General features: G+C 39.3%; 1 protein-coding gene across 2 annotated transcripts; it reads left to right on the top strand.

Annotated features, from left to right (window-relative positions):
* Positions 1 to 19044: 19044 nt before the first annotated feature.
* On the top strand, positions 19045 to 67609 carry Dipk2b (divergent protein kinase domain 2B). 2 transcript variants are annotated; one of them, XM_063245759.1, is made up of 5 exons: positions 19045 to 19431; positions 24604 to 24868; positions 52943 to 53116; positions 62792 to 63080; positions 64253 to 67609. In XM_063245759.1, the coding sequence occupies exons 1-5, from the start codon at positions 19199 to 19201 to the stop codon at positions 64432 to 64434; spliced, it is 1143 nt and encodes a 380-aa protein (XP_063101829.1). In that variant the 5' UTR covers positions 19045 to 19198; the 3' UTR covers positions 64435 to 67609. The 2 variants fall into 2 exon arrangements, with proteins under 2 accessions (XP_063101829.1, XP_063101828.1); XM_063245758.1 differs by having other exon boundaries at positions 19046 to 19431; positions 64249 to 67609.
* Positions 67610 to 72089: the final 4480 nt, after the last annotated feature.

Genomic DNA, 72089 nt, shown 5'->3' with positions numbered 1-72089 from the left:
CACCCAGACATATAATAATCACCAGGAACACAAGAATAGATTATTAAAAGCTGCCAGAGAGAAAAGACAGATCACCTATAAAGGAAGACCTATCAGAATCACAACAGACTTCTCAGCACAAACAAAGTCAAGAAGAGCATGGAGTGAAGTATTCCAGATCCTAAAGGAAAATGATTTCCAACCTAGATTGATGTACCCTGCAAAGCTATCACTCAAAATCAATGGTATAATAAGATACTTCCATGACAAAGAACAGCTGAAGAACTTCATGATCACCAAGCCAACCTTGAAAAGAATATTGAAAGACAGTTTACATACACAAAGGAAAAAACCACTAAGCAAAGCAGACAAACAGAACAGAAAGATAAAAATGCAACAGCAGAAAGATAACATGTCAACAATAAACCAATATATAACAGTTATAATCATTAATGTAAATGGTCTCAATGAATGAATTAAAAGAAACAGACTGGCAGAGTGGATCAAGAAACAAAATCCAACCATATGCTGTTTACAGGAAATCCATCTAACCCAGAAAGACACTCACAGACTGAAAGTCAAAGGATGGAAAACAATACTTCATGCAACAGGAATCCAAAAAAAAGCAGGAGTAGCCGGTCTGTTTGCAGACAATGTGAACTCTAAACCAACGATGATCAGAAAAGACAAAGAAGGTCACTACATACTCGTTAGGGGAACACTCCAAGAGGAAGAGATAACTATCTTAAATATACACGCACCAAATTCCAGAGCACCCAGTTATATAAAACAACTATTAACAGAAATGAAAAATCAAATTATCAGTAACACAACTGTAACAAGAGACCTTAACACACCACTGACATCAAGGGACAGATCAACCAGGCAGAAAATCAGCAAAGAAATAACAGAACTGAATCACACATGCGAACAAATAGACTTGACAGACATATACAGTGTTCCATCCAACATCAGACTACACATTTTTCTCAGCAGTACCTTTGTTATTCTCTAAAATATACCATATATTAGCTCACAGAACATATTTAAATAAATGGGAAAAAATGAAATTATCCCTTGCATGTTATTGGATCATAGCACTTTGAAATTAGATTAATTAATGAAATTAATGATAAAAGGTACTGAAAAAATCCCACAAACACATGGAAACTGAATAACACACTCTTGAGTAATCAGTGGGTCACAGGGGAAATTAAAGAACAAATTAAACAATACCTACAAGAAAATGACAATACAGATACAACTTACCGGAATCTGTGGAATGCAGTGAAAGCCGTCTTCAGAGGAAAATTTATTACACTGAGTTCCCACATCAGGAAAACAGAAAGAATACAAATAAATAACCTGATGCTATACATCAAACAGCTAGAAAAAGAAGAGCAAGTCAAGCCCAAAGCCAAAAGAAGAGAGGAAATTATAAAAATCATAGCAGAAATCAATGCAATAGAGACTAAGAAAACAATCCAAAGAATCAACCAATCAAAGAGTTGGTTCTTTGAAAGAAAAAATAAAATCAATAAGTCCCTAGGCAACCTTATTTTTTTTCTTTTTTTTTTTTATTTAAGAGGAAAAAGAGAAAAACACAAAACAAACCAAAGCGGCGTAAGGGTACACGCAATACAGAACTACAAAACAAAACAAAACAAAAAACCATAACAGTAAGAAATTACCTGCTAGTAGATTACACACTATTTTCTTGAAAATAGTTCCTCAAATCACACTATCAAAGAACACAAGGTGGACATTCAAACAGGGAGACTGCAAACAGCTGTGTTCAATGTTCCAAAAACATTGATAAAGTCAGCTATTTAACACCCCCAAACACACTTGCTGTTATATCCGTTAGAGCTCCTTTTCTCTTTTTTTCCCTCTCTTTTTTACAACAAAATTTACACATCTTGGATTTTATTACTCCTTAGTGCTTATTACTTTCTTTGGGGGGGGGGGAGAATACAGTCAAATATGGCAAAACAAAGCTGTCAGTCAATACCAAGGATAGACGTAGCACATGGTGTAGAACAGAGTACAAGTTTATCAACAATGGTTATCAACGTTGTCCCTTGTTTCCTTAAAAAGAATTGTCTATCTTATTAGATATTATAAAGTTGGACAAAACAGTAGAGAACAAGACCAATAAAACTTAGGCATTGTAAACATTACAGGACTTCCAAAGAAGACAATAGTCAAACCAGAATGGGTATCTTAGTGAATCTTATTGTCTTCAAAGTATAGGCAACCTTATTTTTAAAAAAAGGAAGAAAAAGCTCAATTGCATGCAATAAGAAATGAAAAATGTGAAATCACTACAGACTCTACAGAAATACAGAAGATCATCAACACCTATTTCAAAAACCTCTACTCTCAAAGGTTCAATAACACAGAAGAAATAGACAGATTCCTAGAAACATATGAAGTACTAAAGCTAGATCAAGAGGATGTAAAACTGCTGAATAACCCAATCTCTATTAATGAAATTGAACATGTAATTAAGTCCTGACCTACAAAGAAGAGCCCAGGCCCAGATGGACTCAATGCAGAATTCTACAAGAAATACAAAGAAGACCTAATGCCAACACTCCTCAAACTATCAATGAAATTGAAAGTGAAGCAATCCTTCCTAAGTCATTTCTGGAAGCAAATATTACTCTAGTACCAAAACCTGAGAAAGACCCAACTAAAAAAGAGAACTATAGAGCAATCTCCCTAATGAACAGAGATGCAAAATCCTCAATAAAATATTGGCAAATACGATGCAGCAAATCATCAAGAAGATTATACACCATGACCAAGTGGGATTCATCCCAGGAATGCAAGGATGGTTCAACATACGCAAATCAATAAATGTAATCCACCATATCAATATAGCCAAAAGTAAGAATCACATGATCATTTCTATAGATACAGAAAAAGCTTTCGATGAGGTCCAACATTCATTCATGATAAGAAATTTACAGAAAATTGAAATAGATGATCTTTACCTCAATATAATAAAGGCCATCTATGACAAACCAACAGCCAGTATCATACCAAATGGTCAAAAACTGAAGGCCTTTGCTTTAAAATCAGGCACAAGACAAGGATATCCTTTATCACCACTCCTATTAATATAGTGCTGGAAATACTAGCCAGAGCAATTAGACAAGATAGAGAAATAAAATGGGTAAAGACAGGAAACGAAGTTAAATTATCATTGTTTGCAGATGACATGATACTCTACATAGAAGACCTCCTAAACTCCATTGAAAGACACTTAGATATAATGAATAAATTCAGTAATGTAGCTGGATACAAAATCACTACTCAGAAATCAATAGCATTCCTTTTTTTGATTTTTTTGTTTGTTTGTTTTAGTAAAGCTTATTTTATTACTTGTTAATGTTAATGATCAAAAACTTCAGTAGAGCAGATGCATTTAAAAGTGAAACTACATAATACATCACAATAAACAGATGACTCTGATCCCTTTCAAAGAAGTGCCTTTAAATGCATGAATATTGTACATTTTGATTATGCCACAAATATGCATTCATAGTTTTGGCTTCATTTTCTTCCTCAACCATCAGACACATTTTATGCTTCCATGTCTACAAACAAGCAGAGAGATTATTTTTCATGACAAGACTAACATAAACACAAACTATATCCACAAACACATTAAACTTTCTTTAAAATGCCTGCTTTTGCATTGCTAAGACATCACCGGGGCAGTAGGTCAAAGCTTAGAAGCTAACAGTGAAGTGTAAAAATCCACCATTTTCCTAACAGTCCTTAAATTATTCTAAAATTAGGACACTCGCAAAAATGTGTGCACTCTTAGCATTTGTAATACACACCTCCCCAGACTGTTAAGACCTTTTATTATGACATATTTTCCTAATGCAGTCAAGTTAAATTTTTACTTTAAGTAATTCAACTGTATCATTTATAAAAGTAAAACAAAAACCTTGCAGATCAATAGCACAGTAGTGTTTCTTATAAAGAAAAAAAAGAAATGTAACAATCTGTACACCTGCATGTGTTCATCAACACTTGCTGAAGCTTTGGTCCTTGTTTGTTTTCCTCTCTGGCTTCTCCTTTGCTTTTAGTTCCATGTTTTCTCTTTCAATCAATGTAATTAAGGTACTAGATGGCTTTTGGACTTCCTGAGTTATAAACAAAAATGTTCATGATGAACTTGTGTTTTCCATCTACAAGTTCCCTTGATTTCAATTGTTAAACACAGGTATGTTTTAGAAGATCATATACAAAGATAACTTTTTTCCATAGAAATCTGTTCATTTGCAAAATCAAGCAAGTCATCTTGTTCAGAACTTTCCTTCAGTTGTTAATGAATACTGATATCAAACCAGCCTTAGCACAGGTAGTGATGTTAAAACTTATATAGTATTAAAAAGTGAGACCAATAAACTAGTTTTAAATTGTGGGCATGAATTTTTCTAAGGAAATTATTTAACGCTAACACTAGGAAATACTTTAACAAAAACCTATTTCAAAACGTTTTTTAAAATTTTATTTAAGGAGAAAAGAAAAAAAGCAGAGAAAGGGTACAAGTTATACAGATTTACAGAAAAAAAAATGAACAGTAGGAAATCACTAGTTAATGGATTACATATTGTCATCTTAAAAATAATTGTTCAAGTCACAAAATTAAAGCTTGTAAAGTGGACATTCCAATAATGATACTGCAAACAGTTCTATTCAATGATCCAATAAAACTCTATGATATCATTTTCTATCTTATACACTTAAATATACATGTAGTTATATAGTTTAGAGCACTTTCTTTTCCTCTCTTTTGTACAATGACTATTACACATTTTGGGTTTCATTGCTCCCACCATTCTTATTACTTTTTTGGAAGAGAGTAAAACCAAATGCGACATAACAGAACAGAATCGGTCAAGTCAAAAGGGTGGACATAATAGATAATGTAAAAACATAATACAAGGTGATCAACAATGGTTACCATAATGCCTCCCGCTATCTCTAATAGAATTGCCTATATCATTAGTTATAATAAAATTGAACAAAACAGTAAAGAACAAAACCGACAAAACCAAAATATTGGAGACATTGTAGGTCTTCAAAAGTAAATAAAAGTCAATGAGAATGGGCATTACAATGAATCTCATTATCTTCACAGCTGATGCCTAAACTTTCGAACCTGATACTATCCAGCAAAACAGAATAGGGGAACATCAGTCAAAAACCAGATGGTGAGAGTAATACAGGGCTTCAAATCGAGATAATGGAAAGTCAAAGTGGGTTACTATAATAAATCCTGCTATTTTTTTCCTTTAATTAAACGGATAAAAATTAAAAAGTAAATAATGGAGTGGAGATTGAGATAAAAAAGGGCATAACAGTGAAACAGCGCAGATGAAAACATAACCATTTAAGCAGAATAGTGTTTCACCACCAGATAATCCCGACCCAAAAGTAGTTACCATATTGTCTCTTTCCTTGAAATCCTTGAGTACAACTTCGTATACTGTAGCATTAAGTATATCAAAACAATGTAAAACCGTTTAAGAGAATGACAGCATTACAGAGTATTTAGAATTGACTAACAGAAAATGAACAATGGTTTCTGTATAATCTCCTTGTCTTTAAAAGGTTTTTGCTTATACTATCGTACATAATAAAATCCAGTAAGATACAGCCTATTTAGACCATTAGAGACAGAAGAACAAAAGCTAGATGAGACTTCAAAACAAGATGATACTAAATCAGTATTACCTATTAAGATGTCATTTTCTCCAAAATAGCTGTTCCTATCATCCAACCTTCTCTGCCTCATTTCTGTTGAGCTCTTTTTCTGTCAGTAGCTGTCAGTTTGTCTTCTTCATTTTGTTCTCTGCTCCATTCGTTGTGGCCTCTCTGCCATTATTTCTGGATTCTTTGTATTTTTCTTTTTTTAGAATATCCTGCAATACTCTCTGTAGAGTTGAATTGGTGGTTGCAAATTCCCTCAGTTCCTCTTTATCCTGGAAGCACCTTGTTTTTCCATCAATTTCCAGGGACAGTTGTGCAGGATATCTCAATCTTGACTGAAGATTATTATCTTTCAAAGCTTGAATTATTTCAACCCACACTCTTCGTGATTTGATGGTTTGTGCAGAGAAATCTGCTGTAATTCTGATGGGTGTTCCCTTGTAAGTGGTCTGTTTCTTGTCTCTGACAGCTTTTAATATTCTGTTCTTGTATTGATTTCTGGAAATTTTAATATTATATGCCTGGGTGTTGCTCTGTTTGGGTTGTAGGTAGCTGGGGTCCTGTATGCCTCATACATCTGAGTATCTTTACCTTTTGCTAAATTAGGAAAATTCTCCTGGATTATTTCTGTGAGTAGCTTTTGTAGTTCACTTGTTTGTGTCCCTACTTCTTCTTTTATGTTCTTAATACTTAAGTTATGGATCCTCTTATCATCTTCTTGTCTTTGTATTATTGCTGTTTGTTTCTTTGTTATTTTTAAGAAGTTTTTCATTTCATTCTCCCATATTACAAGTCTGCCCTCCAGTTCAGATAGTCTGTCCTTAGTTTCTTTCAAACTGTTATGCCAGTCTTCGATAGACTTCTTAGTTTCTTGGTAGTCCCTTTGAACCTGCTTCACGTATTCTATGCTTTCTCTGTTTTCTCCATCAAACAATTCTCCCCTCTTTTTCTGTTCTTCCATTCCACCATCTGTTTTTTCTTGGGTGGTGCTTAGCATTTCTCTAATTATTCTGCATACTTCTAGCTTCAGGTCGTTGATAACTTCATTCCTGAATTGGTCTATGAGGCTCTCTATATGGCGCTTTATGTCTATTGGTGCGGTGTCCGCTATTGCCTGTTTCTCAGGATTGGGGGCCGAGGAGCCTTTCTTGTTGCTGCCTCTTCCCATATTCTCTGTTCCTTATATATGCAAGCTGATATAGGAGACCCAGCTTCTCTCCCTGTCATCCACAGCCTGATCGAATTGCGCCGGTTAGTTGTTCACGCCCACCGCAGCGCACCAGGGAGTTACGGACCAGGCAGCCTACGTGGGGGTCGCCCCTCCCGGCCACCATCAGGCTCTGGGATGTGGGTTGGGCCAGCCTACTGGGTCTGCCAGCAGCGTCACGCAGGCCAGGCACTTTTCACCAAGCCCGCCCGAGAGGGGGATGTGTGGCTGGAGTCACCACCGCGCCCTGCTCCCGCAGGACTGCCTGGGCCCAGAAAGTCCTCTGCTGGAGTCAAACTGTGGTAGAGTGTCAGTTTCTCTCACTCACCTCACCACAAGTCAGTGCACGCCTCCCTGCCCATCCGGTTTTCGACTCCGTTCGCAGACTCCCATTGTCAGAGCTTCCACGCGTCACTCTCCTTGCCGAGCCGCTGTAGAGGCAGTCACCACGCAGTGGGAAACCCAAATAGCGGCTTCCAATGGTGCGGGGTCCAGCCTCCACACCGAGGCTTTTCTGTTCTTGTTTTAGCACCAGGACTGCATTCCAAGTTGGGTTCTCTCAGCCCAGTTCATTCCTGAGTCAGCAGAGCATATCTCCACCTGCTTATGTCTCCTTAGTCCACACCATTCCTGACTTCTGAACCAAGCCTTTCAGAGAGGCTCCATAGTATCTATTATCTGTCCGCCATGTTCTCCCGGAACATCAATAGCATTCCTATACACTGACAACAAAATCACAGAGAGAGAAATAGGAGAAGCCACACTTTTCGCAGGAAGAACCAAACAAATGAAATATTTAGGAATCACTCTTATGAAAGAAGTGAACAACCTATACAGGGAAAATTATAATACACTGAAAAAAGAAATTGAAGGTGATCTCAGAAAATGAAAAGACATCCCTTGCTCATGGATAGGAAGAATAAACATAGTGAAAATGGCCATTCTCCCAAAACTCTTATACAGATTCAATGCAATCCCAATATAAATACCATTAACATACCTCATAGATCTCGAGAAATCATTCCTAAAATTCATCTGGAGTGAGAAGAGACCTAGAATAGCAAAAACAGTTCTAAGCAACAAAGGCAAGGCAAGAGGCATCATGATCTCTGACTTGGAGTTATACTACAAAGCAACCATAATAAAATCAACGTGGTACTGGAATCAAAACAGAGCCAATGATAAATGGAATAGATTAGAAGATACAACCACAACTACAGACACACTCAACCACCATATCTTTGATAAAGGAGCTAAGCAGGTTCATTGGAAGAATGACAGTCTGTTTAATAAATGGTGTTGGAAAAACTGGCCCTCCATATGTTGAAAACTAAAACTAAACCCATGCCTATCACCATGTAATAAATTAAAATCTAAATGGATCAAAGATCTGAATATTAAAACAGAAACACTAAATCTATTGGAAGACAAATTGGGTAGAAACTTTAAAGACATATGGATAGGTGGAGAATTCATGAACAGGACTCAAACCGCATGGGAAATACTTCCCAGAATCAATAACTGGGACCACCTCTTATTAAAAAGTTTCTGCATGTCAAAAAAAAAATCTCCAGCATAGTGAAAAGAAAACCCACAAACTGGGAAAAGACCTTAGTGAACTCCCCCCTCAGACAAGGGACTTTTGTCTAAAACATACAAAGAATTAAAAAAAACTCAGACCCCCAAATTCAAAGATCCAATCCAAAAATGGGCATCTGAGATGAATACACACTTCTCAGATGAAGAAATACAAATGGCAAATAAATACATGAAAAAATGTTCATCATCATTACTCATTAGAGAAATGCAAATTAAAATCACACTGAGGTTTCATCTCACTCCTGAAAGAATGGCCAGGATCAAGAAAACCAACAACAACAAATGCTGGAGAGGCTCTGGGGAAGAAGGAACTGTCCTGTACTATTGGTGGGAGTGTAGAGTGGTACAACCATTGTGGAAGTAAGTCTGGAGATTTCTCAAAAAGTTGGGATTAGAAGTCCCATTTGTTCCAGCTATTCCACTATTTCCAATCTCAACTTTTTGAGAAATCTCCAGACAGACCTCCACAAAGGCTGTACCAGTCTACACTCCCACCAACAGTGTAGGAGAGTTCTTTTTTTCCCCACAGCCTCTCTAGCATTTGTTGTTGTTGGTTTTCTTGATCCTGGCCATTCTTTCAGGAGTGAGATGATATCTCAGTGTGGTATTAATTTGTGTTTCTCTAATAACCAATGATGATGAACATTTTTTCATGTATTTATTTGCCATTTGCATTTCTTCATCTGAGAAGTGCGTATTCATCTCAGATGCCCATTTTTGGATTGGATCTTTGAATTTTGGGGGTCTGAGTTTTTGTACTTCTTTATATGTTTTAGACAAGAGTCCCTTGTCTGAGAGAGAGTTCACTAAAATCTTTTCCCCGTTTGTGGGTTTTCTTTTCACTATGCTGGAGATTTCTTTTGACATGCAGAAACTTTTTAATAAGAAGTGGTCCCAGTTATTGATTCTGGGAAGTATTTCCTGTGTGGTTTGAGTCCTGTTCATGAATTCTCTACCTACTCCTATGTCTTCAAGGTTTCTACCCAATTTGTCTTCCAATAGATTTAGTGTTTCTGTTTTAATATTCAGATCTTTGACCCATTTAGATTTTAATTTAGTACATGGTGATAGACATGGGTCTAGCTTTAGTTTTTGGCAAATGGAGAGCCAGTTTTGCCAGCACCATTTATTAAACAGACTGTCATTCTTCCAGTGAACCTGCTTGGCTCCTTTATCAAAGATAAGGTGGTTGAGTGTGTTTGTAGCTGTGGTTGTATCTTCTAATCTATAACATTGATCTTCGGCTCTGTTTTGATTCCAATACCATGTTGATTTTACTACTGTTGCTTTGTAGTATAACTTCAAGTCAGGGATTGTGATGCCTCCTGCTTTGTCTTTGCTGCTTAGAATTACCATTGCTATTCTAGGTCTTTTCTGGTTCCAGATGAAATTTAGGAGTGATTTCTCTAGATCTATAAGGTATGTTGACGGTATTTCTATTGGGATTGCATTGAATCGGTACAACAGTTTTGGGAGAATGGCCATCTTCACAATGTTTGTTCTTCCTATCCATGAGCAAGGGATGTCTTTCCATTTTCTGAGATCATCTTCAATTTCTTTTTTCAGTGTATTATAATTTTCACTGTATAAGTCTTTCACTTCTTTCGTAAGAGTAATTCCTAAATATTTCATTTTTTTGCTTGCTAATGTGAAGAGTGAAGTTTCTCTTATTTCTCTCTCTGTGATTTTGTTGTTCATGTATAGGAATGCTATTGATTTCTGAGTATTGATTTTGTATCCAGCCACATTACTGAATTTATTTATTGTATCTAAGAGTCTTTCAATGGAGTTTAGGGGGTCTTCTATGTAGAGTATCATGTCATCTGCAAACAATGATAATTTAACTTCTTCTTTTCCTATCTTTACCCCTTTTATTTCTCTTTCTTAGTCTCTATTGCATTGATTTCTGCTCTGATTTTTATAATTTCCTCTCTTCTTTTGGCTTTGGGCTTGACTTGCTCTTCTTTTTCTAGCTGTTTGAGGTGTAGCATCAAGTTATTTGTATTCGTTCTGTTTTCCTGATGTGGGAACTCAGTGCAATAAATTTTCCTCTCAGGACGGCTTTCATTGCATCCCACAGATTCCGGTAAGTTGTATCTGCAGTTTCATTTTCTTTTAGGTATTGTTTAATTTCTTCTTTAATTTCTTCTGTGACCCACTGATTACTCAAGAGTGTGTTATTCAGTTTCCATGTGTTTGCGGGATTTTTGCAGTATCTTTTATCATTAATTTCTAATTTCAGAGTGCTAAGATCCGATAACATGCAAGGGATGATTTCAACTCTTTTGCATTTGTTTAAATATGTTCTGTGAGCTAATATATGGTCTATTTTAGAGAATGATCCATGTACTGCTGAGAAGCATGTGTATTCTGATGTTGTTGGTTGGAACATTCTGTATATGTCTATCAAACCCATTTGTTCACAGGTGTGATTCAGTTCTGTTATTTCTTTGCTCATTTTCTGTCTGGTTGATCTGTCCCTTGGTGTCAATGGCGTATTAAGGTCTCCTGTTACAATTGTGTTACTGATAATTTGAGTTTTCATTTCTGTTAATAGTTGTTTTATATAACTGGGTGCTCTGGAGTTTGGTGCATATATATTTAAGATAGTTATCTCTTCCTCTTGGAGTTTTCCCCTTACAAGTATGTAGTGACCTTCTTTGTCCTTTATGGTCATTGTTGGTTTAAAGTTCATGTTGTCTGCAAACAGAATGGCTACTCCTGCCTTTTTTTGGCTTCCTGCTGCATGAAGTATTGTTTTCCATCCTTTGACTTTCAGTCTGTGAGTATCCTTCTGGGTTAGATGGGTTTGCTGTAAGCAGCATATGGTTGGATTTTGTTTCTTTCTTTTTTTTTTAATTTTATTTAAGGAGAAAAAAAGCAGAGAAAGGGTACAAGTTATACAGGTTTAGAGAAAAAAATAAACAGTAGGAAATTACTAGTTAATGGATTACATATTGTCATCTCAGAAATAATTGTTCAAGTCACAAAATTAAAGCTTGTAAAGTGGACATTCCAACAAGGATACTGCAAACAGTTCTTTTCAATGATCCAATAAAACTCCATGATATCATTTTCTATCTTATACACTTAAATATACATGCAGTTATATCACTTAGAGCACTTTCTTTTCCTCTCTTTTGTACAATGACAATTACACATTTTGGGTTTTGTTACTCCCACAGTTCTTATTACTTTTTTGGAAGGGAGTAGAACCAAATGTGACATAACAGAACAGAGTCAATCAAATCAAAAGGGTGGACATAATAGATAATGTACAAGCGTAATACAAGGTGATCAATAATGGTTACCACAATGCCTCCCACTATCTCTCATAGAATTGCCTATATCATCAGTTATAATAAAATTGAACAAAACAGTAAAGAACAAAACCGACAAAACCAAAACATTGGAGACAAGATAATCCTGACATAAAAGTAGTTACCATATTGTCTCTTTCCTTGAAATCCTTGAGTACAACTTCCTATACTGTAGCATTAAATATATCAAAACAATGTAAAACCATTTAAGAGAATGACAGCATTACAGGGTATTTAGAATCAACTAACAGAAAATGAACAATGGTTTCTGTATAATCTCCTTGTCTTTAAAATTTTTTGCTTATACTATCATACATTATATGCCTGGGTGTTGCTCTGTTTGGGTTGTAGGTGGCTGGGGTCCTGTATGCCTCATACATCTGAGTATCTTTACCTTTTGCTAAATTAGGAAAATTCTCCTGGATTATTTCTGTGAGTAGCTTTTGTAGTTCATTTGTGTCCCTACTTCTTCTCTTATGTTTTTAATTCTTAAGTTATGGATCCTCTTATCATCTTCTTGTCTTTGTATTATTGTTGTTTGTTTCTTTGTTACTTTTAAGAAGTTTTTCATTTCATTCTCCCATATTACAAATCTGCCCTCCAGTTCAGATAGTCTGTTTTGTTTTAATTGATTTTATTCTATTTTATTTTTTTAGGTTTTATTCTCTTTAAAATATAAGTAAATAAATATCATACTACATTTATAGACTAAGGACAGTTGATGATGCAGTACATATGAAAAAATAATTGGGGAATTTTAGTTTGTCAAAAGCTTGTATGAGACAAGAGGATCTTATGCAGCTGGCCAAAAAAATGAAACATAATCTTTAAACATATCGGTAGAACTATAAAGCCTGAATGAGAAATGAAAATCAGACCTTTGTGTACCCCTTAAAGACACATATCAGTGAGTTTTATTATTGGTTCTCAACATGCATAATATTTACATAGAAGATCTGTTAAAGCACACATTCCTGGTCCCCACCACAGAGTTTCTGACTCAGCAGGTTTCAGTAGGATCCAAAAATTTGCATTTCTAATAATTTTCAGAAAATGCTGGTCCTGGGACCACACTTGCAGAACCAGTGAGCTAGCATGTTATCAGAGGGGATGCTGTAACAATGGCAAATGATCTAGAAACCACAATGTGAGGAAATGTTGAAATAACCTGACATATTTTGCATATGTAAGGGTTACATGGTAAATTTCTACTCATATTTGAAGGCTTGTGTGACATAACAAATGGGCTTGACAATTGTAGTTCTGAAAGCAAAATTAAACCCAATAATTGGAAGTTATAAAGAGGAAGATGTGAGCTCAGCGTAGTCACAATTTCTGTGATGACCACTCAAAAACAAAATATTTCAAGTAAAAATAAACCTGGTTATTAGACTTACACAGTATATTTCCATTCTATTAAAAAACTCTCCCTTAAAACCTAGAATCATATTATATACCAGAAGTTTAGAAATGATTATTTTGGGTGGTAGCAATAAGATTGATTTTTTCTTTTGATTGTCTGTATTGTCTCATTTTAATTCAATGTATATGGATTATTTATGTAATAAAACATTGAGAGCTAATCCCAGCACTTGGGAGGCTGAAGCAGGAGGATCATTGCAAGTTCAAGACCAGTCTTGGCTACAAAGTGAGTGCAAGGCTAGCCTAAACTCCATAATAAGACCTTGTCTCAAAAAGTCAAAAAGATAAAACAAAAATAAGAATATAACCTTCAAGCCAGGCATGGTGATATATGCCTGTAATCCCAACACTCAGGAGGCTGAAGCAGGAGGATCACTCAAATTCAAGGCCAGCTTGGGCTACACAATGAATTCAAAGCCACCCTGAGCTGCATAGGGAGACTCTGTCACAAAAGAAAAAAAAAGGAAAAGGAAGGAAGGAAGGAAGGAAGGAAGAAAGAAAGAAAGAAAGAAAGAAAGAAAGAAAGAAAGAAAGAAAGAAAGAAAGAAAGAAAGAAAGGGTAGGGAGGGAGGAGAGGAGAGGAGAGGGGAGGAGAAAGAAGAAAAGAGAAGAGGAAAAGGAAAGATCCCTCCATGTCACACCCTCAGTAATCTTCTTCCTTAAACCAAGCCTCACTTCCTAACCACACATTCAACTACTAAATTCATCAATGGATAAATCTACTGATTGGTAGATTGTTAAACTTTAACCAGTGGTATCAGCAAAGACCAAGTGTGGAGCCAAGACATTCATTTACTCAGGAAACAATAAGGCATACCCACCCTTCCTGTAACATCAGTGGAGACCGAGCGGGAGCCCCAAACTTGAACCTTCATGCAGTGGTAATAGAGTGACCATTCTACCTCCCCACTAGGACTGTATCAGAGTAAAGTGAGGATTTCCACCCATGCCCAATAATAACAAGGCTACTATCTTCTCTGCAGTATCAGTGGGAATCACATGGTCACAGAAGGATGGCAAAAATATATACTCCCCATTTGGAGAATGGTTAAGGAACAGAGGACTGGATTTTGCATTAGACCCTAACACTGGGCCCACTCAGTAAAATCCAAAGCTAGGCAGTGCCATAGCCCTAGACTCCAGGCTGGTGTTCCTGGTCTAAGTCTTTAGGTCTTCCCTAGTGTTAGGTTAGGTCACACAGGTTTGGGCTCTAGGCCTACACAGTTGACTCTGGGCCTACACCATCACCAGGCTGACACCAGTATCTCTGGGACTTCAAGCTCTTCTCCATGACAGACAATCTTCCATAGCCTATAAACTCAGGCTGCAAGCCCACCTCGACACTAGGCTAGCATCCACAGTGCTAGTTATCAGGCCAGCATCCACAAAACCAACCTCCAGGCTGACTCATGTGTATATAGATTCCAGGTCCCCTAGCATAAAAACAAAGAGACCTAAAACAAATTGGTGTATTTACAGTCAACTGATTTTTGGCAAGATGTCAAGAATACACATTGGGGAAAGCACAGTTTCTTCAATAAATGATGTTGAGACAACTGGATATCCACCTGCAGAAGAATAAAATTAGACTCATCACAAGTCATATGCAAACATTAACTCAAAATGGACTAAAGCCTTAAACATTAAGACTCAACACTGTTATACTACAGTAAAAGAGGAAAAACACAAGAAAATCTCCATAACTTTATTTAGGCAATGCTTTTTTGGGAAATGATTCCAAAAGCACAGGCAACAAAACTAAAAATAGGAAATTGGTTGATATTAAGCTAAAAATTTTCTGTACTACAAAAGAAACAATCAGCAGAGTAAAGAGATAATCCACAGAATGGGAATAAATAGTTGCAAATTGCAAATCTTATGAAGAGTTAATACTCAAAATATGGAAGGAACCCAAGAGCAAGAAAATAATCTAATTTAAAATAGACATTTCCAAAAAAAAAAAATACGCAAATGACCAACAGATATATGAAAAATGCTCAACACCACCAATCATCAATGAATGCAAATTAAAACTACGTGAGATTACTTTAAACCTGTTAGGATAACTCTTATCAAAAAAGCAAAAAATGCAGAGAAAATCCCTGCACACTGTTAGTAGGAATATGACATTATGGAAAACATTATAGAAGTTCCTCAAAAATAAAAACTAGAACCACCATATGACTGAATAGTCCCACTTCTGTGTGTATATGTGAAAGAAATGAAATCAGTCAATATGTCAAAGAGACATCTGCACTCTTACGTTTACTGCAGTATTATCCACATAAACAAGATGTGGAAATACCCTAAGTATTCACTAAGTATTCATTGACCAATGAATGTATAAAGGAAATAATACTCAAACTTTAAAAAAGACTAACAACATTTGTGACAACATGAATAAAACTGGAAGATACTACCCTAAGTTAAATAAGCCAGGCACAAAATCGCTACTTATATGTCTACTTATATGTAGAATCTTAAAAACTTGAAGCAAACAATAGAAGGTAGTTGTCACGGGTATGTATTGGCAGGGGGAGTTGGAAAGATGTCAGTCAAATAATACAAATTTTCAGTTAGAGAACAGGAATAAATTCAAGAGATGTACGACATGATGACTATAGTTGATGACAGTGTATTATATTCTTGGAAATTTTAAGAAAGTAGATTTTAAGTGTTCTCACCACAATGGACAAGTATGTGGAGTAATGCATATATTAATTACCTTAATTTAGCTATTTGTCAATATATATTTATTTTAAAACATGTCAAACTCAATCAATATATACAATGTTGTCAGTTTAAATAAATAGAGCTGTATGTGGTGGCACATGCCTATAATCCCAGCACTCAGGAGCCTAAGGCAGGAGGATTGCCATGAGTTCAAGGCTAGCCTGGGCTGCATAAGCAAGTTCAAGGCCAGCCTGCACTACACAGAAAAACTCTGTCTCGAATAAAGAAATAAATAAATACACAAATAAAAATTTTAAATATAATGCCATTTATATATAGGACTTAAATGCAGAAATACGCAAAACACCAATTTTTTAAAACTCAAAGAAGCTCTAAGTTGAGAGATATACAGTGTTCATGGATTTGAAGACTTAAAGAGATCAGTTCTCCCAAGAAAAACTACATAGATTTAAACTAAATCCTATCAAAATCTCTGGGAGCATTTTTTGTAAATAAAGACAAGATTATTCTAAAGTCTATAAGGAAAGACAAACTAGAAGAGCTAACATAATTTTGGAAAAGAAAGTGGGCGGTGTCACTATTCAATTTCAAGATATATAGCTATGGTAATTAAGATTAAATATGTGGCACTGAAAGAGGAATAGATACATAGATCAATGGGCTAGAATAGAGAAAGCCAAAAATACCCACATACAACAACAGATAACTCATTTTTGACAAAATTGCAAAACCATATCAATAGAAGATGGATAATCTTTTCAGCAAATGATTTAGGAGCAATTGGACATTCAGCAGCAAAAACCAGAACCTTGATTTAATCTCATACTTGACACAAAAAATTAGCTCAAAACAAATCATAGGATTAAATATGAAATGTAAAACTATGAAACTTTCATAAGAAATCATAAAATAAAATCTTTAGGATGTAGGGCTATTCAAAGTTCTTGCATTTCTTATAAAAAACACAAGTGGGAAGCCATTAGGGGTAGTTCTGGTACTTTAAATTACTACACAGGACAGAGAAGGTAGTTCAGTGGTAGAGCACTTGCTTAGCATTTGTGAAGTCCCAGGTTCAATTCCCAACACTGAATGGATGAATGAATGAAAATGAATGATTAAATAAATAAAACTGCTATATGAATAAGCCAAAACCCAGTGTAAATGGTAAATTGAAATTAGAAACTAAGCAAATCAGAAACAATCAACTAAGCTCTAACTAAAGACTTCCCACTCTAATCGAAATTATGGTTTTTTTCTTGCTTCTGCAAACACTTTATAAAATAATAGATTTCCCCTTTGTCTCTCTCAGGAAAGTGCTTGCCTTTTGGGATCTGGTGTCGCCTTGATTTATGAATTGCTTAATACTCAAACTCTTTAAAATCTAAAAGTGTTTAAGCTTTCCTTTGATCACACTTGAAACCAAAAGCATAATCCATAAAGGAAAACTTAATAAATTGGACTTCCACAAAATTCTTAACTTTTGCCCTGCAAAAGTATCTGTTAGGGCTGATGGTTTAGCTCAGTGGCATAAGCACCCACTTGGCAAGTATGAGGTTGTGAGTTTGAGCCCTGGTACCAAAAAAGAAAAAGTATCTGTTAAGAGGATGAAAGACAAGTTTCTGTCTGGGACAAGATACCTGTAAGGAATATGCATTAATCAGCTTCCTGTTACTGAGATAAACAACATATAAAGAGAAAATGGTTATTTTGGCTCACAGCTTTGGAAATTTCAGTCAGCTGGCCCACATCATGGTGAAATATGTGACGGAGCAAAAGTACATATTAGGGGGAAAAAAAACAGAAAGAAGAAGAGCAAAAGACTGGTGTTCCCACAATTCCCTCTAAGGATAAGCTTCCAGCGACCTAAACACCTGCCACTAAGCTCCACCTTTTAGCTTCCCCCACCTTCCGAAAGCATCATGGGCTGGGAAGCAAGCCTTCAATACATAGATCTTTGGAGAACAGTCCAGATCCAAACTATAACATCACATTGCCAACAAAGGCCTAGGATCCAGACTGTACAAAAAAAAAACCAACAACAAAAAACAAATGTGACCAGACATTCTGCCAAGGAAAATATCCAGATGGCTAATAAGCACACGCTTAATCATCAGACTACTATTTCACCCTGTTCTCCCCACAAAGATTTACCAAAACTCTACTTCTCCTGAGGCCATTCCCATTCCCTCTTAGCTTCTCCCAGCCCCACTTTCTCATGTACTCTAATATTCTCACACTGGCCAAGCAACCTGGCCCCAGCCTCCCGCAGAAAGTAAGACAAACTGCCTTCCCTGATTTAGTCTTCATAGGTTCTCTCTATTCCAAAATTAGTGCTTGCACCTACTCTACACTGTCTCCCTTCTCTCGGTATCCAGAGGAAAGAAATCGTGGGGCAGTTCAGTCTTTTCAAATCGGGCCAGCTGCTGAGATGTGAGGCAGGGTGAAAAGAAAAGAGGGATGCTCAGGCCTTGGGAAGAGAGACCAACACAGTTGGGCACAGGCAAGAGGCTCTTTCTGGTGCTCTCTTCATCACTCTATAGAGGCCACCAGGTTGTTGCCTCTCTCTTGGCCTCAGATCAGCAAGAGAAAATGGGTGACCCCAAGGTTCTCTATTCCCTGAGCACTAAAAAGCTTTGTGCTTTCAAATCAATGTTAAATGTGCACTTACCAGCCAGCAAATTAACCAGTAGTTATTTCATAGCTGAATATGGTAAAATGGGGGAAAGTATGGCAGAAAGGGGGCAGGGGTGTGTGTGTGTGTGTGTGTGTGTGTGTGTGTGTGTGTGTTCTGTAGGGACAGATATAACCAGACTGAAAACAGTGGAGGGCGGAGGCCTTCAGGATACTTTGAAACTCCCAGGTGGAACCTAGGTCGAGCACACATCCTGCCTGGACCTTTCCTGCCCAGCTGGGATATCCTGTGTTTGTCAAGAGAACCACACGGGGAAGTTGTGGTCATTGTCCTTTCCGAAATCTGTCAGTGAGCTGCCCCTGAGCAGAGGTAACCGCCCAGGCAGAGGAAGAGTGACTCTGGAAACACATTATCAGCATCCTCCAAGAACTTCCTCACCTCCTCCCTAGCCTCATTAGCCCTGAGCAGATCAGCATCCCCAAACAGAAACCTGGAAGGTTGGGATGAGGCCAACACCCTAAAGCCCAGCCTGCTGCTCTGAGGCCTTCTTTCCATCTGAGCCCCCGCGCAGCCCTGCGTGGAAACTGAAAGCGCAGTCCTGAGCCCGGGATGGATCCCAGGCTGGGGCCTGAGGCCGCTGCTCTCCGCCCACATTGGCCGGCCCTACTGCTGCTGGGGCTCTCAGCACTGAGCTGTCTCTCCTCTCCAGCTGTTCCCCCTCCTTCTCTGGTGCCCCAAGTCAGAAGCAGCAACAATTTGGGACGGACCTTCCTCGGTCTTGATAAATGCAATGCCTGCATTGGGACATCTATTTGCAAGAAGTTCTTTAAAGAAGAAATAAGGTCAGAATCTCAATCAAATAACTCTAAGGGGCAAAATTCTGTTCTCTTCATTGAAGATGTCCAGGGGTTTGTTAAAAATGGGTCAGGATGTAATTTATGGGTGGGAGCTGAATCGAAACCATTTCTTGGTGGCAGTAATGGTTGAAGTGGGTAGGAGGGCAGGGGCTAAAGCCAAACTCCAGCCCTAAATGCTAAATGCAAAGGTTCCTTTTGAAATGAAAGTTTGACATTTTCTTTTACTATGAATGGCGCAGCCTGGAGCTATTGTATTTTCCAAGTTTATTTGTCGAAAGGGAGGCAATAAAATTTATAGAAAGCCTACTGTGTGTAGCCATTTGAAACCATCCTGGTGTTAACAGTTTACACCTGTCATTCAGTTGACAAACCATGACATAGCAAGATTAAGTGACTTGGTCAAGGGCAGATCTAGAATTCAAACTGGAGCAGTTTGCTCCAAAGTTTCAGAGCCCCTTAATGGTTGAGAGATGTTACCAGGATCAGAGGAAAATGAAAGTGTTTGTGACACACATGGCTCTCAGCAAAGAATCGTATTACTCTCTGGAATTCAAACTGATTTGGACACAGTCAAGGAGATTTAACCAAGGCCAGGGCCCAGAAGGCACTGGGGTAACAGCCACTATAACTGGTCTTTGTACTCCATGGGAGATGGGGGTGATTAAGGAGGGAGCCATGTTATAAAAAAAATAATAGGCTTGGTCTGATGCAGACCAAAGTAAGGAGCTCCAAAGAGGGGACCTGAACTCAAAATGTAGATGGTGAAAGGGCCTCTCCAAGGGGAAGAATTTGGAGCAAGGTCTCGAAAACTGAGCTGACATTTTGTGGGAGGGAAGGGCTTGAGGCAGCAGAAATAGCTGAAGGAAAAACCCAGAGGTGTAGGAGGCCTTGAGAGATGCTTCATGACTGGCATGGCAGGGAAGCAGGTGTGATACATGGGCCAGGGAGCCTTGAATGCTGTACCAAGGATCAAGACTTTAACCAGTACTAAAGACCCTTTGTCCCACGCTCCTTCTCCTCTGGCCAGCCTCAAGGCCCTATCAAGCTTTTAAGATTCAGTAACAAAACAAAAAGTATAAACAATTATTTTATTACCAATCTGTATTATCCAAAGACATCTTTGATTATTCAACAACTAAGTTAGGAATCAGAAACCATAAATAGAAAGTACTCATGGGAAATGCTGAACTTCTTTTGAGAGATCACAGATATTTTAGGGAGTTTATATGAACATTTCCTATTAAGCCTTTTTAAATGTCAAAAGAGGCTTGATCAGGGCAAAGGCATCGTGGGCAATGCTGATGGTGGTAAGCTGGGACGGGGAAACCAGTGCTCAGGATGGACTGGAGTTGCTGACAGGGCTTGTGAGACCCGTTCTCATAGGTTTGGAAGACAGGTCGTGGGGCCAAAGAGGGGCGGGAAGCACACAGGTTGGACTATACAGTCACTTTGTTGACTGACTGGATGTGAGATGAAGTGAAGATGGTAGTGTTAATGTGAACTTCAGGTTTCCCAGCTAGAAAAGGGGATGAAGAAGACCAAGAACACAGGTGAACTGGTGCTGACTCCTCCAAGGAAGGAGGCAATGATCACATGAATATATCTTAAGACAGTTTAAGATGGAAGGGGAAGTAAGAGACTCACTTGAAGAAGCATTCTCAGTTCCCTTCCTGCTTATTTATCAAGTGTCATAAGCAAGGCATTTTCCCCCCAGGCAGGTACTGGCCAAACTCAGAAAGCATTTTCCTAAATATCTTTATACTCTATTGGCGTTCAGGATATTACTTCATCTCCCTTGGAATTTATTTTCCATGTGTGCCTGAAAGGAAAGGGTACACACAGGAAAACACCAGGCGAGGCAGGGGCAGGGCTATAGCTCTCCACACAGAACGTTCATCCTCGGTGAAGAGAGGAAGAGAGAAGCCAGGCACGGTGTTGCACACCTGTGATCTCAGCACTTGGGAGCCTGCGGCAGAAAGATCTCTGAGTGCAAGGCCAGCCTGAACTAAATAGTGCGACTGTGTCCCAAAAAACAAACAAAAACCAGAGACAGTGAGTACAACTGAAGAGGCAGACTTCTTTATAATCCTTCTCTCTGCATTATAAGTAACTTTTTCTTACTAGAAAAGTAGCACTTGTTTATTTTAGAATTATCAAAGAATGTTTACTAAGGGTAATACAAAATAAAAATCATGTATAATTCCTCCCACAAGAGAGCGGTCTTAAAGCAAACATTTTGCTGGTCAGCCTTTACCACCTTTATTCTAAATATGAATTAAGAAATATTTACAACAAAAGTTCATTGTATTTACTATTGTATTTACTATTTTGGAAACTTTTTTAAAAATATAATAGGAACATCTCTCCATATGCTTAAATATTCTTCACAATTGAATCCTTAATACTTTTGTGACATTCAACTACATCAATTAGCCTTAATTTATTTAACTAATTCACTACCATAAGATGATCTAGGATTTTTTTACAGTATTATAAAATATTTTTTATTAGTACGTTTGTGGTACCTGCAGTTTACAATCATCTCAGGGAGTGAGTACATGTATGTAGCACAACTTGCTTCTTTTATTTAACCCCCCCTTTCCTCTTCACTCTCCTCTTCCTCCTCTAATTCAATATTATAACGTGTTGTGTTAAACATTTCTGTGGTGAGATTTTTGTGCATATCCTTGATTAACTTCATGTGAAAAACTCCTATAAGTAGGATTTCTGGTTCAAAAATATAGCGTGAATGTGTGTGTGTGTGTGTGTGTGTAAAGTTTACTTCACTATTGCAAATATTTAGCATTGCAATATTTTCATTTGCATTTCTTCTGTTCTAAATTGAGCATTTTTCCCAGCAACCCGCCCCCCCCCGCCTTTTTAAATTTTGAGAAAAGGCTTGTTAAGTCTCTAAATTGTTGAGGCTGGACTTGAACATGTGATCCTCCTGCCTCTGCTTCACAGAGTGCTAGGATTATACGTATGCACCACCATGGCTCACTCTGCTTGTCCATCTTGTAGCCCAGTGAGGAGCCTTCCCAGCCTCACATCAATTATGCCCATAGTCTCGATTCAGAAGAAAAATTAGGAAGCTGCCTTGTTTTGTGATTTTCCAAATTCCAGGATATTAACAATTTAGTGAATAAGAAGCAGGACTCATTTTTTTTCACTGACATTCTTCTGCACAGTTTCTTTATATGTATAGTTAATAATAGTATAAAGCCTGATAAGTTTATTGAAAGAATTAAATTAACACACACAAAGTGCTTAGCAAAGTGACTGGCATGTTTAAGTACTTCAGAAATGTGTATTACTATTATCATTAACTGAAAGAGCCAACCAGTTGTAAATACTTATACCCAGAACCTTTAGTAGGGTTGAAAGTCCATGAATAAGAGCAGCTGCAGAACACAGGCAGACAGGCCCGCCTTGCGGACTTGGGCCCTAGTTGATTCTCCCAGTGGGATGGATCATTTCCCATGATTGTCCCAAAACTTCTAGTAAACATCATCACAAATTTACAGTGTTTCATCTTCTTAAATATTCTTGTGGCAATCTTCTTGAACGGAATTCTAGGTGTCTACTTTCATTATGATTTGCACTGTCAAAGTTGCTTCCTGACCATTTTTGTTGGTTGCCCATCTTCCCAAATCTGAGAGGTCTAGAGCACTCGTACATTCTCCAGGAATTCAGATGCCTGCACATTCCAGCTCCTTGGACAAGCTCCATGACCCTTTTGCCCTTATGAGTTTTTTGTGTGGCTTTCTTTGCCATCAAATAATAGGAAAAGCTTGCAGTCTTTTAGATGAGGCTGCATCACGTAAGTGAGAAAATAAAACAATCTCTTCCAAAACATATTACCCAAATCTCATTATCATGGGGTTACTCAACAATACCCAATAGTAAGAATCTAATGATTCTTATTTAAATTACACTAATGTATTATAGCCCGATTTTCACTTGCTGTATGACCGTCAATTGATAATAATAATTATGGTAAACTTTTTCTGGGTAGTTTTGTTTTTGTTTTTCTTTTCTGAGACAGGGTCTCACCAGTTCAGGCTGGCATTGAACTCACTTTGTAACCCAGCCTGGCCTTGAACTCACAGCAATCCTCCTGCCTCAGCCTCCCAAGTGCTAGAATTACGGTATACACCAATATACCCAGTTTGGGTAGTTTTTCATACATAAATCAAAAGGAGATTTGAAATTCTACTCTAATGGAAATGCCAGCACACAGTTGGAGAAATAAGTGGGGGGAAAAGGTAATCACAAGGCTGAGGAAATTGGCAAATGATAATAAGGCTGTGCCTCTGGGGCTGGGGATTTAGCTCAGCGGCATAAGTGCCTGCCTTGCAAGCAGGCAGTCGTGAGTTCGATCTCCGGTACCGATAAAAAGGAAAAAGACCAAAAAAAAGAAAAATAAGGCTGTGCCTCTCCTCTGAGGAAGATTAAAAACTGATGAGGGCACTGTGTACAATTGCATAGCTCCTGGAGCCCAAACAGCTTCCAGTTGTGATGACTATTTAGCAGCCACAGTTTTCTGAGACTTGGTTGGTATTGATGACCTAAATCTTTGGACTGAAAGAAAAATTGAAGGTGCTGCTTCAAGTTGGATATGGAGGGACATTGATCTCCCCAGTACAGGCCCAAGAGCCTCTTCGAGAACAGTGGTTCCAAGACCTAGGCATTGGTCAGAGAGTAGGTGGTTTGGGGAACCAGGAGAAGGGAACAGAAAGACAGTGGAGTTTACTGACAGACAAGCTGGGGTTTGTACCCCTGCAACATACTATCTGACCTTTGGCAAAGGGCTCAAGCTCTATGAGCTTCGATTCCCAAACCTGTAAAGGGAGGCCTAGGATATGGCAAGAATCAAAAGAGTCAGTGTAAAGTTACTACCTGCACATAGAATAGAAATGTAGGCAGCTGTAGCTAGCCCTTCAACAGCCAGTTGAGTGAAGAGAATAATTTCTGTCTCACTCATACCTCCCTCACCTTTTCTGACATCACATAAATACTTCTTGGAGTTTGAGGAAATGAAGAGTCCTCTCATAAGATGAGTTTGCAATACTGTAAGAGAAATGGATCAGGTGGGCCATTGTTCCCTCTCTCCCACCCCTGCTGGCCTCAATCTTAAAAGGACTATTCTTCCAACAGGTTTGACAACTCGCTGGTTTCCAATCTTGAACTGCCTTCTCACTCCTTGCCTTCTTACCCTGCAAATTACTCAGATGATTCTAAAACCTGGCGCCCTGTGGAGATCTTTAGCCTAATCAGCAGATACCAAAATGAGGTCTCAGACAGGAGAATCTGTGCCTCCATATCGGCCCCAAAGACCTGCAGCATTGAGCGTGTCCTGAAGAAAACAGAAAGATTCCAGAAATGGCTGCAAGCCAAGCGCCTCACACCAGACCTGGTGCAGGTGAGTGTTCAGGCTGTATGTGTGTGGGTGGGCACAGGGAGAGAGAAAAAAAGAAAAGGAGGGAGCCAGGGAGGAGAAAGGAAGGAGGGGAGACAGAGGGAAAGGGAGAGGGGGAGAGAGAGAGAGAGAGAGAGAGAGAGAGAGAGAGAGAGAGAGAGAGATCTATTCCAATCTCACATCTCATCTGGGGGAATAAAAGAGACATTCTGGCCTGTCTAAACTATAATATGAACTATAATAAAACAGAATGACTTGAGACAAGACAGAAACTTAAGATTTATTTGTAAGGCTCTGTCCCATTGTCACCTATCATTCTTTTTGATGTGACCCTTGGAGACTATTCGAGAAATAGTCCCTGGCTTCCATCTCTTGGGGGAAGATCTCCCAGGATGACTTTAACAGCCCACCCCCTGACAACATTCCATAGCTAGTTCTGAAGTTTGGGAAAGCCCAAGATGAGACTGTTTCCACAGTATGTGTTGAGGACCATAGCAAAGTAGATAAAGGGTCCAGGAAGAACAGAGAACTTTTTGTTTTAGACCTTCTTGAAAATCCCATTGCTTCTTCCTGCCTCCATGTTGTCAAGTCCCATATTATGAAGTACAATCCTCAAGGAAAGACTGCCTATACCCAGGACCTGGACAACATAGCAAAGGCAGGAACTTACTTGTGCACAAAATATATGAGACTCTATGTAAGGTGGCTATACTGGTCTTAGGTTTTGAAATAAGAAAACAAATTTCCCTTGTCTCCTAAACACTTCCATAATAAAATAGACTGGAAATCATTCCAGGGGAACTGACAAGTCAAAAAAAAAAAAAAACTTCCAGATACATTTAATGTCACTTATCTTGACAGATATAAATATTGGAGTGTAGGGGAAAGGTCCCTGGGGCCTGGAGACTATGGTTAAGCTGTACATCTGCCATTAGAAGCTGCGCCACGGAGAAGGAGTGGAGATCCAGGAAGAACAGAGACCTTCTGGCTCCTGTTCACCCATTCAACAAGTTTCAGTCACTGCACTGCACCTTGGGGAGTCAATGATGACTCAGACATAAGCTCCATTCCCAGGAGCTCTGTTCCCAGGAGCTTATGGTACAGTGGTACAAACAGCCAAGAGTACATATTACCACAAAGCAATGTCATTGATATTGTGACATTCCCTGTGGGTACAAGGGACAGACTTGGGTCTTTCGTTTACCACCCAATTGACCTTGAATTTAAGCCCAGGACTTTCCTACTGAGCTCTGACATTCCTGCTGTGAAAGTGGCTAGGGAAGAAGGCCCACAGCAGTGGCGGTGAACCTATGGCCCATGTGCTGCAGTGGGCACACAAAGCCTTCTATGTTGGCACATGAGCCAAGTCAACCCAGCAGCGGGACATTGGTTAACAGTTGTTTTTTCCAAACTAAAACCTCAATATTCAGGTTTAATTGTAGTTTTGGCACCTTGTGACAAATAAGTGGGTTTAGGGTTGCAGTTTGGGCAGGCAGTCTCTAAAATGTTCACCATCACTGACCTAGGGATAATCTCAAAGACTCTCCCAGCTCTGACATTGATTAGATATGACTCTGCTTCATTCATTTAGCAAATACTGTCACCAAGTGATGTGCTAGGTCCTTGGACATTCTTGCTTCTCAAATGCCAGCAAATGGTAACTGCTCTGCCTGATTGCTTCATCCTAATGAGTTTGTAGATATGAAGGTGCTGTAATAGAGATAAACAGCAAGTAGCATTCTTGTAATAAGTAAGTCCCTTTCTTAATTGTGCTAAAATGTGTTTTACCTATTTTAACGCCTTGCTTTATATCCAACTAAGTGACTTTCCTTTTTTTCTGCCCAAATGGCATCCATTAAAACACCCTGATAAAATAACCCAATCCAGAACCATTTAGGACCCTCGTTCAGCCCATCTGTTTATACATACCAGGCTTCATCTAGCAACATCCAAATGCTGCTCTTTTGTTTTTAACAAAATTAACATATCAAACAGTTTCAAATGGATCTGTCTTTACCAAAGGCAAAAAAAAGCCTTACTTATCCACTGAAGGAGACTAAAATCAAGTGTTCAAGCAAAAACTTTTAATTGAATACTCAAATAGCATATCCATAATAGCTAAATATGGTAACAACCCAAATGTTCATCAAATGAAGTGTGCCTAAACAAAATGTATACAGTGGAATAGTATACAACCATAAAAAATAAATAAGTACTGATTCATGCCACACCATAAATGAACCTTGCAAACATGCTCAGTAAAACAAACCAGACATAAAACAACCACATATTTACAGGAAATATCCAGAATAGACAAATTCGTGGAGACAAGAAATAGATTAGTGCTTGCCAGGATCTGAGGGAAGGGAAGAATTGGGAACATGTGTTTAATGGGCACAGGGTTTCTTTGGGGGTGATGAAAAAGATCTGGAATTAGAGAGTGATGCTGGTTGCACAACATTAAGAACGTACTAAAAACCACTAAAGTGTGCACTTTAAAATGGTGAATGTGGTGAATTTTTTTGTTATATGAATTTTAGCTCAATAAAAATAAGTCATTTGAAAAATAACCTGTCCCGTGACTCTGTTCTCTTAGAGCCATGTGATGGGCAGCAAACCAAATAACTTAGTTCATGCCAAGACATCAGCAGCTACTACTATTTCATCATTGGCCCTCTAAGAAACCATCTGAGTATAAAGTCAATGTTGCAAAGTTTCCACTTGCCCATCTCTGACTGTCTTGGACCTTCCTAATATTACTGCCTCTGCAACCATGGGTTCCGCATCTGTGAATTCAAATAACCATTGATCAAACATATTCTCAAGAAACTGTCTGTACTAAACTTGTACAGACTTCTTTTCCTTGTCACTGTTCACTGAACAATACAGTATAACAACTACTTGTATAGCATTCAGGTTATTATAAATAGTCTAGAGGTGATTTAAAGTATACAGATGGATATACATGGGTTCTATACTATTACATGTAAGAGAAATGAGCATCTGTATTTTGGTATCCTGAGACCAGTCCCCTGTGGCTACTGAGAAACAACTGCATGTCCCTGTGTCCCTCTATTAAACCCAGATGTGGCCCCAGAATCCTTCTTGATTATTTGCCAAGCAAGCAGCCTGTGTCTTTGATCTCAGCTGGAATAAGATGAAATCTCCTAATGATCACTCATCCTAGCTTTGGCTGAATAGCTCTGCCCTATTTTTCTGATAATTCATCAGACACGAGTCCAAATTTCTGGTTTGGAAATCATGATCTTTTTATGCTTATATAGGAGTTTCAGGCACCAGCTGGAGAGCTATTACAAAATGGACAAATGGTAGAGAGACATGCCTCTTCCTTCCACTTATGCCACATGGCCCCGTGCCAGCCTAATCTAGCAGTCAGACTGGCCCTGGGATTCTCTCAGTGTTTGACTTTAACGTGTTTTCCCTGCTTTCCTCAAGAACCACTTTCCACCAAAGATCTAGGCCAGAGTCCTCAATTGTGTCCATCTACAGGGTGTGTTGGCATGTGTTTGGGGAAGAAAAAGAAGCCACAACGAACTAACATGCTTTGCTCAGAGAACTGACAAGGCAGAGATGAGAGGAGAAAAATATCAAAGAAATGAAAGTAAACTGAAGAGAGAAGAAATGTAGAGGCATTGGAGCTTGGACCATCAGTCCTGTCTATGAACAGTCAACTTGGATGAAAAATCTCAGTAGTCATCACCAGAGGCTGTCTGGGGTCCCCTCTTACAGGCCAAGTGCAGCTTTGTCTTAAAGAGTCTCTCTTGAGTCACAGACAGTAGGCTACAGAGGAAGCAGCCAAGGGAGAGGACAGGAAGAAGGGGAAAAACCAATGCAGTGTGTGTATGTGTGTGTGTGTGCACGTGTGTGTGTGTGCACGTATGTGCATGCGTGTAGCACTTACCCTAAGAAAACCACGACTTCTCTCCTCGGAAAACTGCATTGTTCCAGTGGGAATATCCCTAAATTACTACTCCACAAATAGAACCACAGCCAATAGCACCACTCAGAGTTTCTCAAGATGTGCTTGCTCGCAAAACCACAAAGAGGGCTTCCTCTGCTATTATAACAAGCTCAAAGAGGTAAGCACCTGACGCATCCCGTGATTAATGAGAGAAAAACACATATTCTCCACGGGGTCTGCCTCTCATCCTCTGGAGTAGGATCCCGATCCCGTAGCTTCTGATGTTCTAAACACACGTTCTATTTCTCCAAAGAACTAGATGGCCATGGAGCTTCTCCTCCCACTAGATGGCGGTATAGAGCATTCCAGCAGCTTTGATCAGATGCCTGGCAATTTTACTTCCTACGTCCCCATTATTTCTTTAAATATATAGAATCAGGAAAGTAAGGAAATTAACCAAAATGTACTCAATAATATAATCAAAATATAGGTTTGTATGTAATTACTAAACAAGGGAAATTTATTTGGGCTTAAATTTAACTTGAAAATATGTAAGGCCTTTTTTAGAACCTGTTCTTGACACTTCAAAGAGGGCATAAAGGTGCCAAGACAATGTCGCTGCTCTCCGGTAGGTAATGCCCCAGTGAGGAGACCTTCCTAGACTCATTCTGATGCAAGACAGGTTATGATAAAGTGTTTAATGAAGATAGAAATTTTATATTGGATGCATACCCATGTTTCAGTTTATAAATATTTTAATCCCTCACGAACTACCAACCATTCAAAAACACTGCATTAGATTTTTTAGAAAAGAACATGACTGTGCTGATGCTGTCAACAAAAACAGCTGATTGATGACTGTATCATTTTTTATTCTTATATAACATTGGAGCAAAGGATGAAATGACCAATAGTGGAAAAGGAAATCTAAGTATTCAAAATTACCTGACCAGTACCTTATGGGACAATGTCGCTTTCATGTCCTCCGGTGAGCAATTTACAGAATCACAGCCATGTCAGAGAGACATGGTGACTGTGAGATTATGAGACCTTGCTTCCAATGCCCCTTGGAAAGTAGTCACTGTGCAGCGCCTTCTGTGCACAAAAGTTTCGAGAATGGGATGTTTCAAGTGTGGAACGGATGCAAGTGCCCACACAACTACTTTCCCCGTCTAATCATAGAACTTCTGAGGGTTGAAGCAACTGGGATTTTAAGCAATGGAATTTGTTTAGGAGTAGAATCCTTCAGACTTACTACCTTTCATTTGTGGAAAAAAAGTTATTTAGAAGGTCAAAGAAACTTTACCTATTAATGTCCTGGCCTCCACTGTATCATTATAGACTCATAGAAAAAAGACTGCTAGATCACCCAGCCTGTCCACTAAAGTGACTCCTGAATCATTCTTGATAGATCTCATGAATGAAAAGAAGACAAGGAAAGGCGGACCGGTCTTGATACAGTCAAATTGAAAAAGAAAAAGGAGGCAGGAGAAGACTAGGGGAGATACAGGCATGAAATGGATCACTAGGGACCCAATCCAGAGGCTGGTCAAATACAGAGAAAGGCAGACACCAGCCAAAACGTAACTGTCGCCTGAACAGTCACCAGGACAGACCATGCAGGGCAATTTTCATTTTTATAGGGTTCTCCACTTGCCTTTAACATAAATGGTAGTCAAGCAAGCTCCCTTTTAAAGAATCAAAGCATCCGTTGTTCTTGCTATGAAATTATCCCTTTGATACCTCACTAACCCTATTCTGATGTACACCAGGCCCCCCTTTCTGCTAGTGTCACTTAACCTGCTTTCACTTATCCACAGTCAACTACAGCTCAAAAATATTAAGTGGAAAATTCCAGAAATACCAATTTTGAATAACTTTGATTACAGTATAATTGTTTTACTTTATTATTAGTTATTGCTGTTACTTTGTACCTATGTATAGGACAAGCATAACATATATAGAATTTCATATATCTGTGATTTCAGGCATCCACCGAAAATCTTGGAATATATGCCCTACAATCAGTACTACTGTATCAACTACTGTACTCTGGAACAAATGCTTTTGCTGTTGCAAAGTGTGACTTTGCTCAGAGGTCTGGATTGGTTATGCTTCTACCTATGTCCACATGATATGAAATAAACTGAGATTAAACTGTATAATCATATAATACTTATCTATGAAGAATATCATGTTGAATAATTAATTATAGAACCAATTTATATGTTATATTCCAAATTTTATTTAGTTAGACCACAATCCCCTCAATAAATATTTTCATTTGAAAATAGTAAAGACTGTCTTCTGTAATTAAAAGTTAGTAACATGAGACATTAACAATAACACAAGCAAAGGAAAAAATTACCAAACCAGAAATTTTAAACCATTGTCTTTTGAACAACAGAGGAATAAGTGACATTGTAATTATACACCAAGAAAATACCAACAAGAAAACTTACATTCCCCCAATCTGTGATTTAGCTTTTGCCAAATCACTGCTCAGAGGAAAATTGGAAATCAATCTAATTTACTAAGTCATCATCACAAAGTTCAGTCATTAATGTGGGAAAATAATTCAAAAAATATTAAAATACATATCAATTTGGTCCTATACCTATACGAGTCATTTTTAGCAGTTATAACTTTTCCAATTGTGCTACTCTTCTCTCTAAGGATTATCAAGATTTTTATGGAAAGCATGATTTTTAAACCCTTTCTTTGGTTTAATAAGTATATAGTATATTTATTTCCAGTTTATATATGAGCACTGACCAGAGAGCAATGTATCAATTTACTAAAGATCAAACTAGATTTCTACTCACCAGGCCATACATAATAGATTCTTGAAATAAACTTGAAACCTCATCAATCAAACTTTCAAAATATTTGTCCCCACTCCATTTCCCCAGTCCTCTTCCCATCTGATCATTCCCCTCATATTGAAACATACTAAACATTATGTTAACTGAAAACTCCCCATGACTAGATTTGAGTTTACAGAACAGAACCTTTGATTTGCCCCATTAAATATAATCTTAGATTAAATCTTTTACTCTAGGCTATCAGTTAATATGAATCATAACTACTATTCCCTATGTATGTATCATCTTCAGTTTTGATAAACAAAAATTTTATTAATAAAATTAATACGTATTAATAAAAAGTTAAATTTAAAATTAATAAAAATAGTTATTAATAAAAACTTTAAACAGAACAGGGCCAAAAAGAAAGCCTTTTTCTCAATGAGGATGAATCCATTAATTGTTAAGCAAAGTCAGTTAACCAATTACTAATCACCTTAGTTTTCTAACAGGCAAAATCTTGTTTCTTCAGTCTCCTTTACAGTATTATCCTGAGAATCTCTGTTAAATACTTCACTAAAATCCATATATTCTAAGTTTGTTGCATTTTTCTGATTAAAAATAAAATAACCAGGTCAAAGAAAAATTAAGTTAGTCTGGGATGGTTTAATTACAAGAATCCTCAAGGGCTCCAAAGGATCATCATTTCTCCTTTTAGAGGTTCATAAATCATCCTACTAATAACCCATTTTAGAATATTTGCTATGATCCAAGATCAACTCACTAATCACTAATTTTCCTGATCTACTCTTGCTCCTTTTGAATATCAGAAGTGAGTTTTCATGTCCTTTCTGTTCTCTACAGAAATTCACTCTGAAAAACAAAGCTTTCCTTTATCCATCTTGATTTCCATTTCTATTCACCACATTTTGCTTCACCCTTTTCAAATCAAAGTCCGAGTGCCTGACACATAAGACAATGAGACAACAGATTGCTGGGTTTTCCTTTTGCTATGCACCAAAACTTTCTCCATAACCTTATTAGACAAACCTTTCCTTTCTTTGTCTTCGTACTTATATTTAAGTAATCACATACTTAAATATAAATTTTTAGTGTATAACTAGACAAAATTTCAGACATGCATTCATTCATGGCCACCATCTATATCAAGATACTAAACATTTTTGGCCCCTGAGAATACTTTCAAGTGTCCTCTCAAAGAAGACTCCCAATGTTCTTGAGACTATCATAGTTTCAGTACTAAAAGTCCAACATCACAAGAAATCTCTCAGTCCCAGGTCAAACAGAGATTACTCTATCTCCTAAAGATACTCTAGGCTAAATCACCACAGAGTACTTTGCCTGGTTTTGAACTTCACTTAAATTGAATTCTACAATATTATAATACTGTATCATCAGCAAGTTGAGCTATTTGTCATGGCCATGTTGCCATGCCATGTTGTTGCATTAATCAGTAACTTGTTTTCTTTTCATGGCAATATAATATTCCAGTGTGTGATGTGGCCACAGTTTATATATTCCACTGTTGATGACCATTTGAGTTGCATTTAGTTTGGGCTCCTGTGAATTGAAATTGTCACCAATATTTTTGCTCATATCTGCTTCTACACATAAGCATACCAAAGTGAAGCTACTAGATTATAGTATATATAGAGAGGGAGGGTTAGTAGGTACTGTCAGACAGTTTTCCACAGTGCTTATACTGATTTCCGCCTATATACAAAGGAAGACAGAATTCTTTTGTTCACTATCTCCATCAATAGTTACTATTGTTAATAAGTTTTAGTTATTTTGTGGGTATCTAGAAATCTCACTGTGTGGTCTCATTTGCTTTTTTCTGATAACTAATGATGTAGAGCCTTTTTTATATTATAGTACCTATTATCTTCATTGATCTCATCTTTGGGAAAGTGCTGGCTTAAGGTTGTCCATGTTTTATTGGTGCGTGTATCTTTACTATTGATTTGTACAATTTATACAGGTTTTATCATCTAGATATATGTTCTTTGTCAGATACATGTATTACATTGCAGACTTCTTTCCTTCTTGTGTAGACCTCCTTGACATGCACAGAGAATTTGCCCAAACATATGCCCCGCCTACATAGCACCCTTAGTGTGTTGCCCCATTCGTTGTAAGGTGGAAAGGCACTATTTCTGGATAGCTTCAAAGAGCCTTGTGACTCATCTCCTTGCCTCTCACCTTTCCTCTCTCAAACATATGCACACCCTTGTCACCTACTACCTTCCCCCCCAAACAGATCTTTTCTCTTTCCAATTCAAAAATTTTCTTTTCTTCTGTTTAAAGCTTTTATTTTTGATTATCAAAGTAACATGGGTTCTACATCATGAATTCAATCAAGAACAGACTGAAAACATTCTTTAAAAGTTGTGTTTATACTGAACATGCAGATTTCTTGCTCTTATTCCCTAAAGTATAGAGTATAACAACTATTTACATAGTATTGACATTGTATTAGGTATTATAAGTCATATAGAGAGGTTTTAAATTATACAGGAGGATGTCTGTAGGTTCTATGCAAATGTTGTGCCATTTATAGGTTCTATGCAAATACTTTCTGCCAAGGGGATCTGGAACCAATCCCCACAGATCCTAAGGGACAACTGTACTCATTATAAAAATGCATAAATTCTATATTTTTAAAATGCAAGGCTGGAGGAGTAGCTCAGTGATGCAGCACTCACCTAGCAAGCATGAGGCCCTGGGATCGATCTCCAGCGTGGGGGTGGAGAGAAGAAAGAAAAGAAAGGGAATTGGAAGGAAAGGAAAGGAAGAGAAAAGAGGGAAAAAATCACTTATAAAGAGGAAATTGCTATTATTAATAAATTGAAGTTTTTCCTTCTAGTTTTTTTCTAGTCACACTTAGCTTGTTTACATATAAATTGTATATGTAATATTGCACATTCCTGTGGGACTTAACATTATATCCCATCTCCTATATCATTGAAACTCTTCATAAGCAACGTTTCATTACATGGATATAACACAATTTTATTCACTATTCTTGAATATGTTGTTTGATTTTCAATTATCATAAATAATGGTTTGATAAACATTTCTTTGGAAACTTTCTCTGAATTTTGTATTATGTTCTTGAGACAAGTTTTATTTTCAGAAGTACCACCTGATGACTGCTTTCTATGGGTCAGGCATGCTTCACACACATTTACCCCAGCTCATTGTCAAAACCCTTTGAGATATTCCTGTTTCCATGTTGCCAGTGGGGAATTTGAAGCTTGGAGAGATGAACATACCTTGCTAAAGGTCACACAACTAGTAAATTCTGAAACTGGAATTTGAACACAGGTCTTTCTCCTAACTCTACACACTATGCTTTGTTGCTTCCCTCATTTCCTGTGGTGAAACTACCAGATAAAGGAATATAAAAGTTTTCATATCTTTAAATATATACTGCCAAATTGAATTTAACTCCCATCAGAAGGTTTTGAGGATGCTCCCGGCATCCTTGTAATAACTTTGTCTCTATAGAATACAATCTAAATATGATATTCAAGAGCTCCAGAGTTAGGTTCCAACTTACTTGTCTCAGTCTTCTTCACTGAATTTATAGGCTAGTCTGTATCCCATAGGCCACAAACGGCCTTTAACTGTGCTTCTTGTGTTGGCTCAATTCTTGTCTTTGCTGAAATACAATGACATTCCCTCCACCCCAGAAAGGATCAGATAGATGCGAAGCCTCCCAGGATACAGGGGAATTGGGAACTATAAAGAAGGATAGAATATTGTTAAGATATAGAAAGGAGGTTCAGGAATGAAGGTGTAGCTTGAGGGTAAGTATTGGGGTATAATGAGGCATTACCAAGACCACTAAGTCAGGCAAAGTTGAAGCAACAAGTGAAGTTTATTGAGACCTGGTGCAGACAGGCCAAGAGTGATAAGATCATTGATCCCAAGTGACGGTGGGAGGAATGTTTTCTATGGATTTTTGGATAGGGGAGGGGTATGGCAGGGAGGAGTGGGAAACTTTTAGTCTGAGTTTGGAGGAGGTGCGAATCTTGGTGACATTTGCATCTTGCAGGTGCTGCTGCATAGGGTAGTTGCTTGTCCATCTCCTTTTTTTATTTTCAAAACAAACAAAAATGCTAAAAACTATGCAGAATTTCAAAAAATAGGAAATTAATACTAGTTAGTATATTGCATATTGTTATGTTGAAAGTAGTCATTCAGAGTACAAGATTTAGGTATAAAAATGATCAATCAATGAAAATACAATTGTTCTTTTTGATGAACAGAGATTAATAGTATAGTTATCTATCTTGTATATATTTACATACACACATATATATGCATATATATATATATATTTATAATCTTTTCTTTCTGTTCTCCTTTCCCTTTTCCTAGTGGCATGTATAAATATTGTATTGTCTCCCTAGTGTTAAAAAAAAGAAAGTAAATAAGATCCAAAATGTATAATAGAGATTGTGAAAATGAAAGGGAAAAAAAGTATCCATCTCCTTTTGCAAGCTCCAGCTTCCAGCTATCTCTGTGTTTCTGCAGCTGCTATCAGCAACTCTGCCCAGGGAGTCTTTCTTTCCTGCCCAAGTGGGGGTCTGACAGTAGAGAGTTTACCTATCATGCACAAGGCCTAAAAGTCCATCCCCAGCAGAATGCAAAAAAGAACAAGGCGGACAATAAAAGAGGTTCAGTCCAGCAGGAGCTCTTTCAAGTATCCGGAGAATACATCACTGGCTCCTCTGTGAGCTTTGTCTACGCTATACCTGTCCACTGGGAGTGCCACACCTGCAACCCTAGTCCACAAATTCTATGCAAGTCTGTTCTTCCGTCCAGGCTTTCCTCAGGACAGCAAGCCTCCATGCCACAAACACACAGTCAGGGTATTTAGGCTTTAGTGAAGTGTCTCAGCTAGGTCGAAGAAGACAAAAAGAATCACCATAAGAGATGTAAAGAAAGCCAAAAGTGATGTTGTGGCTTCCTGATGTGTCAACTTGGCCAGACCAAACTACATTTCCCAGAATTCTCTGTATTATATGTTTCTCCTTTCAGTGGGACCACAGAGAGTTTCTATTGGAGGCTTCGGAGGGCAGAAGTAAAACAATAGTCCTTTGTTAGCTCCCCCACAATGTGGCTTACCTGCTGGCTAACCTTGCCAGTGGAAAACTGAGGCTGGGCCTGCAACTACTTTCTTATTCTCTAACTCCTCATTTTTCTTCTGTGATCCACTGGACCACAGCGAACATCATACCAAAGGCGGCCAGCTATAGGACACGGCATCATCCAGCTCAAAAGCCACAAGAAGTGACCTGGGTTTCAGTCAGTTCTCATAGGCTCCAGCTTGTGCCTGTGGGTTCAACCTTGTCCTTGCTCTTCACTCACTTTGTGTCCACCCTGTCTTTCCTACTGTCTGCCCTGTGGACTTAAGCTCCAACGTCAGGCGGGAGGATAGCTTCCCCAGCTATATAAAGTCAAGACCCTGTGGAAATGTTTGAAATATCTTGGGCTAGGGATGTAGCTCTGTGTTAGAGCATGTGATTATCATGAAAGAAGCCCTGGTTTCAATCTCCAGCACTAAAACAAAAACAAAATCCTATGATTCAACTTCTCCAAACCCTGAAGGATACAGGTGGAACAACCTCAATGGAAAGGCCAAAGGGAAGAAGAAGCCCAGCAGCCCTCTCCCAGCACAGCAGAAACCACTGTGGATATTTTTACAAACCTTTGGTTAGTTTTACAAGCTTGGATGCAAAATGAGCTTTCAGAAGCACTTGACTTTCTATCTTTTGATGAGGGAGAGAGAGAGAGAGAGAGAGAGAGAGAGAGAGAGAGAACCAGCAGCCTATAGATAGAAATGCCCCAGTGAAGTATTATGGCAAGCCTTAGCACACCCGAATAAAAATGACAGACCATGAAATAATGTGCTTTACTCTGCATCAGCTGCCTTGCCTGCTCCAACTATCAGCTGAATTGCCTGCCACAGTAATTATTTCATCTGCCAAGGTGAAAATCTTTGAACAACCCACAAATGCTTTAGTGTCAAAGTCCTGGGGTCTTGGCATGGAGAAAAATGGAAGTCAAAGTTAGAGAGAAAGAGGCTCCAATAGGGCAGGAGAGCCAGTTTCTGCTTCCCCCAGCAGGCTCCTCAGAGATACCAGCTACCCCATGGAAAAGGGGGTCATCGCTGACACCAGGTGAGACTTTGGGTGCCAAAGGTTTGACAGCATGAGCACAGGAAGGCAAAGAGAAGTAAGTCTGACCAGATACTGACGCATAGACATTACACATGACGTTATGAGGTGTTTAGGCAAGTGAGCTACCTGCATAACTATGTCAAAGCATGTCTCAAAAACAACCATCTGCTTGGATTTTAATCAGGTCTCAGTAATTTCAAGGATCAGAAACTTCATCATACCAATTAAAATCTAAAGAGTGGGGGTTATTATGCCAAAGCTGCAGCTACTCTGGCAACCAGGAGGCTGGAAGACACCTCCTCAGTCCAACTCTGTCTCCAGGGCCACACTGCTTCTCAACTCTGCTCCTTTCTGGAAGTCTGTTCCAGTACCATGCAGATTGGATGTCTCCATGTTAGTCCTGCTCCATGTTCCTCCAACATTACCTGATATTACAGTTCCTGCAGACCATCAGCTGCCGGAATCTGCCTCTCAGGAATCCAGACTTGGGTCAGACATCTCAAGTAAGTGTGCAGCAACGCATTATTCAGTCTGTGGACAACGATTTGCTTCTTAAGTAGCTCTCAGGTGCGCACCCCTAGTAGTTGCTGTGCATTACAGGAGTACAATGTTTCAGAGTTGCTGTTCTCATAACCCAGAACAGAGGAGCTATCTGATGCACACAGAAAAAGGCCTGTGTAGCACACTGGAGGGAAGGAAAACAAATGAGGGCTGGAAGGGATAGAAGAGCTCCTCGGAGGGTGTGGATCCTGCACTACGAGAGAAACAATGTCAGTGATGGATCTTCCACAGGCAACCAAAGACATGGAAGTGAGAATAAGGTGAGATTGTAAGAAGTAGTAAGTGTCACGATACGTGATGATAGTGTCAGAGAGCAATTGGATAAAGTTGGTAATAGCAGGGCTAGGGCTGGAAGTGAAAGCTAAACTGCATTCTGTAAGACAGTGATTCTCAAACTTGCGTGTGCATCAGAATCCCTTAGAGGACTTCGTAACCTACACATCACTGAGGTCAGAACCCCAGGGCTTCTCGTTCATCCAGTCTGAGGCAGAGTCTAAGAATTTGTACTTCTAAATGACTTGACAAAAGTAGATTTGTCTGCAACAGGCCTAAAAGTGTTATGCAGGGTAAGGCTTCAGAGAGGAGTCAAGGGAGCTTTGTAGCAAAAGTACAAAGCCACGTTGATTCAGGCTAACGGAGAGTATAAGAAGGAAAGGGCACCTCTAAGACGTATGACACTGGCCATGTATCAGACAACGCCTAGTGTTCTTGAAGAAATGAGGCTACATGGGATCGAGTTCCTGCACTTGAGGCACAGCAACACATCAGTACTGGAGAGAGAGAAGACCCAAGAAATAGCTACAGCTCAATGCAAGGAGGTGGGGTACCCTGGCCTGGGACTCAAGTAGCTCTGCATTCATATCTTGGATCCACTACTCTATAAAAAGCCCTGAATGTTTTCCTCAACTCATGGCATACATAATCCTCATTGTGAGATATGGTCCCCATAAAGTTTGAAAATTAACAAAGCAACACATGCCAGACACAGAGCACTATACCCCTACAGCAAAACACAATAATATTAGTTATTGTTTTTATTATCATCGTATCAAATTTCATAATATATAGCAACTTTTATGAGCAATCACTGTAATTATGAGGTTAGCAATATGTAAAAGTTTACCTGATGTAGTCGTGGTATATGCCAGCTCCACTGATTTGATTATTGAAATCACTCCTTTCACTGTCACAAATATCTTGCTTCAAGAGATAAGTGATAGAGTTTCCTTAAGTATTATGTGTTGACTTTACATGGGAAAACTGAGGCATCAAGAAATTAAAGAACTTACTCAGAGCCATGCAGTTGTCAAGTGACAGAGTTACAATTGACAACTTAAATATGAAGGACATACTTGTAACTACTTCATCATACTGCTGGCTGGGAGGAATGTGAAAGCAAATTTTTTTCTGCCTTCAAACTTTGGGATAAAATTTGTCCACTCATCCAAGAAGAGGTCCCTCCCCGAGCCAATGGAACACACGGTAGAAAAAAAGAGAAGCAAACAGTAGGTTTGGAGAGATGAGACATAGAGGTATGCCAGAAAGCACTGGAACAGGCAGGAGAATGGTGAAAGCCACCTATGAAAAATCATTCACTTGGGGTGCTTCTTCATTACTCTTCTACAGGAAAGTCCTCTTCCATGTTGAAACAGATCTTCCGTCAGCCCCACAGCTCCTGAGAGAGCATTCCATATGTGCTCAATCCAGAACCTCTTCAGAGTAACAAAAATCTAAAACAAACAGAAGCCCTGTGCAAGGAAAGGATGCCACCAGAAGCTACAGGACCTGTCTTACATAGAAACTAGCTTTGTGAGAGACAGAGCTTCTGGTGCAAAGGAAACCTTCCATATCTCTCGCCTGACCCTAACAGGTCTGTTCAGTTTTCACTTGAATGTAGATATGCTAATTCATTCTGATGTGATCCAAGGCAAACTCGAAATGCTGTGCTCTCCCTTAGCTCATTTTCTCTCTCTGCTTCTATCTTTTGTGCCTGACTTTCTATCAGTGACTTCCTCAGTGACTGCGTTTCAGGAAACCTGAGTTGATCAGCCCAGGCAAATGGTAACAGAGAAACTTCCTAGGTGGAGAAAGGGATCTATCCTAAGCCTGCCATAATTAGAGATTGCAAAGCAAAACTGAAATAATTTAGGATCTGCTTTATAGCTTGCTGTCCCTCCTCTAGTACCTGCAACACTGAACTAAGAGAGGACCTCTGTCTATAAAGCAACAGGACTATAAGATACAAGAACATTTTTGGATGTCTAAATCGTTAAAATCATTCAAGTGGTTTCTCCAGGATGATTACAGTCATGGCAGGCACTTCTAAAATGGAATCCATTACTCCAAAATGTCTTGTGTTGTGCCTGAGTTTCAGAGGAAAAAATAATCAGAAAGAATTTTACTAAAAGAAAAAAAAATCTATTGCAGTAGGAAAGAACTGTGAGATATTTCTCTTAATAACAAACCAAATGGGAGTTTTCATGATTTTGAATACAAGACTTGGAAAAATTTCCAGTAACTTTTGGCTTAATTACCCATAACAACTGAGATGTTCTTGAATTTTCATTGTTTTAGTTATGGCACATTGATTAATTGTGATACATGATTAATCTCAGCCCTGTTTCACAAACATATTTAACAACTAAATCATGAAAAGGTGTTTGGATGTGTGATCTCGAAGTGATTTTATTAGCACTAGTACTTTCTCTTATTTTCTTAGGTGCTAGTAGAGGATGAGAAGAGTCAAGTTCACTCAGAGTAAAACTTAATTTGTTCAAAAATTCCCTCAGCATTTTAAATCTAGCTGTTGAAAATGACCTCCTTACTAAGAAGAGCTGACTTCTGATCTTACTTCTAAGATCCTAGTGTCTTAGTTAATTTTCTCATTGCTGATACAAAATACTCAATACCCAAAGGTAAGGAAGGAAAAGTTTATCTCAGATCACAATTTATAAAGGTTTCAGTCTGCAGTCAACTGGCTCCAAAGCAAGGTGGCATGATGGAGGGACATCCAGAGCAGAAAGAGTCCAGGGCAAAGCAGAACAAGCAGAAGGCAGAAAAGCAACAAGTCAAGCCCAAAGTAACAACAGCAACCCTCTTTTTGTCCCTCATATTTTATCCAGGCTACCTGCCCTTAGGGTGGGTAGCACTCACATCCAGGGTGGAGCAGCCTTAATCCTTAACCATGAATCAATCTTAGTATCACATCCTTAATCCCAGCATCTACACTCTAGATCCAACTATCTCTGAAGAATTCCACCTATGAGTGCATGAGGCTTTGGGGTTAAGGGGAGATCTACACACAAGTCATAACAGAGGGAAAGGCCACACTTCTGGTCTTAGGTTTTCTAAGAGCAGTTCATGTTCTTTTTTTCCACACATTTGTATGTCCATCAGGGCAAATATTTAAATATGTTCAATAGTGAAAATCTTTATTTTTTGAGTAGTATTTTCTCCTGGAAACAACTAGAAATCATTCTGGGCCAAGTTAGATGATTGATATGAAATGAGCTTGAACAAAATGGTGCATACACAAGGCCCAAGGATGTTGAATGTTTTTCAAAAAAAGAGGAGGAGAGATGGTTCACACACATTTCAGAGTCAGAAGTTGAGTTTCAATAGGTCTGGGACTTCTAATCCTAACCTATTCCCCTTCCCATATGCCTCAGCAAACCTACACTTGACTGGTTTGGTGGCTACTTGACTCCTGGGAGACAAAAAGCAAAAACTGCATGAGCCCACTTTCTGAAGAAGGAATTTGTAGTTATGTCATCTGTCATACTCTGTGTTCTGTTGTTATCCTTAAATACCACAATCTAATGCATAAAGAATAGAGGTTTATTTAGCTCACAATTCTAGAAGCTAGGAAGTCCAAAATCCTGGCAGTGGTATCTGGTAAGGGCATTTCTGCCATATCATGATATGGTGGAAGGCATCATATGACAAGGTAGGCAAGCTGTTAACTTTGATCTCTCTTCCTCTTAATTGTAAAGCCACTAATGCCATCATGGGGGCCCCACCCTCATGATCTCATCTAGTCATACTTACTTCCTAAAGACCCCACTCCCAAGTACCATTAACATGAATGTGGGCATTAAACTTTCAACCATGAATTTCTTTCCTTCTTTCTTTCTGTTTCATTTTGGTGGTACTTGGGATTGATCCCAGGGGCACTCTACCACTGAGCTACATTCCTATTCCTTTTATCATTTTTTTTCTTTTTGCAACAGGTTCTTGTAAAATTGTCCAGACTGTCATTGAACTTGTGATCCTCTTGTCTCAGTTTCTAAAGTAGTTGGGATTACAGGCATATTCCATCATGAACTTTAGAGGAACACGTTCAAACCCTAGCACCATTCCTAGCCCAGAATTTAGCATGGAAGCCTCCAGGACCTGCACTCTAGTATCCAGTAAAGATGCATCTGTTGCTTCTGCCTCTCTTTCATGGACCCCCAACCACCCCAGCTAACGGTATCTCTACTTCTTTCCATGGTTCTTCCTTATTCTCTTTCCCAGCTAGAACCCAAATCTAAATCCCAAAAGATAGTCAAAATAATTGGTTTAACTCTTCACTACCAGTCTATTGGATAGAGCCTTTCACACCCAACACCACCTGTCCATCCCTAAGCAAGTGGTCATGGGATGGGAGCATCAGTTAGGGTACACAGCACTCATTATAGAAGGCTCATCTGTATCACGATGGAGACAATGGTGCATGCCATTTCCTGAGTACAGAGTATGTGCTCTCACTACATCAGGCCTTTTGCATGTGTGTTCTACAAGGCTTATGAACTGAGTCTGTTCAATTCTGAAGAGGTAGCAAGACGGGTAAAAGTAGAAATTCCAACAACTTCTCCAGCCCTTCCATGCTAAATGAAATGTTCAGTAGCTTGACTTCTTGTATCTTTTCCTGGCCAAAATGATCAAGAGGGTAAATCCTCGTATCTTCTGCAGTCCCGACCCAACATGGAAAATATAAAAGGGAGGCAGCAAGGATTCTAGCTCTTCTTTGTTCTTGTCATCGTGGAGTATAGCAGAAGATGGTGGCCTAACAGACTTAGTACATGGCCCTTGGATGGTCAGGGCCCATCCAAAGGCCATCAGCACTCTTGTGTCTTCCTGAAACCATTCCTGCTGCCTGGAAGAGAGTTTAAGACTTCTTAACTTCCAGGAAGATGGTGGAATAACAAGTGGCAGAGAAAACAGCCTTTCTGAGAGTCACCATCCAGGCACTGGAATATAGCATCATGAGGAAGACAAAAGGAAGGAAGTAGGTCCCCTGGGCCCAAGAAGAATCTGAAGTGTGAATTGAATCCCACAGAGACAATGAATAGAAAAACTTCAATGAAGATGAAGATGGTAGCCAGCAGTGCCTTCACCCTGAGATGGGACTTACAGCACAAGAAGAGCTATTTGAACTTGGAGATGAACACGCACTGTGACAGTGACAGCTGGGGACCCTGGAGACCTCTGTGGGAAGACGTGGTGGTAGAGGGGAGCAGGCCATGTGGAGGACTGCACTGGCTGGTGGTGAGTGCAGAGGACCCAGTCATCCCAAAGGGAGAGAGAAATTGCTTGAACTGCAGTAAGCCCAGTGAGTCTGATCTCAGGGCAGACCTGCTGAGATTGCTCGCTACTCCACCATAAAGCAACAGATAGCTTGCTGGTATAGATCAGGATGATTCAAGACTCTCTCCACAAGTTATCTTCTAGTGAAACCAGAGAGAATTCTGGAAGTGAGCTATTTGTTTTTCTTTTTCTTTTTTTATTTTCTTTTCTCTTTATCATTCATCGTTTATATGAATGTCAAAGTGGTTCCTAACCTCTTTGTAGGTGTAGTTCTGTTCTGTTCTACTTTTTATCTCTTCTATCTCTCTTTTCCTTCAGTCTTCTGCACTAGTTTCCCCAAATTACTGGGATCCAGTTTTGCCCTCCAACCTTACTTCTAATCACTTTCTCTTCTTTCACTTCTCTATTTTCATCTTAATCCATTTTAAATTTTACCCCTGAGCAAAATTGACACATTATAGACTTATGTATTGCATATAATTATCTGTTTTGTTTTACATTTTGTTATATAATCACTAATCTAGTTCATATCGTTTAAAGTTGCAAAAAAAAGAGTAGTTCAGTTTGTTGTATTCTAGGTTGTATTTGATGCTATTGGTTTGTTTGGGGGTTTTTTTGTGGTATCAGGAATCTAACTCATGACCTCACACATGCCAGGCAGGCACTTAGGCCACTGAGCTAAATCCCTAGCCCCAACTTGCCCCTTTGATGCTATTGGTACCACTATAGCCAAAATTGACATAATCTCTATAAACATCTGTTAATCCTAATAATCCATGACTGTGATTAACTAAAGGTCACAGAAAATATAGTGGCACAGTGCCAAAGAACAAAGGACTAGGCAAAACAAGCAACAACTTCTCATCTCCAACAAACAGAAGTGGTAAGATCTTCCAACAGACTCAAAACCCAAAAATCAGCTACACCTGGAAGATATCTCAGAGAAATAATTACCACCTAAGGGTCCTAAATATTATCAAAAAAGTAACCCACCATAGGCAACTTACAAGCATCATCCCAAGAATTAAACTAAAAAAAGAGAGAAAATAAAATGAGAAGACACCTAAGCAAAATGCAACCTCAGAATCCAGTTCACCAAAGGCAAATCCCGGAGGCAATGAGATGGGACAACCCTATTCAGGTTTCTCTGAAATGGAAACAACACAGCAATTGAATGAGGCTCTGGAAAAAAACTGAATCAGAAATAATCTCTCATATAACCAAATATTACCAAAACACACACCATGCTTAGTGATGTTAGAGCAGACACACAGAAAATATAGATGAGCATAAGCAAATTATGGAAGCTCAGCATAGTAAAGAAGTGGAATCCATAAAGCAGATTCAAGCAGATATCCAGGAGAATAAAAACTCCATTGAAAATATTCCAAGAAGGTTAGGCCAATGTGAGGAAAGGATCTCAGGTATTGAAGACAGGCTTGCAGTTAGCAGCCAGGAAAAGAAAGATTTCTCAAAACTAGTAAAGGACCGTGACAAATAAATCCAGCAGCTACTAGATGAGACAAAGAACAATAACTTAAGATTAATTGGAGTCAATGAACAAGCAGGAGACACCAAAAATGACATTAAAGACATGTTCACAGACATCATGACAGAAAACCTTCCTGGTAGAGAAAAACAATTTGACATATAAATAAGTGATGCATATAGAACTCCAATTAGCAATGATCAAGAAAAATCTACATCGAGGTATATCGTAGTGAAGATTCCAGAAATTCAACACAAGAATGGAATCCAAAAACCTGTTAGAGAAAAGAAACAAATCACCTATAAAGCAAAGCCCATCAGAATCACTCAACACAGCTGACCTCAACACAAACTGTCAAGTTAAAGGAGAGCTTGGAGTGAAGCATTCCAAGTTCTAAAGGAAAACAACTTTTAACCAAATTGATTTAACCCACAAAACTATTGTTCAAAATTGATGGAGAAATAAGGTACTTCCATGAGAAAGAACATCTGAAGAAATTTATGACCACCAAACCAGCACTCCAAAATGTTCTGAAGGGAATTCTAGAAAGAGAAAATAAGGACTACAGCTTCATGAATCCTAAGAAATGGAATCCACCAGAGAAGGCAAAAAATTAGAGGGAGGGGTAAAAAAAAGGGGAGCCAACAATAGGAAAATAACATGACAAGGATAAGTCAACACATATCAGCTCTAACCACAATGTTAGTGGTCTCAATTCACCAGTCAAAAGATACAGACTGACAGAATGAATCAAGGAGCAAGATCCAACAACATGCTGTATACAAGAAACATATTTAATTCAAAAAGAAATTGATAGACTGAACGTCAAAGGATGGGAAACAATACTCCAGACAACAAGAATCCAGTGGGGAAAAGCAAGGGTAGATATTCTGTTTTCAGACAAAGTGAATTTAAGGAAAGACTGATTAAGAGAAATAAAGATTATCACTACATCCTCATAAAGGGAACAATCCAAGAGGAAGAGATACCAATCATAAGTATGTATGGAACAAATATCAGTGACACAACTATGTAAAACAATTACTAATGGACATGAAAAATCAAATAAATCCTAGTACAATTGTGTTACAAGACCTTAATACCCCACTGACACACAAAGGCAGATCAACTAGACAACAAATCAATAATGAAATATTAAAACTAAATCAAACTTTTGAACAAATGGATCTACTACATGTCTTTAGAGTGTTCCACTCCACAACATCAGAATACACATCCTTCTCAGCTGCACGTGGAACATTCTCCAATTAGACCATATACTGGCTCATAGGACATGCTTAAGCAAGTGTAAAGCAATCCCATGCTTACTATCAACCACAGTGCAATGAAATTGGAAATCCATGCCAAAGGAAACCACAAGAACTTCACAAACACATGGAAATTAAATAGCATCCTACTGAATAACCAATGGATCACACATGAAACTAAAGAAGAAATTAGATTGTTTTTACAGTTGAATGATAATGACAATACAATATACCAGAATTTGAGAAACACAATGAAATCAGTGTTAAGAGGAAAATTTATAGCAGTGAATGCCCATATCAGGAAAACAGAGCAAGTGCATATAAAGAACTTAGTGTTGAACCTCAAATTTCTTTTTAAAAAAATCAGGCTAAATCAAAAGCTCATAAAAGGGAGGAAATTGTATTTTATTTATTTGTTTGTTTGTTTAAAAGAGGGTAAAACAAACCATAACAAAACAGAACAAAGCAGATCACAAGAAAACAATGTGACACAGATTTTAAAGCAAGATAACAGAAGATCAGCAGTGGTTACCATAATGTTTTCTTCTAAATAGTTGTCTATATCTTCACACACAATGAATTCATACAAAGCAAAAGAGTATAAAACTGAACAAAACAGAATATTGAAGGCATTACAGGCCTTCAAAACCAGACAATAGGAAAATCAACAATGGCTACTGTAATGTCTCTTTTTCTCTTCAAAATAGCTGTCCACACTTCCATGTATGTTGAAATTAAATAATACAGACTAAAACAACTCCAAACAAAGAATAAAATCATTACTGGATTTCACAACATGACAATAGGAAATCAGCAATGAATACCATAATGTCTCTTTTTCTTCAAAGTAGCTGTTCATATCATTATGTATAATACAATCGATTCTCGTAAAATATTTAGGAGAAGTTCTAGGCATGAAAAAGCCTCTACATGTACATCTATTCTTTTCTGTGTTAGAGGGTAAAGCAAAACAAATTACTAGAAAAACAAGAAACAAAAAAGACAAATAAACAACAATAGCAAGGAGCCAAAAACGATAATGATATAGGTCTTCAAAACAAGGTGGTAGGAACATAACTAACATTGTTATTTTACATAGTGATCTTCAAAAGAGTTCCTCAGATCACCAGACACAAACATGCCAAATTGATTCAATCCTATGAATGTTAACTATTTTGTTCCAAGAACTAATGGAATTTGTAACACAGTTGTCTTAGCTATCATGTGTTTTTATACAAATTTAAATAGTTTTTTCTTTTCCCTTCATTTTTTCCCTCCTTTTCCCTGAGATATTAATTTTTTCCTGTTTGAATAGATTCTTATCCTTTCACAGTATTTAGTGAGGATTTTGTATCTTATGTACTCTTACCATTTCTTACACTAGGGAGACAATATAGTATTTACACATGTGAGTTTGATTTATTTCACCTATGAGTATAGTTTCAAGTTGCATCCATTTACCCATAAAAATCTCAATATGACCATTCTTTATAGATGAGTAGTACTCCATTGTATAGAAGGACCATATCATTTTTATCCATTCCTCAGTTGATGGACATTTAGATTGTTTCCAAGTTATGGATATTACAAATTGTGCGGCTATAAACATGGGTGTACATATATCACTGTGATATGGTGTTTTCAATTCTTCTGGGAATATGCCCAGAAGTGGAATGGAGGAAATTATGAAGATAAGAGCAGAAATTAAAACACTGGAGACTAAAAGAGCAAAACAGGATCAATGAGCCAAAGAGTAGGTTGCTTGAAAGATTAAATAAAATTGACAAACCCTTACCCAACCTTATGAAAAAAAAAAAACAAAAGACTCAAATCCACAGAGCTAAGAATGAAAAGGGTGAAATCACAACAGACCCAGCAGAAATCCGAAGATCATCTATACCTACTTTAAAAACTTGTATTTTAACAAGATAGAAAATACAGAGGAAATGGACAGATTCCTAGATACATATGAATTACCAAATCTGAATCAAGACGATACAAAAATCTTAAATAAACCAATATCATTCAGTGAAACTGAAGATATAATTAAAAACCTATTAGCCCTGATGGATTGACCGTTGGATTCTATAAGAAATTTAGAAAAGACCTAACACCACTACTTCTCAAACTCTTTAATGAAATTGAAAGGAAATCAATTCTTCCAAATTCATTCCTGGAAGCAAGCATTACCCTGATACCAAAATCTGAGAAAGACCCAACTAAGAAAGAGAACTACAGGCCAATCTCCCTAATGAACATAGATGCAAAAATCCTCCATATCATATACTGGCAAACATTGCAGAAAATCATCAAGAAGATTGTACACCATGACCTAGCAGGAATCATCCCAGGGATGCAGGGATGGCTCAACATACATAAATCCATAAATGTAATACATCATATTTTTAAAACCAAGGACAAAAATCATATGATCATCTCAATAGATACTGAAAAAGTTTTTGACAAAGTCCAGCACCCATTCATGATAAAAACTCTACATAATATTGTAATAGATGGTCTCTATCTCAATCTGATAAAAGCCATCTGTGACAAAGCAACAGCCAGCATCATACTAAGTGGACAAAAACTGAAGGCTTTCATTCTAAAATCAAGAACAAGACAAGGATGTCCAACGTCTCCCCTCTTATTCAACATAGGCCTTGAAACCTTAGCTGAAGTAATTATACAAGATAAAGAAACAAAGATAGGAAAGAAAAAACTTAAATTATTATTTGTCTATGGCATGATACTTACTTAGAATAACTCAAAAATTCCATCAAAAGACTTCTAGATTTAATAAGCAAATTCAGTAATGTAGCTGGTTACAAAGTCAACACTCAAAAATCAATACCTGTCCTGTACACAAAAAACAAACTCACTGAGAGAGAAATCAGTGAAAATATATCTTTTCAATAGCATCCAAAAACTGAAATACTTAGGAATCAATCTATCAAAGGATGTAAAAGACCTCTAAATTGAAAACTACAATAGTCTGAAAAATGAGATGGAAGAAGATATTAGAAAATGGAGAGAGATCCCGTGATCTTGGGTAGGAAGAAGCAATATAGTGAAAATAGCCATACTCCCAAAACTGTATTACAGATTCAGTATAATTCCAATCAAAATTCCGATAGCATGTCTCACAGAATTAGAGAAAACAATCCTAAAATTCATCTGGAACCAGAAGAGACCTAGAATAGCAAAGGCAATCCTGGGCAACAAAGACGAGACAGGAAGCATCAAAATTTCTGACTTGAAATTATACTATAAAGATACTGTGATTAAAAAAATAGTGTAGTACTGGCAAAAAAAAGCAGTTCAGTAGAAGATTCAGAAACAACTCCAAGCACACTAAGTCACTTTATCTTTGGTAAAGGTGCCAAACACAGTCACTGGAAGAAAGATAGCCTCTTTAATAAATGGTGCTGGAAAAACTGGCTTTGCACATGCTGATGATTAAAACTAGACCCATATCTTCCACCTTGTACTAAGCCAAAATTGGAGTGGATCCAAGATCTTAATATTAGAACAGAAACATTAAATCTGCTGGAAGATAGAATAACTAAAACTCTTGAAGATATTGTTGTAGGCAAATATTTTATGAACAAAACCTGGATTTTACAGGAAGTATCACAAAAAGCAACAACTGGTATCTCACTCTACCTCCTGAAAAGCTTTTGCACAGCAACAGAAACCACCAACAGAGTGAAGAGACAACCCAAAATGTGGGAGAAAATATTTTACAGCTGTTTGTCAAAGGATTACTATCCAAAACATAGAGAACTCCAAAAAATCACTCCTCCCAGATTTATGGCCTTCCAGAGATTAATCCACACTTTTCAGAGGAATAAATACAATATGTGAAAAATTGTTCAACATCAGGGGTCATTTGAGAGATGCAAAATTAAAACATCACTGCAATTTCACTCACCCCAGAAAGAATGACCCCTATCAAGAAATAAGCAATTACAAATGCTGGGGGAGTCGTAGGGGAAAACGAACCCTTCTCCACTCTTGGGAGCAATGCAGTTTGGTGCAACTGCTGTGGAAATTACTATGGAGATTCCTTAAAAAACTAGGACTAGAGGTTCTATTCAACCTAGCTATTCCCCTTCTGGATATCTTCCCAAAAGAATTAAAAACTCTATACCACAGTAATATATGTGCACTCTTATTTATTGCAGCACAATTTGTAATATCCAAGTCTTGGAAACAACATAAATGCCCATCAGCTAATGGATGTGGTATTTTTCTGTAGTGGAGTAGTACTCAGCCATAAAGAAGGATAAGCTGGAGACTTTTATAGGTAAATGGATGCAACTTGATTCCATACTCACTATTGAGATAAATAAGTCACACATGTGTAAATGTCATATTGTATCAATGTGAGAAATTAAAAGAAAATCATATGTATATGTGTATAAGTATGTATATGTATACAAAAAATAGTTAAGATAGTTATACTACTGATTTCTTAGCATTCACTGAAGAGAAAGATTTGTTCTGCTACTGCTCCAACAACTGAATGTAGATGTCTTGTGCTCTGGATGAATGATTTAGGGATGACAATGCTTAATATATGTACCATTTTTGCACCCTGGGAAAAAAAAGTTTAAGCCTTCTGAGAAGGCATAGCCAGCTGTTTGATGTGATTTTAGAGATCAAAAACCCCATCTCTCCCTCCTGAAAAATTCATTCTTTGTGTATTATTTTGTATGTTTGTTTCATTGATTGATTGATTGATTGATTGATTTTTACACAGTGCCTCACTATGTTGTCCTGGCTGGTCTCAAACTTGTGAGCTCAAGCAATCCTCGCACCTTGCCCTCCTAAGTAGCTAGACTACAGGTACACACCACTCCCCTGTAGTTTCTGTTTCTAAATCAATCTTATCATTAGGTACACATCTCCCTCTAAAGGATAATTCTTTGGTTTTCATCAGCCAAACCTTTCCAGGAAAATTGACAGCTGTCTGAGAAATGATGTCTTTATTCTACCAAGTGTCCTTAGTCTACCATCAAAAACATATAACCAAATGTACAAATGTTTGTGTCCAAAATGAAAGAAGCAGTTTGCTTTAAGATAAGAAAGCTGAATTAAATCCAGTTCCTTGTTCCCATGCTTTCTGCCTATGTTCGTCAAACTTATCTCATAACAAGAATGACCAAGCACACCTGCCAAAAAGGCAAAGTCCTAGGTCCCTACTAGATCTGCCTATCTAGAAGTTTTAGACAGGCACCTAAGGATCTGTATTTTTATAGCACTCTGGAAACTTGGATCATCATTCCCATTTTAAAATTGCTGGTTTCCTCCCTCTTTCTCTGCCTATTAAGAGATCTCTCCCTACCTCCTCAGATTTGGGTATGTAGGGAAGCTTGAGCCCCAATAAGCAGCATATCAAGCCACTTCCCTTTCTGGGTCCTTATTGTCATTTAGAAAATTGAAGTGCTCTACTAGTAGATCACTTGATAATACAGTTTACCATTTCCATTTGGCAGCGTGGGGTCTGAAAATTTATTGTCACAATAGCGTCCACAATTTTTGGAAGGTTTTTTTCAATCAACCACTTTAAATTTCCAGGTGAGTCCGCAATGCAAAAGAGAAGTAAAGGCTCCGAGTCTCTGTGTGTATCTAGGTAACACTTGGGCAAAGGCCAGCAGAAGTCCTGGGGCTGGGAACTTCCAGAAAGTGCTAGCCACCTCCTTCACCCAACTGTCATGCCAACCACATTTTCAAATAGTAATCCCTACAGAGACTTCTACATCCAACCCTGCCACCCTGTAGAACTTATCAGCCCTAGGACCATGGGCAGTGGGCTACTTCCCATCACAGGTAGTCAGCTTCGAAGCCTGGACTTTCTTGTAACTTTCTATGGTCCCCTAGATGCGCCATTTTCTACTCCTGCTCTCCCCAAACATCTCACCCTCTGCACCCCACCCTCACCCCACCCCTACCACTCACCCCCCCACCACTCACCCCCACCCCCACACACATGCATTCCAGTTGCCTATAGCCTGCTCCTTCCTTCCCTACCCCATCCCCACAAAACCCTCTGCTCAGTCCCCTGTCCCCACCTCAGGAATCTCCTTTTCCGCTCCGCCTGCCCACTTTTTCCTACTCAGGACCTTCCCCCACTGCCCAGAGTCTCTCCCTACACCCAGCGGCTCTGTCAATCCCGAGGTCTCCCCACCAGCAGAATCTACTAGTGCTTAGTACCCATTTTCCCTCTGGGGTGTCTCCCATGTGCTCGCAGGGCCTGCCCAGCCCTCTCCTGCGCTGCCCGTCCCAGCGACTCCTAGACCGCGTGGTCCGGCGCTATGCTGAGGTGGCCGACGCTGGCAGCATCTTCATGGACCACTTCACCGAACGCGACAAGCTGCGTCTGCTCTACACGCTGGCTATTAACACGCACCCCATCCTCCTACAGGTACGGAGACTCCACAGGCCCTTCAGGCTGAGGGCTGGTCAACGATGCCCAGGGGTGGGCCCCAGGTCGATGTCTGTTTCCCTCTTTACTGTACACATTGGAGCTCCTGGCTTGTGGTGGGACCTTACTGCATTCAGTATTTGTTGGTTTCTGCAATGTGAAAGCACTATGGCTGCTGCAGAGGACAGGCTGGGAACATGGATGAGACGGGACCATAGCCACTTTTACTGCTTTTAAAAATATTTCTATTAGTATCTGTTTGCCAAACAAAATAAACATATTCATCTTGGGGAATTGACACTTTTGCATCTTAACCCTTTTTACTTCTCCTTCCTGCCCCTGTACTCCCTCCCATCTTCCCCATTCCCAGATCCTCTTCCCATCTCCCCAAAGTCTGTCTTCCTGTTTTCTATCATTTATCCTTTATTTTGTTCTTTAAATTACATTATACACTGAGTTTCTCATATGAGAAACCATGCAATATTTAACCTTCTGTGTCTAATTTATTTTCCTTAGCGTCATGGTCTGAAGATGCATCCATCATCCTACAAATGTCTCAAACTTATCCTTCTTTAAGACTGAATAGTACTCCACTGTGTATAAATACCATGTTTTACTTTATCCATTCATCTGTTGATGGACATGTAAGCTGAATCCAAGGTCTTTTTTAAGTTTTATTTAAAGAGAAAAAAACAAAACACAAAAAGGACAGAAATAATACAGAATTTCAAAAAACAGTAAAAAATCACTAGTTGATAAGTTACACATTGCGTGGAGCAGTGTTCCTTTTTCCCTACAGCCTTGCCAACATTTCTCAGTTGATTTCTTGATCGTAGCCATTCTTTCCAGAGTGAGATAAAATCTCAATGCTGTTTTTATTTGCATTTCTCAAATGACCAGTGATGGTGAATATTTCATGTATTTATTTGCCATTTGTATATCTTCATCTGAGAACTGTGTGTTCATCTCAGATGCCCATTTTTGGAGAGGGTCTTTCAATTTGGGGGGCTTGATGTTTTTCAGTTCTTTGTATGTTCTGAATATAAGTCCTTTCTCTGAGGGGATGCTGGCTAAAATTCTTTCTCATTCTGTGGGTTTTCTTTTCATTCTGTTGGTGATTTCTTTTAAAGTGCAAAAACTTTTCAATAATATGAGATCCCAGTCGTTGGTTCTTTGAAGTGTTTCCCATGCAGTTCCTGTTTTGTTCATAAATTCTCTGCCTATTCCTATGTCTCCAAGATTTTTACCTACCTTGTGTTCCAGTAGATCTAGTGTTTCTGTTTTAATATTTAGGTCTTTGACCCATTTAGATTTTAGTTTTGTGCATGGTGATAGGCATGGGTCTAATTTCAGTCTTCAGTGTGTGGAGAGTCAATTTTTCCAACACCACTTATTAAACAAGCTATCCGTCTTCCAGTGAACATGTTTAGCACCTTTGTCAAATATCAGGTGGCTGAGTGTCTTTATAGTTGTGTTTGAAACTTTTAATCTGTTCCATTGATCCTTAGGTCTATTTCTTTGCTAGTACCATGCTGATTTTATCACTGTGGCTTTGTAGTATAGTTTAAGGCAGGAATTGAGATGCCTCCTGCCTTGCCTTCGTTGCCCAGAATTTCCTTTGCTATTCTAAGTTTCTTCTGTTTCCAAATGAATTCTAAGAGTATTTTCTCTAGATCTGTGAAATATGTTAATAGTATTTTGATTGGGATTGTGTTAAATCTGTATAACAGTTTTGACAGTATGGCCATTTTCACAATGTTTGTTCCTCCTAGCCAAGGGCAACAAATATGCTTCTATTTTCTAATATCCTCTTCAATCTCCTTTTATATCATAGCATAATTTTCAGCATATAGATCTTTTACATTCTTACTTAGGTTGATTCCTAAATGTTTCATTTTTTAGATGTTATTGTGAAGGGCAATGTTTCCACAATTTCTCTCTCAGTGAGAAATTATGTACAGAAATGCTATTGATTTTTTAGCATTTGTACAGGAATGCTATTGATTTTTGAGCATTGACTTTGTATCCAGCTACACTGCTGAATTTTTTTATTATCTCTAGTAGTCTTTTAATGGAGTTTTTTGAGTTTTCTATATAAAATATCATGTCACCTGCAAATAATGATAATGTAACTTCTTCTTTTCCTATCTTTATTCCTTTTATTTCTCTCTCTTGTCTGATTGCCCGGCTAATGTTTCCAGAACTATATTGAATAGGCGTGGTGATAGTGGACATTCTTGTCTTGTTCCTGATTTTAAAGTGAAAGTTTTCAGTTTTTGTCCATTTAGTATAATGTTGGCTGTTGGTTTGTCATAGATGGCCTTTATAAGATTGAGGTAGACACCATGTGTTCTGAGTTTCTGAAGAGTTTTTATTATGAACATGTGTTGGTCTTTATCAAAAGCTTTTTCTACATCTATTGGGATGACCATGTGGTTTTTGTTTTTGGCTCTGTTGATGTGGTGTATTACATTTATTTATTCGCATATGTTAAACCATCCTTGCATTCCTGGAATGAATCCCACTTGGTCATGATGTATAATCTTCTTGATGATTTGCTACATTCTATTTGCCAGTATTTTATTGAGAATCCTTGCATCAGTGTTCATTAGTGAGTTTGGCTTAAGTTCTCCTTTTTGGTTGGGTTTTTCTCTGGTTTTGGTATCAGAGTAATACTTGCTTCCAGGAATAATTTAGGGAGGATTGCTTCCTTTTCAATTTCATTGAAGAGTTCAAAGAGTATTGGCATCAAATCTTCTCTAAATTTCTTGTAGAATGAATCCATCAGGGCCTTGGCTTTTCTTTGTTGGTAAGTTTTTAATTACCTTTTCAATTTTAATAGGTGATATTGAGTTACTCAAAATTGCTATATCTTCTTGGTTGAGCTTTGGTAGTTCATATGTTTCTAGAAATCTGTCCATTTCCTCTGTGTTTTCCACTCTATGTGAGTAGAGATTTTCAAAATAGGTATTCATGATCTTTTGAATTTCCTTGGGATCTGTAGTAATTTCCCTTTTCTCAGTCCTTGTTGAGTGAATTTGGATTTTTCTTTCTTTTTCTTGATAAGGTTAGCTAGAGATTTGTCAATTTTTTTATTCTCTCAAAAAACCAGGTTTTGATTCATTAATTCTTTGTATTTTTTAGTTTAAATTGCATTGATTTCTGCTTTAAACTTTATAATTTCTTCTTTTCTACAAACTTTGGGTTTAACTTGCTCTTCCTTTTCTAGAAGCTTGAGATGAACCATTGGGTTATTTGTGTTCATTCTGTTTTCTTGATATGACAATTTATTGCTGTATATTTCCCTCTTAAGACCACTTTCATTTCATCACACAGGTTACAGTATGTTGTTTCCACATTTTCATTCAATTATAGGTATTGCTTTATTTCTTCTTTAATTTCATCTGTAGCGCACTGGTTGTTCAAAAGATTGTTATTTAATTTCCTTGTATTTATGTAGGTTTTGCAATTTTTGCCATTAATTTCCAATTTCAGTGCACTATGGTCAGATAGTACACATGGGATAATTTCAACACCTTTTCAGTTACTTAAAAATGTTTTATGGGATAATATATGTTCTATTTTGGAGAATGTCCCATGTGCAGCTGAGAAGAATGTGTATTCTGATGTGGTTGGGTAAACATCTACTAAGTCCAATTGCTCACAAGTATGATTCAGTTCTATTATTTCTTTGGTGACTTTTTGTCTAGTTGATCTATCTCTTTGTGACAGTGGACTGTTAAGGTCCCCTGTTATAATTGTGTTCTTCTGTACTTGGCTTTTCATGTCTATTAGTATCTGTCTCATATAGTTGGGTGCTCCTGTATTTGATGCATATATAATTGTTAGTTCCTCTTGAATTTCTCCACTAATGAGTATGTAGTGACCTTCTTTGTCTCTTTTGATCATTTTAGGTTTGAGGTTCACATTGTCTGCAAATAGAACAGTTACCCCTGCTTTTTTCTGGGTTCCTGTGGCATGTAGTACTGTTTTTCATACTTTGACTTTTAATCTATGAGTTTTCTTTTAGGTCAGATGTGTTTCTTGTATACAGCATATTGTGGGATCATGTTTCTTGATCCACTCTGTCAATGTATTTCTTTTGATAGGTGAATTGAGGCCATTTATATTTGTGGTTATCACTGATATGTTATGGCTTGACTTTGCCATGTTATGTACCAGTTGTTTGCTTTCTGCTTTTCCCTCTTGTTTAATTGTTTGTCCTACCTGGTGGTTTCTTTTCATTGTTGTTCTGGAGATTGTGGTCATTTTTATCTCTATCCAGTATGTCTTTCAATACTCTTTCTAGAGTTGGCCTTGTGGACATGAATTTCTTCAGTTGTTCTTGTCATGGAAGTGTCTTGTTTCTCCATTAAATTTGAAAGACAGTTTTTCTGGGTACATCAATCTGGGTTGAAAGTTGTTTTCTTTCAGGGATTAAAATACCTCACTCCAGGCTCATGTTGGGTTTTGGTGAAAAGTCTGCTGTGATTCTAATGGGCTCTCCTTGATAGGTGAGTTGTATCTTTTCTCTAACAGCTTTTAGTATTCTGTTTTTATGTTGTATGTCTGGGATCTTCATTATTATATGTCTGGGTATAGATTTATAATGGTTGTGATTGTTTGGCATTCTATATTCCTGATTTATCTGCATATTGGATTTTTTCCCCATGTTTTGGAATTTTCTGCTATTGCTTCTGTGAATATTTTAGTTACGTCATTTGCATTGAGTTCTGCATCTTCACTGATAACTCTTAATCTTACATTGTTTCTCTTGGCATCATCTTGAAGCTTCTGGATTGCAATTTCATGCTGCTTTGTTAGTTTTAAAAGTTCTATCCTTTCATGATCACTAATAGTGACCCTGTGATTCAGGTCAAAAACCTATCCTCAGCTTCATTTAAACGGTTTTGCCAGCTTTGAATAGAATTTTTTGTTTCTTGGATGTCTCTCTGAGTTTGTGTCTTGAATTCTGCTTATTTTCTATATTGTTCATTCAAGGTTTCAATCAGTTTCCCATGCTCCTGTATTGTTTTCTCTATTTCTTCTCTAGCTGCGCTGAGCAGCTCCTTTACTAAGGTTGTCATTTCTGTCATTACATGAGAGATTACTTTTAATTTGATTCCTTCTATAGCCTCATGGAGTTATTGTTTTATTTCACTTGCTATCTTTTCAGACATTTCCAGTGTGTTACTTTTGAAGTCCTCTATTTCAGTGTCTCCTCTACTTGCTCCTAGTGGACTAGATGTTTAGGATTGCACTGTGCTTATTCATTTTGCCATTTTCCCCTTTTGAGTTTGAGTTAATATTTGGTCCTTCAATCCCACTAGTGCCAACTGTTGGTAGTGGGTACTTTGGGGTTCTACTGTAAAGATGATGTTTGTCCAAATGCTGGGTCCCACAATGAAAAGGTGGTCCAGTCACCTGACTTCCCCCTGCAGGGCCTGTTGGGTGAGTCCTATATTCTTCCTGGGCTGACAAGCCTAGTAGCATTGATGTAGGTCAACTTTTTGTTCCTGCTGTTACTTTATCTTCAGTTTATTCCAGGTTGCCAAATCTCCCTGTCTGTAGTTTTGGGTTGGCTGAGACCCTACTGTGTCCCTACTGTGTGCCTGTGTGTCTTATAAGCCCTTTTGATTTTCTCCAAGTTGGGAGAGTCTTTATTGGCACACTCCCCACCCTGCCTGATAGTCTCTGTGTGCAGGAAGGAGTTACCCACACTCTTTGGAGCCTGCTGAGATCTTCTGTTTGGATGAGGCAGTTATTGAATCTCCCTTCAAGGTAGCACAGTTAATCTGCTGTATTCCACGGTTCTGGGAGAAAGGGTGGGAGCTGAAGATCAACAGCAGTATTAGGTCCAGGAGGTAGGGAGGGTCCCCGAGGAACCAGCAGGTGTCCTGGGTCTGGGCATCCACCAGGCACCCTGGAAGCGTGATGCAGTGGCATAGGTGGTCTTGGGCCAAAGGGTAGGCAGGTGGTATCAATCTAGGCATCTGCGGTGTGTGCAGGAAGTATAGCACAGCAGCGTACACATTCCTGGGCCAAAGGGCAGGCGGGTCGCATCGGTCTGGATATTCACGGGGTGCATGGAAAGTGCAGTATGGTAGCATACGTGGTCCTGGGCTGACGGGCGGGCCAGTGGCATCAGTCCGGGCCTCTGCAGGGCACACAGGACGCACGGTGCAGCAGCATGCATGGTCCCAAGCCAGGAGGCAATCCAGTGGCGTCAGTCCGGGCATCCACGGGGTGGTACCTGCTTTTGAATTCCTATATGCTTTCACAGTTTTGTTCTGAGTGGATTCATTCTGTTTCATCCTGTTTGGTCCTATTCTCCTCCCCCCAAAATTCAAAAAGTTAGCAATAAACCAGTGGAGCTGCATCCTTAGGAAAATTTTTGAATGCGAAAAGTCAGGAAAAAAACTAACAAGCTGAAAAAAGGAAAACTGCCATGCCAATGCATTCTAGCCTTTCAAATCCTTGATTTAATGACAAATCTTCCCAAAGACATTGAAAAGTGCCCAAGTCCAGGACTTCAGTCAATGAAGAAGGCAAATGTGCGAGAACTTGGTGGTGATTTCACACACTTAGTGAAATTATAACTTCAACTGGTTGTTGAAGTTGTAGGGCGAATGCCAGGAGAAGCACAGGAACATAGTGATTGGAGCCTGCTGACGTCTTCGGTTTGGGTGAGAGGCCACTGAATCTCCCTTCAACTCAGCATGGTTAATCCACTGCAGTTCAAGGTTCTGGGAGGAGGTGTGGGAGTCAAAGACCAAGTACTTGGTCTAGGAGATGGGGAGGGTTCCCGAGGGCAGCAGCCATTGGTGCAGTGTTCCTCCAAGCTGGTGGGAGTCACAAAAGAAGCCTGGTAGCATGGACACAAGGTCAAAGGGCAGCACAGCTTTCTCAGGGCTGGCAGGGGTCATGCAGGAAGCACACAGCGGCACAGGCACCTGCTTCCAAGTTTTAGCTATTATAAATTGTGCTGCTATAAATATGGATATACATGCACTGTAATATGATGCCTTTAACTCTTTGGGGAAGATATTAGAAGGAAGATAGATGGGTCAAACATAGTTGCTTGTTTTTGTTTTTGTGGAATCTCCATACTGATTTCCACAGTGGTTATACCAGTTTACACTCCCACCAACAATATTGAAAGCTTTGCCTTCACTCTTGGAGGTAGTTGAAGGGCTTTGTGAAGGAAGGTAACTTTGAGCAGTGCCTCAAATATCAGATTTCAACACACTCAGGAGATGGAAAGGTAGCCAAAGAATGACTCACCCTGGGATGAGCCCTGCAGCTATGCTTGGAAAGGAGAAAGAAAAAGAAGTAACCTAAATGTCCATCAATAGGGGAATGGTCAAATCAGTGAGTGTTTGTGAAGGTGTGGTGGTCTTGTCTTCAGTCAACTTCCACTCCAGTGGCAGAGACAGATGTTTACCATGCAAACATCTGTGTAAGATGAGAACCCAATTCTCCTGACCCCAAAGTTCAGGACACAGAGATTACATAATGGACACAAAGGAAACTATGAAGTGGAAGGGAGACATAGGAAACAGAAAAAGGAGGAGAGAAAGGAGAGGGAGAGGAAGAAGAGGCAGAAGGAAAGAGGGAATGGGGGAAAGATGCAGGAAGAGGAAAAAGGAGCCACCAAAGGATATAAATATTGGCCCAAGGGATGACATCTGAATACATAACCAATGACACTTCTCTTTTATTGAGCACCAACTGCATGTCAGGTATGTGTTGAGTGTCATACCATTATGCCAGCTAATGCTCACAGTGACCCCCTGGGAATAATGAAATGACTTGGCAGAGTCACTTAACCTGTGTCATAGATGGAACCCAAACCCAGAACTGTTGGATGTCTGAGGCTATGCTGTACACACAAAGTCCTGCCTGGTAACACTGACATTTGCAATATTAGCAGCAGAGAAGGAATCGCTCTTCTCTGCATTCACAGAGGTCTTTTCCCAGTTGTTCTAACTTTGGTTGATAGCAGTAGACCATGGCTACAACTCCTGAGAGTCCTGGACTAGGACTGGGGGACTGAGATAATATACTCAATCCTGGGAACCACCTATAAAGAACATAGTGTACAGCTGTTGCCCATCTGTCTGTCTGTCTGTTTGTTTGTTTTTGTGGTACTGGATTGAACCTGGGCCTTTCCTCTGAGATTCATCCTCAGCTTATTTGATTGACTGATTGATTGATTGATTGATTGATTGACTGACTGACTGATTTTGAGACAGGGTTTCACCAAACTGCTAAGTTACCCAGGCTGTGCTGGAACTTGCAATCTTCCTGCCTCGGGTTTCAAGAGTGCTGAAATAGCAGGCATGTACCGCCACACTTAGCTGCACATTTAGACAGTGACAGCAGGCCTCTGATCTCCCATCAAGGTACATAACAAGAAAGGTTCCCCTCTGTTAGGGAAAACTCAAAAAGCAAATGGGCATGGGTTCTTCACAATGGGAATCAAAATGGACAGAAGGCCACAGAAAATTATCAAAGAAAGATGACTATTTTATTTTGTTTTCACAGTGTTGGGAATGGAACCCAGGGCCTTTTTCATGCTAGGCAAGCAGTCTACCACTGAACTACCCTCAGCCCAATTTTATTTCTATAAGAAGGAGAACCAAGGAAAGAGTGTCGGGTATTTACAGTTTTTGTTATTTTCTCTGTAGTTGAAAGAAACCATACTAGATACAACTGCTTTAATCATTGGTCAAGAAAAGACCAGCCAGGATTCCCTACCGTTTTTTCCGCATCTCAAACTGGCAAGTTTGGAGGTCTGACAAGGAGTCAGGCCAGTCTATGTTCCCCTAAGCCAGCAGAGTTAACCTTCTGGAAGGTTCTGATCAGTTGAGGAACCTCTGTGAATATGTAGTTTCCCCAACCAGACAGATCTGCCCAAGGGAGGCAGGAGAAAGATTTAGAGATTTAGAATCTTAAATTATATGAGGGCCATCTTCATGATTTTTGTCCTATCCAAGAACCAAGAAACTGCACTGCTATTTTAATGTTTTGGGGTTTTTTGTTTTGCTTTGCTTCTGGAGACTGGAAGAGAGGACTCACCAGACTGCTCAGACTAGTCAAGGGATCCTTCTGTCTCAGTCTCCTGAATAGCTGGGACTATAGGCATAAGCCTCTGCACCCACATTGCACTATTAAAGAATAATAGTATATATTATTCTTTATTAATAGTATATATTATTCTTATTAATAGTATAAATATATTTTTCTTTCAATCAGTCTTTCTCTTAGCTTCTTCCTAAGCAGTGATAGCTATGAAATCTCAAAGACTTGTCCTATATTTTTCAATGGTATGACACTTAAACATACTCCCCTGAAGCCTAAATATCATTGAAAGGTATAGTAGGTCCATTAACATTTTCATACCCTTCTTGAAAATGTTGAAAGATACAACCAAAATGAGAGCAGCCTCCTTCCTGAATCTTTCCATCCACACAATAAAATTGGGGGAGTAGGGTATTGCCATGTCCCGTGAGACATAATAAATTAGAAGAGACACTTTCCCAATGGTTTTTGAAACCAAGGATGCCTGTGAAGGTTGACTTCCCTGTACGCATTCCATGAGAGGCAGAGCAAGAGCTGTCTCCATGAGATTTTTCTCATACATTTGCTAACGCTTGCTCTTTGGCCTGACAGATCTTCCCTGGAGCGGAGGGCTGGCCACTGCCCAAGTACCTGGGTTCCTGTGGCAGACTCCTCATCAGTACCAGCACCAGACCACTGCAGGAATTCTATGACTCACCCCCAGACCGGGCAGCTGACCTCGCCTACCAGCTCCTTGGTGTCCTGGAGTCCCTGAGGAGCAACGATTTGAACTATTTCTTCTACTTCACCCATGTTGATGCAAACATGTTTGGCATCTTTAACAATGGGCATCTGTTCATCCGGGATGCCAGCACTCTGGGCGTCATCGACAAGCAGGAAGGTACCCAGCATGGGCCTGGCTCAGCAGTCAAGGGGAATGTCAGGGTGACAGCAGCTAAGGAGGAGTGGCCTGAGGTCACACTATTGGGCTTTTTCAGTCTCTGTATGTCACAGTGAGAACAACTCAAGTTCAGGAAGTGTTCAATGTCCTTTAAAATGTCCCTCATCCCGTTCTAAATTTCTGCTCCAGCTCCAACTCCAAAGGGGAAGAGAATTTGTCCTTGTCCACAAGGGGCATTGTCTGTGGTGGCTCATCCCCACCTGTACCCTCCCAGGGCAGTTGGCCTGGGTCTATGTGGTCTAGGAACCTTCTCTGGTACTGCTCACACACACAACTCCTGGCTCATCTCTCCCTCCGAATCTTTCTTATCCAATACTTTTAGCTTTGACCTAAAACTTAAATACCTGGCTGATTTACTGGTACATTTTACAATACATGTTGGCACATTTGCTTTACATAAAATTTTCAAATTAAAAAATATGGAACCCAATGAGATACATGACTCAATCATGTTTCTCACTGTGTGCTAAAGCTAATCCAGCATTTAGACCCTTTAAAATCCCCATTTCTCATGGTGGTCAAATTTTGAAGCTCAATAATAGGGCAAATGATTTTCTTTCTGATTTCATTTATATTAAGGAAATCCACAAAGACAGAAAAATTAAGCCACACTTACTCATTTACCGATTTGCCTTTATTAAGATGAATCAATTAAGAAAAAACAGGCTGATTCCAGAATATTCAGTCTACATAAATCACTGAATATTACTTCCATACCAACCTGCTAAATGTATATTCTGGATTGCCTGTTATTTTTCCTGAGTTTATGCTTTAAAAGAGAAAACAAATCCAGTCCTAATAATTTCCTAAGTTCCCTAATTTAGTAATTATTGGAGAATAGCAATATCAATATGACTCATATAACTATATCCTGGCTTCTGATAGGAATAAGTGAATTTTCCAAGTTCAGGGCTCAACTTCTTATAGCAGAAAGTTCTTTCCATGGTGCTGTCAGAAGGAACCATTGTGCCCTTGGATCCTTAATCTCCTGGTGACAGGGAAGTATGAGGAAACCAATCTGCTTCCCCCAGCAAGGCTAGTTAGTGGTGCCTTCTCCCAAGGAGAGCAGTGTGTGGGGTGTGTGATCTTTTCCTTTTTTTTTTTCCAGGCAGCCAAACAGCCACCAGGACCAGAGAGAACCAAGACATTTTTAGCTGCCTGGTTTCTGGCTGCCAGACTCAGCTGCCTTCCTGTGACACCATCTCTGAGAAACATAGCCTGGTGCTGGTGTGTCAGCAGTTGCTACCTCTACTTCTCCAGGGGAAGTTCCCCTCCCCGGTGCAAGAGGAGATAGACTTAGCACTCACTCACTGTGGTGAGAGCTCCCGTCCGGACCCAGAGGTCCTCCAGGCTGCCAGCCAACTGAAGGACATTTTGAGACCCCTGAGAACCTGTGACCCGAGATTTGCCTACCGCTATCCAGACTGCAAGTACGATGATAGGTTCTGAGGATCTGGAGCCCTAGCTGACCCAAAAGGACAATGCCCTTTAGCCTTTCTCCCCCCACCCCCACCCACTGGGTTGTTGCCAGTTTCAGAGCAGCAGCTCCACTACAAACATCAAAAGAAACATAATTGATTTTTCAGGGACTGAGGAACACTTGAACTAGGGAGGAAAATTGTGCGACATTATATGATTGCCCCAATTGGCTCGGAACACCATGGCAGAGCCTGAGGGTGGGCATCAGAAGACCCTGAGTGGACACTCACGTGATGTCTTTGAGCCTCCTTTTTTCCCTTGATTGCTACCAGATTCTCGATGATGATGAAAGAAGAGAGAAATTCGAGGGGCCTGGGACACATGATCTCCACACCCTGCTGAAATAGGAGACACCTCAGGGTGCAGGAAAAAGTCAGAGCTAAGAGAAGAGTCAGTATATGGGCCAGGTTGTTAGTCCAGGTGGCTAAGTGGGTGTCAAGCAAGGAGTGCACAAGTGAGAATGTTCTTAGGGGAAATGCCTGTGAGAAAGACAAAAAGCAGGCCAGAAAAGGCTCAGAGGACTGCCATGTCATGCTGCAATCTGATCCCAGGGAAGGAGAGGAAGCCAGGGAAAGGGTTGCCAAGGGGTCTTCAAGGCAAAGCCAGCCTCCAGACAGGTCCTTTGGCATCCCAACTGTACAGAACAGGCTTTCAAAGATGTGGCCTTAGAAAGACCAATTCCAGAGCCCAGCCCTTTGGGCACAGAGGCAGAACATCTCACTGTAGCCACAGCTGGGCACCAGGGCTCAGGTCTGTCCACATCATGCCCTCCAATGCACAACTCCCTAGAATCTATGAGAATTTTCATTCAAATTTGGCCTCACAGATCAGTGTAAAACTATTTTCTCAAGGTCAGTTAATAGAATATATTCTACTCAATGGTTAGTTTGCATTATACACTCTAAATTAAATATTTGGCCACACAGAGTATACACCTCTATGCACACTCTTATCAGCAACATGAGCAGTAGTGGGGGTCTTCTTCTAGGTCTTTGTTCAGCCTCCTCACCAACCCCTACCTCCAGGAACCTTTCAGTCTACCTCCTCTTTTCTACCTCTGAATCAGTACCTGTAAGGTCAAAACACTGGTTTAACCAGCACATGGGGAAACGGATGCCAAGGAGGAAGAGTAATTTGCTAGGATAGTCCAAGAACTCACACTACCAGCCCATGCTCTTCTTTTCTTCTCCATCAGCCTCTGACTCTTACCCTCTGCTATCCAGTTCTAGTTTCCTGACTCACATTTAAAGGTAGACCCCCTCCCCTACAAAAAAGTCCTGTTTTGTGGTGTACTGGGTTGCCTTTTGATTACTCCAGATGCTGTTCCATGACAATGAGGATGACAGGCCAATCATTGCAATGGGTGTCTCTCGGATTGGTCCTGAGACTGAAGTCTGACCACACTTTTCACCTCCTCCCTCTGACCTGAATGCAGTGTGTCCTCTGTCCTTCCAGCTGGCCACAGCCTCTAGACCCTGTGGACCCTACAGAGGAATAAGGGTTGCCACAGAGACCTGCAATTTGTAAGCCAGGCCGTAGTGTATTTCTGTAGGTTCAGGAGTTCTTCCCGTGCAAGATGCTTCCATATGATTAGTGACTTTAAGTGAGGTCCCCAGGGAGTCCAGAAAATGGCCCTTTTGTGGGGCTTGAGCCAACCTCCTCTAAACCCTCACTTGCATAGACCTCCAGACCCGAGACACTGAAGAATGTTCTTTCAAAATCATCGTGTAACCTGGAGCTGCTGAACCTGGACAGAAAAAGCAGCTCCAGGCCCCTCCTGAATCAGAACAAAGAGAACTTATTCCCTACTTGACAGAGTCCTGGGAGAGAGCAAAGAAGGGAACCACCCAAGCAGCCCTCAGGGGGCTGCTGGGAGATTTGTTTTTAGTAGAAATTATAATCAAATTCTGTATTTGTGCAGCTGTGGTCACATCCGCAGTGCAGGCCAAGAATTAAAGAAGGGCAGATAGATGTCAAGCAGGGCCCACATATGCCTAGAAATGGTTCCCCAGCTAGTGGCTTTTCATGGGATCCAGAGGTCACAGAGTCCTTTTTCTCATAAGCTTTCATGTCAGAGCAGATGTTTCTCTTGTCAGCATGGCTAAACATCATAGGCCCCATTGAGGTGCTGTCTTCAAGGGACATTCTCCCCAAACCATTCCATCTGCTGACCCCCTCTGCTACTCCCTCTGTGTGGGGGACCCACAGCGGAGCTGCCCAAGTCCCTCTTTAAGTAACAACTCTCTCTCCAGCATGAGACTATGGTCAGTGGGCAGCTTTAGCTATCAGCTCCTTTAGCCTCTGTCCCAGCCATTCTATAGCTTGGTTCAAGGTCACATACTTCCTAGGACCTTATCTAGTGACTGGGTCTGGCCGGGGGATGTTTGGCTAACCAAGCTACAACTCTGGCAAGCAGTTCTCATTTCATAAATTTCTGTTAAGCCAATCAGAACTCTCCTTGTCCTGTACCACAGTCTCATTTTCCCTGCCCATCCTACTTCCTCTGCATTCTTCTTACAGGTGTTGTAAGAAGGGTTACAGATCCCCCTTAAATATATTGCACCATGTAGTTAGCTGAAAGGTCACCTCTCCCAAGAAAGACATGTCCAAATCCTAATCCCCAGAACCTGCAGTGATTACCTAACAAGGAAAAATGTGTAACTAATTTAAGGATTAGAAGAGAACGAGTTTGTCTTGGGTAGAGCAGGTAGACCTTGAATGCCATCTCATGTATCCTTACAAGAGAGAGGCAGAGGGAATTTGAAGACAGAAGAGGAGTGATGTAAAGATGGAGACCAAGACTGGGCCACAAGCCTGGGAACCCAGGCAGCCCTTGGGAGACGCAAGGGACAAATGTCCTCCCAAGCCCCCAGGGGAGTATGGTCCTTCCAGCTGGATTTCACAACACTGATTTCAGCCCAGTGAAACTAACTTTAGGCTTCTGGCCTCCCAAACTGTGAGAAAATAAACTTCTATTGTTTTGAGCCACACACTTTGTAGTAATTTGTTATAGCACTCACAAGAAACTGGTACAAATCCCAGTGTCCATCTAATTACCTGCTTCCAGAGAACTCAACCTGCAACACTTCTCAACTCCAGTCTACTACATTTCATTCAAAAGCAAGGCCTGGCATGGGAAGAGGGGGTTGTGCATGATGCACCCATATCAGGGCTGAGTTTCTTTCCTGCATTGACAAGTATCCATGTGTCATTGAAGACCCTCTCTGGGTCCTACCCTAATCCTAAATTTTGCTTATCAGGTCAGCCCGCAGAGATTACATTCTGAATCTTTTCTTTGAATTCCTGGGCCACAGGTCAGTATCTCATTTGAAGCTAACCCCAAGAGTAATCCAGAAAGATCTATGTTCTACCCTCCCATCCAGATGGAAGCTTATCACATGTGTCACTTTTTGTTCCCACAGCAACACAGGGCAGGACACAAAGCAGATGTTAGGAAAATATTCTTTCTAAGGACAATAACTGTTCTTCAGCCCTTTTCACTTAACGCTGTTCACACACCATACTGGCCATGTGTAGGAAGGACAGAGCCACTTCCCCAGAAATAGTGTCTGCCTGTCACCAGCCAGGAAACATAAGTCAGAACTCCAGTGACTTCAGCCAGAAAAAAATTATTGTTATGTGTTCTCAGTTCCCTAGAATTTGACTGGAGGCATTAAAGTATTTTTCTTGTTTCTTTTCCAGTACAGTATTGGGGATTGAATCCATGGGCACTCCACCCCTAGGTCATATCCCCAGCCTTTTAAAAAAAAATTTGTTTACTTTGAAGCAGGGTCCTGTAAGTTGCTCAGTCTAGCCTCAAACTTGCAATCTTGCCTCAGCCTTCCAAATAGCCGAGATTATAGGCATGTGCCACTAAATCTGGCTTAGAGTTACTTTTCTTTCTTTCTTTCTTTCTTTCTTTCTTTCTTTCTTTCTTTCTTTCTTTCTTCTTTCTTTCACTTCTCTCTTTCTCTATCTCTTTCTATCTCTGTCTCTCTGTCTGTCTGTCTCTGTCTCTGTCTCTCTGTCTCTATCTCTGTCTCTGTCTCTCTATCTACCTCTCTCTCTCTCTCTCAGCGTTGAAGATTGAATTCAGAGTCTTTGCACTGAGATGTACCCCTAAGCCCCTTTATTTATTAGTTTGTGACAGGGTCCCACTAAGTCACTAAGTTGCAGTTGAAGTTGTGATCTTCCTGCTTCCTAGAGTGTAGATGATTTTTCTGAGTTATATCAGCCACGGCCTTTTAGCCTGCAGGACTGAGTACATGAGTTGTGGGGCCAAGAGCAAACTGACAATGTAAGTCTCCTACTAAGTACATGTTTACAGTACATATTGATTACATTCATCATGGGAAATGTATACATGTATATAACACATCTTCATTCTTTTTCTTTGTCCCCTTTCCTCCCGTCCCTCCAACTCTTCTCCCCTCCACATTTACAAAAGTTCTATTTACATTTTTTCCTTCAAATCACTTTTCCCTTTCTTTCTTCCCCTCCTCCATCTCTTATTCCTCTTCCCATTTGCAAAAGTTCTTCCTACTTCTTAATAATTATCCTCCTTATTTATACTTTGAGTTTCTCACACAAGAAAAATAATGCAATACTTAAATTTCTGTATCTGATTTATGTCACTTAAGCTTACGGTTTCAAGATACATCTATTTACTTAAAAACATCTCAAGTCTATCTTTCTTTATGGCGGAGTAGTACTCTGTTGTATATAAATACCACATTTTCTTTATCCATTCATCTGTTGATGGGCATATAGGAGCTTCCAAGATTTAGCTATTATGAATTGTGCTTCTATAAACATAGGTATGCATGTATCACTGTAATATATCTGACTTTCAAGAAAATATCTAGAAGGGAACTAATTGGGTCGAATGGAAACTCTAATTTTAAGTTTTTGAGGAATCTCCACACTGCTTTCCATAGTAGTTGTACCTTTTTTTTAAAGGTCTAGAGCTCTGGAATCAGACAGATTTGATTCAAGTCATGACTGTGCTGGTTACTATGGGACCTGTGGCCAGCTACCTAGCCTTTCTGAACCTCACTTTCCACATCCACAAATCAGGGGACAACGTTAACCCTTGCAGGGATATTGTCCTGGTTAGGTAACATGACATTGCTTGAGAGCCTGGCACTTGGCATTTGAAAGCCATGTAGGGGGAAAGCAGGTTTTGCAGCAGAAAGGGTCCATTGCACAGCCGAGCACACCAATATCTTGAAAGGGAAACTGATCCCTGCTCCAAGTCTCTTCTCCAACTCAGAGGAGCCATCAGGATGCCTCAGGCTGCTGGACAATCTGACTGGGGTCATTTTCCTTGTGTCCCCTATCTGGATCCTGAGTCAATCATGAGTAGAAGTTGGGCAGCCACTAAACACACCTTTCCAGCCAGACTCTCTACTGGGTTTGGAAATGAATCCTCTTCAAGCAGCTTATGTTAAGATCCTTAGGAAGATCCTCACCCATGCTCAGTATGTGAAGAAAAATGAGGAATGTGGTTTGGTCCATTGCAAGCTCCACCATTACTTCTGGTTTGTGATGATGTGGTTTTTCTCCTTAGTTCACACCTGTTGCCCACATAGATGGGCAGAATTGAGCTCACCCAAACACAAGGATATTTTCTGGTTTGTCTGAAGCTCTTGGATGGCATTACAGAGAACTTCAGGACATGTGGGAGGGCCAAAATACACAGGTAGGGGACTCCTGCTTTTGGAAATAGAGCATCCTTGGCCGGGGATTTAGCTCAGTGGCATAAGTGTCTGCTTGGCAAGTGCAAAACCATGAGTTCAATCCCTGGTACCAAAAAAAAAAAAAAAGTAGAGCATCCCACCAAGGAAGCAAAAGGAATTGACCAACCCAAATGGCTTGGCTCCACCTGTGCAAGTGGCTCATTTATTAGAGTTCTTTGAAGAGGCAGATAGAGGCAGGAGCACCTCTGTCCCACTGAGTGACCAGATGGTAGCCTGAGGCCTGGACCATGACCCTAGAGACAGTGTGACATTTCAGAAGGAACATTATCTCTAGAAGCACACATGTCTACTTTTGGGCACTGCACCAGCCCCTCTTGCAAAAATCAGTGCTTCAGAGTGTTCCATTGCAGCAATAGTATCCACTGCAATTCAGTAATGAGTAAGCCAGCTGATCATTTGCAATGGATGAGCAGTTTTCATTGTAATTGCAATATATTGGAAAGGATCTAAATGTCTGTATGTAGGAGAGAGGTTGTATAACCTACAGTCCATCCACAGTGGAGTGCTGTGCAGCTGAACGAGTGAATGGAGAAGCGCTCTATGAACTGATATGAAGCAACTAGCAGCACACAGTAAGTGAGAAGAAAGTGAACCACCAAAGGACATTTATGGGATGAAGCTGCCCTAAATTGGATGATGTCAATAAGTAAGGAGAAATTCTGTAATTACTTCCTTCGACAAATCTTAACTAAAGCCCAAGAGGCATGGAGAGTGGCTAAAGCTAGAAAGAGTAACCTAGGATGGTCATTATTTTGTTTTTGTTTTGGCACTGGGTTTTGAATTCAGATCCTTCACACTGAGCTATACCCCCAGTGCTTGTAAGTTTCTTATTTTGAGATAGTGTCTCACTAAATCACTAAATTGCCCAGCTTTGGCTCAAACTTAATAATCCTCTTGCTTCAGGCTTCCAGAGTGCTGGGATTACAGGTGTGTGTCACCATACCCAGCCCATTTGGTCATTTTGCTTGAATAATGTTGATGTGGTTGCTTGTGTTCAGATAGGAGTACAAAGTGGCTTTGTTTTGTCTTGATCCACTATGGTCACAGAGTGGCCTTGTTTGAAGTCAAAATTCTGAGACATTGTTTACATTCAAGGAGAACACCAAGGCTGAGCTGTGAAGGCCAGCCCAGCTGGGAATAGCAATGAGGATCAGACCTAACTGATAATGCCAAACCAGTGTCCAGCTGTCATGGGTGTTTTTCTTTTTCAGTGGTACAACTGATGAAATCCAAAAAAGGTCTACAGATTGGTAAATAACACTTTATCAGTGTTGACTTTTTAGTGTTTATAGTTGTACTATAGTTATATAAGGAAAGTTGGGCAAAGGGATAGAGGAATTCTGTTTACTATTTTGGAACTTTATTCCAAAATAAAAGTCTTGCTAAAAAAAAAGAGCCCCCACTGCACACAGCATAAATGCAGCACCATGTGAAGAAGCTGGCTTGCATATTGGGACTGCACTGTGTAAAACAAAATTCATATTTCAAAATATCAAAACATTACCCATACAACAAGACAATCCTAATTACAAGAAACTCATGGAAACTGACTTAAATCCCAAGGAGGATTCAGGTGCCAATTTGAGATGCACTCTGAGGTAATGCTCATTGATTCGAAGGATGCCTGCACCATTTCCATCATTACGGCTCTTCTCTCCCTCTCTTTTATTTACTTTACTCAAGTGAATGTGCCCACACTGGGGCCACAGCT

Source organism: Cavia porcellus, unplaced genomic scaffold (assembly GCF_034190915.1).
Source record: "Cavia porcellus strain 051 isolate PalLab524CR breed Dunkin Hartley unplaced genomic scaffold, mCavPor4.1 scaffold_3, whole genome shotgun sequence".
NCBI classification, from domain to species: Eukaryota; Metazoa; Chordata; class Mammalia; order Rodentia; family Caviidae; genus Cavia; species Cavia porcellus.
Note: the sequence above shows the minus strand (reverse complement) of the source record. Positions and strands in the feature narration are given on the sequence as shown.

What these genes read in the sequence shown, in the direction of transcription:
- Dipk2b (XM_063245758.1), top strand. Translation starts at nt 19,199, where the DNA reads ATGGATCCCAGGCTGGGGCCTGAGGCCGCTGCTCTCCGCCCACATTGG. An exon ending in TCACACCAGACCTGGTGCAG is followed by an intron (nt 24,869 to 52,942) that starts GTGAGTGTTCAG and finishes ATGTGCTCGCAG; the next exon opens with GGCCTGCCCAGCCCTCTCCT. An exon ending in CGTCATCGACAAGCAGGAAG is followed by an intron (nt 63,081 to 64,248) that starts GTACCCAGCATG and finishes TTTTTTTTCCAG; the next exon opens with GCAGCCAAACAGCCACCAGG.